The 55,750-nt window shown below is 40.7% G+C and overlaps 1 protein-coding gene across 1 annotated transcript; it reads left to right on the top strand.

The window, feature by feature from the left end:
- The first annotated feature begins 1,079 nt into the window (after positions 1-1,079).
- Hepacam2 (HEPACAM family member 2) lies at positions 1,080-53,262 on the top strand. The gene is made up of 10 exons (XM_041675581.1): positions 1,080-1,254; positions 15,441-15,794; positions 19,507-19,791; positions 29,503-29,799; positions 43,490-43,615; positions 43,709-43,733; positions 43,832-43,869; positions 45,093-45,166; positions 47,378-47,486; positions 52,509-53,262. The coding sequence occupies exons 1-10, from the start codon at positions 1,176-1,178 to the stop codon at positions 52,562-52,564; spliced, it is 1,443 nt and encodes a 480-aa protein (XP_041531515.1). The 5' UTR covers positions 1,080-1,175; the 3' UTR covers positions 52,565-53,262.
- Positions 53,263-55,750: the final 2,488 nt, after the last annotated feature.

Genomic DNA, 55,750 nt, shown 5'->3' with positions numbered 1-55,750 from the left:
TGGATTTCTCAACAGGAGTTCCTTTGACTTTAGACACTTTCTAAGCAAGTTGGTAGACTCTATGCAAAGAGTATTTCCAAAGCTGGTTCCAGAATGGACACTGCCCCTTTTTATCTTTAAGGACACTTGGACAACAGCCTTCGTTTAAGCAGTTAAAAATGAAAGCCTATGTCTTCCTACTTCCTCTTGTCATTGAATTCAGCGGAACTTCACTGGTAAAAATGGTTTGTACTGGAAATTGTACTTGCTTTAAGATATATATATATATATATATATATATATATATATATATATATATTCCATTTCATGCAGAAAGCAGAAAGCTTGGACCAGAGCCTTTATACAAATGGTAGCTCACTTGTAACTTACCAAATTAAGCAGAAATTCTCAGGCCATCTAATTCTATGGCAACAAAAGGAACTAAGATGGGAAGATGAAGGCAGAACACAGGTAAGATTTTTGTGGATTACTGATTTGTTGCTTCTAAGATTCAACTGAGAAAATGTGGCCTCAGGCGTATTCTGTACATTATAATTATACACAGTGCATGCCTCATCCCCACTTAGAAATATGCCTGTGATTTATTTTTAAATATGTAAATTCATAGATTCAGTAAAATTATCACAGCCATATTTAATAGAAAATGTAACAAAGAAAAAAATAAATTTAAAATATACTTTAGTGATCTGCTTTGGTTCTTTGGTACATACTTTACATGATAATCAGTAACTTCATAAAGATGAATAGCTACATAGAAAATTCATGGAGTACTTCAATTTTCAGTAAAAAGTAATTTTTCAAATTTCAAAACAATGACATAATTTTTCATGATAGAAAATCAGATTTGGGTTTATTTATCATGAGATCACCCAAAGAGATTGTCCTCCTCCTTCTGATTATGAATAGCTCAGTATAATTTATAAAGTTATACTGAAAAATTACTGAGAATCCCTAATAAGAAACTATTCCGAAAGCCACAGCCCTGTGTTCTTGCAAAGCATATAACAGGTGTTCCTACTCCCTGTGTTCTTTGTATACACATTCATTCTGTATTCAAATCACAGAAGCGAGAGGCAGGATAGGGTCTGTTACCTCACTGCTAATTTCCCTAGCAAATAAACCAGCAGCTGCTGGTCCATGAACCAACTTGCCACTAAGCACAGGGCGCCGTATGCATGGGACAGGATGCTTTCATGGAGCCCCTCAGCAGCACCGTTGGGATTTTTCTTTGCAAAATATACTTTCTTCTTCTAGGTAAGGCCCTACATGAATCGACTTTGAGGTGTGTGGGGTTTGGGTTATGGGGTTTTGTTGGTTTTCTTTGTGGCTTATTTTTTGTCGGCATAAGGTAAATATTTGGTTTAGACTGTAGATTTTCTCAGATAATTGAAGAACAGTTGAGAACCTTTTAACAAGAACACACTGTTCCAGCAAAGAAACAGGATCATGTAGAAGCAATGAGGTTCAAGAAATGATTGCTTTTGTCTCCTTGGAGCAATGGAACTAGCTAAGAAAGTTAAGGCAGTATAAAACGCTCGTGAATTTCTTCTTTTCCCGGGGCTTACAGATAGGCTCAATAATCTTTGGTAGGGAATGTTGTAATTAGAAAATGTTATAATACTCCATTAAATTAAAAACACACAATGAATTCAGAGCAAATCATAGTAGTGGTTTTCTTTTAATTAAAGGTATTGCTTAAATTAAAGCTCATATAAAAACTGTTTGTTCTACTTTAATATAAATTGGGACAAAGGGAAGTTCTAGCTAAACTGACAAAACATAGAAATGTGTCTAAGGGATCAGTGCTCCAAAAATGACTTTAGGTTTTCTCTTTGTCAATGACTAGTCCTATGTTTATCTTAATAATTTTCTCTCATTCTCTTTTGTCACACTTTGCCTCTCTATATCACCCAGTGCTTTTCTCCCTCAATATTCTTTTCACCGATTATCCCATTTTCCATCCTTGCTATTATGGTCTAAAATGTCAAGTTAGTTTCTTGTTTTGTTTACATTGGTCTGGTAGGACCTTAAAGGAGGTTTTATTCTTTAAAGACTAACTTAGATACATAAAGCAATTTGAGCTTTGGACTTTGGGAGTATTTAAAGCCTTATCTTCAGGAATATATTTTGTTAGCTTTCTTTCTTTATAAACATGACTATTACTCACATATGTATGTAGTGCATATAAATCTCACTGAGATAAAACTACCATCCATAATTTTTCAGATATCTGTTCCCCCAAACTGTAGTCATCTCAGTTACTATATGTTCATATTATAAAATATAAGCCTGTAATGTAGTCTACATTTTAAAATTGTTATTAAAAACATCTGCTGCCGTAATTTAAATATCATCCTTACATAGTAAGTGATCCTACATTGGTTTAGTGCTTGTTTTTCATTTTCAAACAGTGGGACTACTAGCTTTTCACAAATAATGTTTTATAGTTGGCCTTAAGAAGAACTCAGGAACCAATTCACTTGAGAAACTTGACTAAAATAAAACTAAGATATACTTGGGATAAATCACAAGTTCAAAAATAAAACCGAAATAATGGACTGTGATTCCTCTCCTTACGGAATCCACTTTCTCTGAAGATGGTGGTGGTGAGGGACACAGGCCTACGCAGATCCTTTTACTTTAAAGGACTGGGTTTTCTCTGTAAATTTTGAAGTACTGAATTTTCTTTTTAAAATATTTTAAAAAATAAGCTCCAAATGAATGATTAAGTTGTCTCTTCAAAATACAGGTTCCTAGTTTCTATTTTTTCTAAAGATGCAAACGTTTGTTTTCAGTCAACAATAGTTGTGTTATGTTTGCTAATACCGTGTGTGGTAGTGAGGAAATAAATAGCAACTGTTTTGAGCTGCTGTAGAGGTCACTTTGTAAAACTTATGTTTGTATTCAATACAGTAAAACTGCTCGCAGGCGTCCCCTGGAACATGGGTAGTTTTTCCGGAGTCCCTTCAAGGATCCCTTACTTTACAAGCTTTTTTGAAGGCACTGCTATTGCTTATCTTAAGACTCTCGAAAGTGAAGCTATTGCTGTCGTTGTGGATGCTGGCTTATGAGTAGTATTTTTAATGCTCTCCCCAGCTGCTGCTAGTGCCCCAAAAGCAGACAAGTCTGGATAGCTCTCTTAAATTCAGCAAAGTATTTGTCAATCCAGTAAATACAAAATTTTCAATTATGTGCAAACATTTGGAAAAACAAAAGAAAACTGAAAGTGCATGTTGAAGCCGATCTGTTCCTTAAGAGAGAGAGTGGGGAAACTGCTATCCTTTTTGTTTCTCACGCAATTAGGAAAGAGCAATTCCAATTTTCTCAAGGCGAACCTCATCTTTCTAAACTAGTAAACCACTGTGTTTGAAGACATAGGTTAGGTACATTTTTAGAAAGAAACACATCAATAAAAAGAATGTGTGCTTGTAAAATCACAAAAAAAAAAAACCATAATGTTAGCTATTTAGTTCCAGAATCGCACAGTGGTTGTGTCAGACTGGTCAGTGGATTCGTGCCCTTCCCAACGAAGAGGTTTTAGGTGCTGACACAAGGAAATTCATTCCTTGCTGACACTTGTTACCTATAAACTATCCCATAAGAATAATATAGGCATTGGGTGTGGTGACGTCGTCTCTTAATCCCAGCACTTGGAAGGCATAGGCAAGAAGCATATCCTTGCGATTTCTAGGCCAACCTAATCCACATACTAGCCAAGCTCTCATAGTGAAATCCTGTCAATAATAATGATAATAATGATGATGATGATGATGATGATGATGATGATGATGATGATGATAATGATGATGATGATGATGATATAGGCAACCTCCAAGAAAACTACTATCTAATAGTTGTGCTATCTCTCTCTATGCTGTATATATTTAAAAAAAATAACCAGACATATTTGTTAAAGAATTTTCATTTTAGATTAAATTATTGAATATATTCAGAAATATGGTTGGCAATATATTATTTAAGACTTTAATATATTGTTCTTTCTTTGAAATAGTCCAGTGAATTAGTTTTCCCCATTTGTATGGTGAGTGTAAATGCCATATAAATTCATTACTTTCACCTGCTGTTGTGATGCACAACGCTAACCTCTGTATTCAGGAGGTTGAGGAAGGAGATCCTGAGTTCCAGCTCAGCCAAGGCATTTTAGTGAGGTCTATTTAGCAACCTGTGTCTTAAAAGAAATTTTTTCTACTAAAGTAGTTAGTTAGTTAGTTAGTTAGTTACTTGCTTAGATAGCAAGCTGGTTAGTTGTTGGTTGGTTGGTTGGTTGGTTGGTTGGTTGGTTGGTTGGTTTGGGGGAGGCTGGGGGTTGTTTTTAGACAGGGTCTCACTATGTAGCCCTGGCTGTCTTTAACATTATTATGAGGCTCAGACTGCACTCCACCTCCCAGAGATCCACCTTTCTCTTCCTCCAAGTGCTGGGATTAAAGTCATGTGTCTCAATTGCAGATCTACTGAGGTAGCTTTATTTGTCTCCTGACTACAGCTCTGCATTATAGTTAATGTCTTATGAAATAAAATTCTCTCCTCCTAACTAATTCAGAGTCTCATAACCAAATCCAGATCAAAAGTCAGTAACATTTCCATTCTAGGGACCGTGTCCCCAGCCTAGCAACCACCTTCAGCATATTAATGTATCTCAACTAATTTTTCCCAACTACAATTGCATAGACTAGATTACAGAAAAACACAAGAGCAAGAACCTCTCCCCAATGAGAAAATGGATCAGCTAAAGTAGCACTCAAGCCTCACATCCCCACCTCAGTCTAGCAGGGCGGCCTGGGCTACGTTGGGAAACGTCTTAGATGCACAGGAAGTCTGTGCCAGAGGCAATGGCTGCACTTTATGTCAGCAGCCATGCAGGTCTTCCCAGTGTCTTCTCAAGGCGGTGATGTGATTCCCACCAGAGCCCCTTGATCGCTTAGAACACACACAGGTTTGTCAACTTGTTAGAGAACATCCAGGAATTGACAACTTAATTTGCCGACTAAACTCTGCAACGTGCTATTTCAAATCCTTTGAACCTTTCGTCTTGAAATGTACATAGTGGCTACTCTGAGGAAATACCTCTGGATGCTGGCTAAACACTGTTTTAAGATAAATATGTGACCTTTGCTACAACGTCACGTTTCCAACTTTATCAAAATGTCAAATAAAGTATCCCCTCTGTAAGTTTAGAAAATGTGCACAATCCTGGCCATCTTCACTTGGGGGTAATGTGAATCTAAGAATTGCTGGTAAATATAGTTACAAGAGAGTCTAAGATTGTTGAGGGAGCTGCGGGCTGCCTTCCTGCCACCCCGGCTCCCGGTTGCCTGGCTTGCCTACGCCTCGAAATAACAACACACAAACTGTATTCTTTTAAACACTGCCTGGACCATTAGTTCCAGCCTCTTATTGGCTAACTCTTACATATTGATTTAACCCATTTCTTTTTTTTTTTATTGAGAAAAGGAAAAAAAAAAGTTTCCCCCTCCTCCCAGCCTCCCATTTCCCTCCCCCTCCTCCCACCCTTCTACCCCTCTCCCCACTCTTCTCCCCCTCCTTCTCCAGTCCAAAGAGCAGTCAGGGTTCCCTGCCCTGTGGAAAGTCCAAGGTCCTCCCCCTCCATTCATGTCTAGGAAGGTGAACATCCAAACTGGCTAGGCTCCCACAAAGCCAGAAAATGAAGTAAGATCAAAACCCCGTGCCATTGTCCTTGGCTTCTCATCATCCCTCATTGTTCGCCATGTTCAGAGAGTCCGGTTTTATCCCATGCTTTTTCAGTCATAGTCCAGCTGGCCTTGGTGAGCTCCCAATAGATCAGCCCCACTGTCTCAGTGGGTGGGTGCAACCCTCATGGTCCTGACTTCCTTGCTCATCTTCTCCCTTTTTCCGCTCCTCATTGGGACTTGGGAGCTCAGTCCAGTGCTCCAGTGTGGGTCTCTGTCTCTATCTCCATCCATCACCAGATGAAGGTTCTATGGTGATATGCAAGATATTCGTCAGTATTGCTCTAGGATAGGGTCATTTCAGGTTCCCTATCCTCATCTGCCCATGTAACTAACTGGGGACATCGCCTTGGGCTCCTGGGAGCCACTCTAGGTTCAAGTCTCTTGCCAGCCCTAAGGTGACTCCTTTAACTAAGAATTGTGCTTCCGTGCTCCCCTATCCAGCCTTCCTTTATCCCAATCATCCTGTTTCCCCAAGTTCCCCCCATCCTCCCCTTCTCACTTCTCTCTCCCCATCTCCCCTTACCCCCACCACACCCCACCCCCAAGATCCCACTTTCCTCCCCAGCAATTTTGTCTACTTCCCATAGGCAAGAGGGTAACTATGTTTTTCCTTGGGATCACCTTCTTATTTAGCTTCTTTAGGTTCACCAATTGTAGACTCCGTGACCCTCATTGATGGCTAGAAACCAATTATGAGTGAGTACATCCCATGTTCATCTTTTTGGGTCTGGGTTACCTCACTCAGGATAGTGTTGTCTATTTCCATCCATTTGCATGCACAATTCGAGAAGTCATTGTTTTTTACCGCAGCGTAGTACTCTACAGTGTATATATTCCACACTTTCTTCATCCATTCTTCCATTGAAGGACATCTAGGTTGTTTCCAGGATCTGGCTATTACAAATAATACTGCTATGAACATAGTTGAACAAATGCTTTCGTCATATGATCGGGCATCTCTTGGGTATATTCCCAAGAGTGGTATGGCTGGGTCCAGGGGTAGGTTGATCCGAATTTCCTGAGAAACCCAAACACTGATTTTCAAAGTGGTTGCACAAGATTGCAATCCCACCAGCAATGGATGAGGGTACCCCTTCCTCCACAGCCTCTCCAGCAAAGGCTATCATTGGTGTTTTTGATTTTAGCCATTCTGACGGGTGTAAGATGATATCTCAAAGTTGTTTTGATTTGCATTTCCCTGATTGCTAAGGAGGTTGAGCATGACCTTAAGTGTCTTTTAGCCATTTGAAATTCTGCTGTTGAGAATTCTCTGTTCAGTTCAGTGCCCCATTTTTTAATTGGGTTAATTAGCATTTTAAAGTCTAGTTTCTTGAGTTCTCTATATATTTTGGAGATCAGACCTTTGTCTGTTGCGGGGTTGGTAAAGATCTTCTCCCAGTCAGTAGGTTGCCATTGTGTCTTAGTGACAGTGTCCTTTGCTTTACAGAAGCTTCTCAGTTTTAGTAGGTCCCATTTATTCAATGTTGCCCTTAATGTCTGTGCTGCTGGGGTTATACCTAGGAAGCGATCTCCTGTGCCCATCTGTTGTAGGGTATTTCCCACTTTCTCTTCTATCAGGTACAGTGTGTTCGGACTGATATTGAGGTCTTTAATCCATTTGGACTTGAGTTTTGTGCATGGTGATAGCTATGGGTCTATTTTCATTCTTCTACAGGTTGACATCCAGTTGTGCCAGCACCATTTGTTGAAGATGCTTTCTTTCTTCCATTGTATACTTTTAGCTCCTTTATCGAAAATCAGGTGTTCATAGGTTTGTTGGTTAAAATCCGGATCTTCTATACGATTCCATTGGTCGACTTCTCTGTTTTTATGCCAGTACCACACTGTTTTCATTACTGTAGCTCTGTAATAGAGTTTGAAGTCAGGGATGGGAATGCCTCCAGAAGATTCTTTATTGTATAGGATTGTTTTGGCTATCCTGGGTTTTTTGTTTTTCCATATAAAGTTGATTATTGTCCTCTCAAGATCTGTGAAGAATTTTTATGGGACCTTGATGGGGATTGCATTGAATCTATAAATTGCCTTTGGTAAAATTGCCATCTTTACTATGTTGATCCTCCCAATCTAAGAGCAGGGGAGGTTCTTCCATTTTCTGGTATCCTCTTCAATTTCTTTCTTCAATGCCTTAAAGTTCTTGTCAAATAGATCTTTCACTTCCTTGGTTAGATTTACCCCAAGATATTTTATGCTGTTTGTGGCTATCGTGAATGGTGAAGCTTCTCTGATTTCCCTCTCTGCTTCCATATCCTTTGTGTATAAGAGGGCGACTGATTTTTTGGAGTTGATCTTGTATCCTGCCACAATACTAAAGCTGTTTATCAGCTGTAAAAGTTCTTTGGTGGAGTTTTGGGGGTCGCTTATGTATACTATCATAACATCTGCAAATAACGAAAGTTTAACTTCTTCCTTTCCAATTCGAATCCCCTTGATCCCATTATGTTGTCTTATTGCTATTGCTAGAACTTCAAGCACTATATTGAAGAGGTATGGCGAGAGTGGACAGCCTTGTCGTGTTCCTGAGTTTAGTGGGATGGCTTTGAGTTTCTCTCCGTTTAATTTGATGTTAGCTGTCGGCTTGCTGTATGTTGCTTTTATTATATTTAGGTATGACCCTTGTATCCCTAATCTCTCCAAGACTTTTATCATAAAGGGGTGTTGAATTTTGTCAAGTGCTTTTTCAGCATCTAATGAAATGATCATATGGTTTTTTTCTTTCAGTTTATTTATATGATGGATTACATTGATAGATTTTCGTATGTTGAACCAGCCCTGCATCTCTGGGATGAAGCCTACTTGATCATAATGGATAATTTTTCAGATGTGTTCTTGGATTCAGTTTGCCAGTATTTTGTTGAGGATTTTTGCGTTGATATTCATGAGTGAGATTGGCCTGTAATTCTCTTTCTTGGTTGAGTCTTTGTGCGGTTTTGGTATCAGAGTGATTGTACCTTCATAAAAGGAATTTGACAATGATTCTTCTGTTTCTATATTGTGGAATACATTAAGGAGTATAGGTATTAGGTCTTCTTGGAAGTTCTGGTAGAATTCTGCATTGAAACCATCTGGTCCTGGGCTTTTTTTGGTAGGGAGGTTTTTGATAACAGCTTCTAATTCTTCGCGACTAACAGGTCTATTTAGGTCGTTCACCTGGTCCTGGTTTAACTTTGGCATATGGTATTTATCTAAAAAAGTGTCCATTTCTTTTACATTTTCCAGTTTTGTGCATACAGGCTTTTGTAGTAAGATCTAACGATTCTCTGAATTTCCTCTGTGTCTGTGGTTATGTCCCCCTTTTCATTTCTGATCCTATTAATTTGCATGTTCTCTCTCTGCCGTTTGATTAGTTTGGATAGGGGTTTATCAATCTTGTTGATTTTCTCCAGGAACCAGCTTTTTGTTTCATTGATTCTTTGGATTGTTTTCTGTGTTTCTATTTTGTTGATTTCAGCCCTCATTTTGATTATTTCCAGTCTTCTACTCCTCCTAGGTGAGTCTGCTTCTTTTTTTTTCTAGAGCTTTCAGGTGGGCTGTTAAGTCTCCAATGTGTGCTTTTTCTGTTTGCTTTTAGTGGGCACGTAGTGCTATGAACTTTCCTCTCAGGACTGCTTTCATAGTGTCCCATAAGTTTTAGTAGGTTGTTTCTTTATTTTCATTGAATTCGAGGAAGACTTTAATTTCTTTCTTTATTTCTTCCTTGATCCAGGTGTGGTTCAGTAGTTGACTGTTCAGTTTCCATGAGTTTGTAGGCTTTCTGGGGGTAGCATTGTTGTTGAATTCTAACTTTAATCCATGGTGATCTGATAAGACACAGGAGGTTACGAATATTTTTTTGTAACTGTGGAAGTTTGCTTTGTTACCCAGTATGTGGTCATTTTTCGAGAAGGTTCCATGAGCTGCAGAGAAGAACGTATATTCTTTCCTATTTGGGTGGAATGTTCTATAGATATCTGTTAAGTCCATTTGATTCATTACCTCCATTAATTCTCTTATTTCTCTGTTAGGTTTCTGTCTGATTGACCTGTCCATTGGTGAGAGAGGAGTGTTGAAGTCTCCTACTATTAGTGTGTGCAGTTTGATGGCAGCCTTGAGTTTTAGTAATGTTTCTTTTACGCACGTGGGTGCTTTTATTTTAGGGACATAGATATTCAGGATTGAGACTTCATCCTGATGAATTGTTCCTGTTATGAGTATAAAATGTCCCTCTCCATCTCTTCTGATTGATTTGAGTTTAAAGTCAACTTTGTTAGAAATTAGTATGGCCACACCTGCTTGTTTCTTAGGTCCATTTGCTTGATAAACCTTTTCCCATCCCTTTACTCTGAGTAGGTGCCTGTCTTTGTGGTTAAGGAATGTTTCTTGTAAAGAGCAGAATGTTGGATCCTGTTTTCATATCCAATCTCTTAGCCTGTGCCTTTTTATAGGTGAGTTGAGCCCATTGACATTAAGTGATATTAATGACCAGTGGTTGTTAATTCTGGTCACTTTTTTAGTAGTAGAGTTTGTTTGTTTCCTTTCTTTGAGTTGTGCTGGTGAAGGGTCTCTAGATGTTTGAGTTATTGTGGTTATTGTTGGACTCCTTGGTTTGTGATTTTCCTTCTATTACTTTCTGTAAGGCTGGATTTGTGGCTACGTATTGTTTAAATTTGTTTTTATCCTGGAAAATTTTGTTTTCTCCATTTATAGTGAACGAAAGCTTGGCTGGGTATAGTAGTCTGGGCTTGCATCCATGGTCTCTTAGTTTCTGCAGTACATCTATCCAGGACCTTCTGGCTTTCATTGTTTCCATAGAGAAATCTGGTGTAAGTCTGATAGGTTTACCTTTATAAGTAACTTGGCCTTTTTCCTTTGCAGCTCTTAATATTCTTTCTTTATTCTGTATGTTTTGTGTTTTGATTATTATATGGTGAGGAGATTTTTTTTTTTGGTCCAGTCTATTCGGTGTTCTGTATGCTTCTTGAACCTTCAAAGGAATATCCTTCTTTATGTTGGGAAAGTTTTCTTCTATAATTTTATTAAATATATTTTCCGGACCATTGAGCTGTACTTCTTCTCCTTCTTCTATCCCAATAATTCTTAGGTTTGGTCTTTTTATTGTGTCCCAGATTTCCTGAATGTTTTGTGATGAAAATTTGTTGGCTTTGCTGTTTTCTTTGATCAGTGTGTTTATTTTCTCTATGGTATCTTCAGTGTCTGAAATTCTTTCTTCTATCTCTTGTAATCTGTTGGTAGTACTTGTCTCTGTATTTCCTGTTCGTTTACCCAGATTTTCCATCTCCATCCTTCCCTCGGTTTGTGTTTTCTTCATTACTTCCATTTCATTCTTCATGTCTTGAACTGCTTCCCTTTCCTGTTTGATTGCTTTTTCTTGTTTCTCTTGGTTTTCTTGGGTATCTTTGAGCGATTTATTCATTTCCTCTACCTTTTTGTTTGTGATCTCTAATTGTTTATGGCAGTTTTTCACCTCCTGTTTAAGGTCTTCTATTATTTTCATATAATTCACTTTTGAGTCGATTTCTTCTAATTCTTCTAGAGTAGGGTGTACAATTCTTCTTATTTCGGGATCCCTGGATTCTGGTGATGTCATGTTGCCTTTCAGTTTGTTGGAGGAATTCTTGCCTTGGCGCCTTCCCATCTCTTCCTTCAAATGGAGCCAGGAGAGGCCTGGTGTCTTGGTCCAGTCTTTGCTGTGACTGACTCTCTGGGTGTATCTCCTCAGTGTAGAAGCAGGAACCGTTTTCCCGAACCGTTTTCCCGTGCAGATGGAACTCCTCAGCACCGAAACATGGACGCCTGGTAGTCCAATGACCCGCGGATAAAAGGGCGAACTTGGGGAGGCAGGGCAGGGTCAAGTAGAGCACAGGAGACCCTGCAGCACAAGCTGAAGGTGCTCGGGCTCCTTTGCCGGGGTCCTAGAGGCCTGACCGATAGGCAGGCACTCGCTGCTCTGGTTGGGTAGCCTTCGTGTAGGAGCAGGAAACTGTTCCTGAGCAAAGGACCTTACAGAAAATGCAGGCTTTGGGCGGGGGGGGGGGGGGGGGGGGGGGTTGTCTTGTGTAAGAAAGACAGCCCTGCAGAAGGAGCTGGGGGAGGGGGGCCTGTGCTCTCTTCCGGGACAGTCTGCCCCTGGAAAGCACACACTCACCAGTCCAGATGGAACTCCTCAGTACCTAAACAGGGCCGCCTGGTAGCCCGATGATCTGGGGACAAAAGGAAAAAACCTGGCAGGTGGGACGAGATCCAGGAGTGCATAGGCACCCCTGGAACACAAGCTGAAGGTGCCCGGGCTCCCTTTCAGGGGTCCTTGAGGCCTGCCCGGTAGGCAGGCACTCACCGCTCTGGGTGGGTCGCCTTAGTGTAGGAGCAGAAAACTGTTCCTGAGCAGAGGACCGAGCAGAAAACGCAGGCTTGTGAAGGGGGGGGGGGGGGGGTCGGGTGTAAGAAAGACAGCCCTGCAGAAGGAGCTGGCGGAGGGGGCCTGTGCTCTCTTCTGGGACAGTCCGCCCCTGGATCGCACACACTCACCCGTCCAGATGGAACTCCTCAGCACCTAAACAGGCAATCTAACCCATTTCTAATATTCTGTGTAGCACCACGAGCTAGCTTACCAGGGAAGATCTTAACCAGTGTCTGTCTGGAGTGGGAGAATCATGGCGACTGCCTGACTCGGCTTCTTTCTCCCAGCATTCTGTTCTGTCTACTCTGCTTACCTAATTTTCTGTCCTATCAGGCCAAACAGTTTTCTTTATTAGTTAACCAATGAAAGCAACAGATAAGATACAAGACCCACCTCCATCATAAGATTAGACATGAAGCCTGACACATGGCTAACAGATATTTTCATATAGTCAGGTTTTTTTTTAATGAACATAGCAGCACAGCAGACACAGTGAAAGTTATGTTTTGCATATCTAAAAATAGAAATAATGAGCTAAAAACTAGTTTTTATTTATTACTTATCAAAAAACTCTGTCTCCCTGACTTCAACTGAAGGCACAGAAGTGCTTTCTCATTTGCCCAGAAAATGCACATCCAAGGAGAGACCTGCTCCTTTCCAGCTCCCATTCCAAAGTCCAGTGTCTTTAGAAACGCTTGGCTGTTAGAGGTCTCCGCTCAGCCTCTGCTTTACATAACATTGACATCACTAGTTTTAAGACATTGGTTTATTCATCCATATTCCTTTTTCCCTACTACAATTTCCTTGCAAATTTTCCACTACTCCTTTGCTTCAAGCAACTCTATGATTTAGATATTCCAGCATCTAATTCTCTCTTTTTTAATCTCCAAATTTAACATTCTTGTACTTCTCCATACAGAAACAAATCATACACCTTGTAATACCTTTGACGTGGGTGACCTGAAGCAAACGTGTGGTGTGTGATTATCTCAGGCATGTAGAGGCCCAAAAGCCTGACCGCACTGAATATATAGCTCTCCACTCTGGGGAATGGTGAGACCACTTAGTGCTGGTAGAACTTGATTTCTCATGGGGTTGGAGCAGCATGCTTGAGCTTCTCCATGGAAATCACCATGAAAGGCAAATAGACCTTTTCCTTCTTTGTCCCACTTGCCTTCCATAAGTTGATTTAGATGAGACTTCCTGGAAACAGTGAAAATGGGAAGCAATTGAAGAGGATAATCATTTTATGTGTCTTGGAAAACAGAAGTGAAAAAAAAAAAAACCCTTTTGTTTGGCTCCAGTTCCCGTCTTTTCTCACCTACTCAGTTTCAATCCACCAGCATCTATCGCTCTTCTATTTCCCCATGTCCATATCTCACAGATTCATACCCAGTGCCTGCAGATGTGATTTTACATTCTACATTCCTGCCCAGTCTCCACCCACTTCTCTTGTCCCCTTTACAAAGTTACTCAAAGAATCTGTAATTACTGTTTCTACATCATTACTTCTGTGTGTGTGTGTGTGTGTGTGTGTGTGAGAGAGAGAGAGAGAGAGAGAGAGAGAGAGAGAGAGAGAGCGCTACAGCCTGAGCGTGGCACAGAAGACAACATGACACAGGGAGTTAGTTCTCTTTTCCACCATCTGAGTCCTGGGGACTGAACTCAGGCTATTGGGCTCGGTGGCAGGTACCTTTACTCTCTAGTCTGCCTCACTGACCCTCTGCCATTGTTTTCTATCTCTCCGTGTTCAAGATAGTCTACATTTAAGTTACAAACGTAACCACCCTATCACTCTGTTCCTCTGATAGTGATTTCATACCCATGCCACAAACTTATAAAATGAAGCAAAGAGATTTTAATTAGAGTTCTAAAAGTATGGTATCCTGAAAGGACTTTTTTATTACAAATGGTAAATATGTTTATATGTATATAAATATATTGAGAGAGAGAGAGAGAGAGAAAGAGAGAGAGAGAGAGAGAGAGAGAGAGAGAGAGCTCCAGGTTCCAGAAGCTAAGAGGCATATACAAACATAAGATTAGCCATAGCAGTATGTTCATGGACCCAAACAACACAAGCACTGCATAAGACTGTACATGGGAAGAGCTTCATGCCTCACATCAGTTCAGGCCTCTAATTCTGTCCTAAACTACCATTAATGAGTTAATAATGAAAACGTGATCACCACGTCCATTCAGCATTGCCTTTTGGATGTCTAGTGAGCATCTAAAAGTGCATGTGCCCTATATGGACTTCTGATTTCCCCACCGCAGTGCCAAAGCCAGAAGTTCTCTGCAGTGCAGTAGCTGTGTGGTGTGTTTTGTTTTGTTTTGTTTTGTTATTGTTGTTGTTCTTTGGTAGAACCAGTCGTTTCTTATGTTGCCCAGTATACCATGGCTTGGTAAAGCCCCATCTCTTGCCTGCTTTGTTGTAGTCATTTCCCGAGATACCTTGGTGTTCCTGCTTTTCTCTTTGTTCAGCCCATTCTCATCCCAGCTGGCGGGAGACAAATAAATCATTAGAAAAGTCACGTCCCTCCTCTGATATCAAAACTCCAGTAACATTTTCATTTTGCATAGAGTAAAATTGCCCACAAGTCCCATGGTCTTAGCATCCTTCCCCATTCGTCCCTGCTATCATTGCCCTCGTATCTCTATGAGCTCCTCCTCCTCCACTCTGTTACATCCAAGTCTGCCCCTTGTTCCTCACACAGCAGTCCGAGTCCTCTGTGGACAAGGAACGACTGTTTTTAACTGAATGTAGTTTATTGTGACAGTTACTAGGTTACTCAGATTTGCTGTGACTTTGACTAAAGCGAGGAGGGACTTCCAAAAATCGAATATGGAGCTACTTCAGAAGACTTTGCAGAAATTTGTTGCAGGGAAGTATCCCTTCATATTTCAGGAACTGCAGTTTCATCAAAATATGAAGTTGACATTGTCTAATTTCAAATATGTTTTAATAGCTTTGTTGAACTTTAGAGCTTATAATCTCTCTCAGTTCTTCTTTCTTTATTACTCTGTAATTACAGGAGATAATAGCTTCTGCTTCTCCTTTTTGCCTTGTCTTAGAGAAGTCATGCAGCTAGTATTCTCACTGGGTGTAGTCTTTCAAATGCAGAAGGTTTGAGAGACAAATATTTACTTCTACCTGTAACTGGTACTGGAATAGTCAATACTTAGAAGCCTTCTTCTTTGAAAGGGATTATCATCTGACTGAGTACCCACTGTAACTGTACCTTTTTATTATGAGATGTGGCTCAGGGTACTCACAGTTTTCTTTCTCTTTGTAGCAGGTGTTTGTTTGGGGCTGAAGGTGACCGTGCCTTCACACACTGTCCATGGCATCAGGGGACAGGGCCTCTACCTCCCTGTGCACTATGGCTTCCACACTCCAGCGTCTGGCATCCAGATCATTTGGCTGTTTGAGCGACCACACACAATGCCCAAATACTTGCTGGGCTCTGTGAACGAGTCTGTCGTTCCCGACTTGGAATACCAACACAAGTTCACCATGATGCCACCCAATGCTTCTCTCCTCATCAATCCGCTGCAGTTCACTGATGAGGGCAATTACATTGTGAAGGTCAACATCCAGGGAAATGGAACTCTCTCCTCAAGTCAGAAGATACAAGTCACCGTTGATGGTGAGTCCTCTGTGACAATGGAGAAGAGGCTAGGTCAAGGCAGAGGAGGCTCAGATTATGAAGGTCCCTAGGCTCTCCCAACTCCAAGTGAATAAATTAATGTTCAAAGTTTCCTTAATGCCATTACCTATCTATAAGGTTTCCTGAGATTTAATGATATCTGTATGGAGAGGAGGTGCCCAGTGCCCAGCAACAGACCTTTAAGCAATAAGAGAAACATACTGTTTTCTTAGGATTTAAATAAAGCTGCCTCAAAAGTGAGGTATGGACATCTTATTTTCTCATTTGTAGGCTGTATTTTGTGAAGGTTCCTATTTTTGATCACTTGAATATTTTTATTTGGTACAACATTTAAGGGAAGATGAGCCAAGGACTCTATGTCAGGACAATAGAAGTTTGCGGAAATGCGCCCCAAAGGAGACTTAGTCAACTAACCTTCAGACATTTGTTTTTTCTTATGAAAATTTGTAAGTGGCATACCTTGAACATACTATGCACAAAATTCAACTTCTTTTTCTTTGTCCTCTTTATTTGACAATAGTATCTCATTTTACTAAAAATTAAATTGATTCGATTGCTTCCTCAGGCCAAGACTTTGCATACATCTCAGACAATCCCATCTCTCATTACATACACCCTGTCTGCAGGAACCCTAAAAGGCACTCCAGGTGCTTCCAGCGCTGCTTTGCTCCTGCCTCTAACTGTCCTGACCTGAGATTTGTAATAGCTTGCTCCCTACCATCTATGCTTCCGCTCTTGCTTCCTCCTGTCATGGCAAACACCGGTCACAGCTTCCTAGTGCACTGAAATGGGTGTCAAAGCACTAACAATAATGTTCAGATCCCAGCATACCTAGAACCCATCTGACTCCATTCTCTACCTCTGTCCTCTAACCCTCTGCTCTGGCCACAATGGTCTCTTGCTTTACCTTGAACAGGACGGATACACTCACATCTCAGGTCCTCTGTTCTCAGTCTTCACTATATCCAGACAGTTTCTATCCCAAATATCACTTTCTTTATTTCTTTTAGGCATCTCAATTGTTGTATCTGTGAAGCCTTTTCTGACGTCTCTCCACTCTATATAACAATATCATCTTAGTCCCAAACACACACACACACACACACACACACACACACACACACACTGTTCACTGACTTTAATTCTGCTTTTCTCTTTGTTCATCGAACTTACCATCACCTGTAAATAGTACCTGTATTTAACTTTTAGTGTTTCTCTTCCTGACTTGAACATGAGGTCTGTGGGAAGATGAACATTGTCTGTATACTTGCTGTTTTCTTCTCAGCGCTCAGAGCTGTGCTAGCCATAGTAAACTCAGTACCCCTAGGGAGCAAGGAGGGAGGGGAGAGACAAAAAAGGCTACAGGGGACTAAAACAATGACTGCCAGACCAGGTGTCTACAGAGCAATTGTAGAGAAAGGGGCGAATTACCTAGCCAGAATTTTCATAATTTTTTCCCTCAACAGTTTTTCATACAAGTTTTAATAGGACAGCCCTTACCTGGACTGTAACATTGGATTTATTCAGGGAAATGAAACCAAAACCTTTAGTAAATAGGCTTTAAGAACCTAAGCAAAAACTTTTTCAAAAGGGGAATGTCAGCTTTGTGTTTGATACGGATGACTAGTCCAGTGATTGGCTTTCCTCGGTTACTATGATGCCTAGCTATCTCATATCACATGCATCCCCACACAGAGACAAATGGGATGTGTTTATCTTGATCAGTGTACACAATTCATTTTTTTAAAAAACATAATAACATACACAAGTTGCTATTGCAAACCCTTTGCTTTTGCCACAGAAGACAAAGGGTTGAATTAAATGAACAAATGCCAGATGTCCTCAAGTTGTTCAGCTCCCCTCCAAGTCGCTTCAACCTCACTTTTCCTAATCTTTCATTTGTTTCCTTTTCCCCTAGGCTGGAAAATAAGGTCTGTTTGCACCCTGATGCAATTTCCTTTGTAGGATAATACATGATATATTTGCCTAAGAAAGAAGCTTCAAACTTTACTGAATGCTTGATGAGAAATCAAAGCTTAAAGTGCTGGATCCAGTCACAGGCTGCCTATGTGTTACAACCTTGGCGTCTGTGTACTCTGTGATCTTACAGAGGTGAAGACTATCAAAGTCTGTCTCTCCAAAGTGCAGGAAAAATACATTGACAAGTGTAAAGGCCTCTTCTCTTTGCCAGTGTAGGACATTTAACTCTGAACAAGTAACTATTTCCTTATGTCTGTTTTCTGTTTACTTACATGTGTGTGAGTGTGTTCCAGAACATGCTTCAGAGCACATGTGCAGATCAGTAACTATATTCTTGTGTCTATTGTCTGTTTACTTACATGTGTGTGAGTGTGTTCCAGAACACGCCTCAGAGCACATGTGCAGATCAGTAACTATTTCCTTATGTCTGTTGTCTGTTTACTTACATGTGTGTGAGTGTATTCCAGAACACGCCTCAGAGCACATGTGCAGATCAGTAACTATTTCCTTATGTCTGTTGTCTGTTTACTTACATGTGTGTGAGTGTATTCCAAAACACACCTCAGAGCACATGTGCAGATCAGTAACTATTTCCTTATGTCTGTTGTCTGTTTACTTACATGTGTGTGAGTGTGTTCCAGAACACGCCTCAGAGCACATGTGCAGATCAGAAGTAACTTACTAGAGTAGTTTCGCTCCTTCCACCATGTAGGATCTGGAGATCAAATTCAGGCTTGACAGCAATTGCCTTTATCACTGACCCATCTTGCTGGCTTCCAAGTCGCTATTTTATCAAACAGAGGAAAGAATTTTGAAGATTGGTAATGTTTGTTAAAATGATAGTGGATGCATATGTAATTACCAACCTTATCTGTGTACTTAGAGCGAAAAGCCAGGGAAGAAATGTGGTCTTCTTGTTTTCCATGTTGATCCAATTGCCTACTGAGTGCCACATTTATAAAATAAAGCTAGTTTCTCATTACTTCACTTTCTAACAGGAACTTCTATTGGATTTGCTTTGTATATTCCAACTTTAATAAAATCTCAATAATATATCATATCCAACTGTCCAATTAATCCAGTGTTGACTGAAATGTAGACTTTAATTTGTTAATGAAATCGTGTACATGCCACTCTTGAATAACGCCCCAACACGCTCTCAAATGTGCCCCACATGAGCTGTGTAATTTACTCTTCAGATGATGGCTAGAAATTTGAGGCTGCCACATCCCTTCTTGCCAGGTGCTTTAGGTACCCTACAAGTCAAAAAGGGAATAACTGTATACATTTGCTTTGCCTGTAAGAGTTACCTTCATGGCAGACAAGCATTTGCCTGACTCGCATGAACTTTTAAGTTCAGAGAAAAAGAATGGGGAAGCGTGATGGTGGAGAAATCTCAATGAATAGAAAAGTGGAACCCCGGGCTTCCAGCCACTCATGATATAGAAAGTAATATATTAATTGTCAATACTTGAATTCGGGTTCTAGAATTTTATTAGCTGTACCTGTGTAAATACATTTCATGTTTTACCATTTTTAAACTTCTATGACTTTTTAATATCCTCTGTTACCCAAGCTGTCTACATTTACAAAATATGAAATGTTGTAATAATTTCCCCAGGACTCTCTGTTGGAAAGGCTTCTTAAGGTTTTACTGCCCCCCCCCCCCATGAATGGAAAAGAATCGTTTCTATGCCTCTTGATCTTGCAGATCCCGTCATGAAGCCAGTGGTTCAGTCACATCCTGATTCTGGGGCTGTGGAGTATGTGGGCAACATTACCTTGACCTGCCAGGTGAAAGGGGGTACCAGGCTAGTTTACCAGTGGCGAAAAAATGGGAAACCTGTTTGCATCAACTCCAGCCACTCGTTTTCTCCCCAAAACGACACCCTTTGGATTGTTCCAGTGACAAAGGAGGACATTGGAAACTACAGCTGCCTTGTGTCAAACCCTGTCAGTGAGATGGAAAGTGACGTCATTGCGCCTACCATATATTGTAAGCTTTGCTGTTGTCTTATGTCTATATTTATGGGAAGGTCTCACATGGGAAGATATAGATAATATCAGCCCCAAGAGTCATCTGGTCTTTATCAGTATTGTAGCTCAGTACTTGTCATAGTCTTGTGGTCTAGGCATTGTCTGGTCCAGAAGCATATCTACTGGCACAACTTTCCCTTTTGAAGACCAAGTTGAAACATTAATCGCAGGGCATTCAAAGTGAAATTTATGATTCTAAGCAATAAGTGATTTCATGTGTAGTGGAATTTTTTTATTTTTTTTATTTATTTTTTCCATTAAAAAATTTACACTTCCTCCCCTCCTCCCATTCCCCTCCTACTCCCCCATTCACACTCCTCCCTCCCCCTCCCTCCTTAAGAGAGAGCAGGGGACCCTGCCCTGTGGAAGGTCCAAGGCTCTCCCCACTACATCCAGGCCTAGGAAGCTTTGCATCCAAATAGACTAGGATCCCAAAAAGCCAGTATGCAGTAGAAACAAGTCCCAGTGCCTTTATCAATGGCTTCTCAGTCAGCCCCCATTGTCAGCCACAATCAGAGAGTCTGGTTTCATTTCAGGCTCATTCAGTCCCGGTCTAGCTGGATTTGGTGAGTTCCCATTAGAACAGGCACACTGTCTCAGTGGGTGGACTCCCGGTCCTGACTTCCTTGCTCATCTTCTCCTTCCTTCTGCCCTTCAACTGGACCTTGGGAGCTCAGTTCGTTACTCCGATGAGGTTCTCTGTCTCTATCTCCACCCGTCGTTGGACGAAGATTCTATGGTGATATTCGAGATAATCATCAGTGTGATAGTGGGGCAAGGACAGTTCAGGCACCCTCCCCTCTGCTGCCCAAGGACCTAGCTGGGGACATCCTCATGGACACCTGGGATCCCCTTTAGAGCCAAGTCTCTTGCCAACCCTAAAATGGCTCCCTTAATGTAGATATCTTCTTCCCTGCTCCTATATCTGCCCTTCCTCCATCTCCACCCTCCCATTCCCCCAAGCTCTCTCCAGTCTTTCCTTTCTCCCTTCTCTCTCCCCATCTCCCCTTCCCCCAATTCCACCCCCACCCCTACCCCCACCCCGATGCTCCCAACTTTTGCCCAGCAATCTTGTTTGCTTCCAATTTCCAGGAGGATCTATATATGTTTTTCTTTGGGTTCACCTTGTTATTTGACTTCTCTGGGCCTGTGAACTATCAGCTTAATGACCTTGGTTTATGGCTAGAGTCCACTAATGAGTGAGTACATTTTCAATCCCAAGAGTCCAGTACCACAAAGAGGTGCTGATTCATTCCTCTCCGAGAAGGAGAGGAGATGATGGAGATCCGAGAATGGGATATGTTCTGTAGACTGCATGAGAAAGGAGCACTCCTGGGTTACGTGTGGGAGAGTACTTTGAAGGACAGGTGTTCCCTGTGCCTGGTTTCTCTCCACCATTTCTACATTTGATCTTAGCCGAAGGCTGAAAAGTGATTCTCCCATTTCTGAAAGAAGGATTCAGGAAGGATTCTATGCAGAACAATCTCAAGTGTTTTCCCAAGAAGATCAGTAATTACTTCAGAATTCTAATTCCCTTCAGTTGTTGTTTTCATTGTTGAGATGGAATCTCACGTACAAGTAAAATGTTTCAAACTCTTCAGTTTGTATCATGCTACAATCACAACCCCAAACAAGGCCCCTCATTTTTATTCTAGTATTTTTCTAGTCAGTAGAGTCATAGCACTACCTCTAATATGATTAAATCTCATTTATATATTTATTTATTTATTTATTTATTTATTTATTTATTTGGAGTGTGTGTGTTGAGGTATGCGTATACCACAGCGTGTCTGTAGAAGTCAGAGGACAACTTTCGAGAGTCAGCTCTCTCTTCCCTAGGGGAGGAAAATCAAACTGTCAGGTTTGAAAGAAACCTGCTTTACCCACCGAATCATCTCACCTACCCTCTAATATGCTAAACATTGCATGCAAAGTTTAATGTAAAATGGAACTTGTTCACTGTTTAGAACAGTGACATTGGGAGATTGGAAAACTCTGCTGTGGGACTGTTGTAGACAATAACAAAAACCTGTCTTTGCACATCACTGTATGACCTCTGGAGATGGGGCAGCATCTCTTCAGCTGAAAGCTGACAGCTACCTCTTTGGGAAGCCCTTACTGAAAGATTGAAAGAGCAACTATGTGGCCAAGAAAAGTGAGATGTGGCAAGGGAAAACTTGTTACGTCTGGCATGAGGATGAAGTTTTCACCTTCTAACACAACTGAGCCTGGAACATAAATCTATTCACTCATTAAATATGTCTTCATAATAGTGGAAGAGACAGTAAACCTTGCACCTAGTGCTCACAGGTCAGACAACAGGAGTGATAAATGGGGTTGATAATGGCCTATGTGGTCTCAGTAAGTCCCCTGGTCTTTCTGGGCCTCATTTATAAAAACGAGATATTTGAAATTACCTCACAGTGTTACTGAGATTAAATAAGATAGTGTCCAAAAAATAGAAAAAGAAGCATATAAACAAGCTCTCACTAAAGAGAATATGGTGCTATCATGGACGCATTTGTCTTCATCTGCTTCATATATGTGCATCTACTTCATAAATGTGCATACTTTCACCACTAGAATACCGGCAGAGCTCTCTCGAGGACATGCATCAAAAATAAAAAATAAAAACTTTAGAGAAAAGCACTAGCATGTGAATAAAGTATGGTCTTCTGCAACAAAGGATGCTTAAATTAAAACTGAATAGCAGCACTGAGGCAGAGAAGAGAGCTGCTGGGGCCAGGAGAACAGAGGAGTAACACACATATGCACAGTGGCTTTGCTTGAAAACCCACAAAATTCAACTACAGGAAATGGAATTACTGGATCTTAAAATTGGACACGAACCCTATGTTTTTAGTAGGGGAAACTATGTGTGAATGTCGTGGCTGTTTTAGGTATGTGTCACAAAAAGCAGAGCAGATAAGAGTAAGAACTGTGGAGTCATGGGCCAGAGTTCAAATCCTGTGCAGCACTCTCTTCATCATCAGTGCTGACCTCGGGAACCTACTTCACGGAGCAATCATGTGACTGAACTGTCACAGGATGAGAAGAGAGAGAACACTTGACTGGCCCCTAGTCAGCGCTGTAGAATAGTTCGCCAGTATTTCATTATAAAGTTATTATCCCACGTGAATACAAAGGCGAGAAACATTGCCTGTTCCTGAAGAAAAGCCCCCTTTCGTAAAGCGACAGAGTGAACGTGTTACAATGAGCATGGTTGAGCAAGTGGAAAGGTCTGGAAAACCATCTCCTGCACAGACAGCAACAAGAGACCAGACCCAAAGAGGAAGTAAATGTATTTTTCAAGGATCGAGACAAATCATAGCTTGTTTTATTTGTTTGCTCATCTGTTTTAGAGCCAGTGTCCCCTTCCACATCCCAGGCTGGCCTGGTACTCAATACATAACCCAGGTTCGAGTTTAGGGTCATCCTCCTGTGTGCTGAGACTGTGAGCATGAACCACAATACCTGATTTGTGTTTAACTATGACAAATTTTTTTCCTTCTTTTTTTTCTGAGACAGGGTTTCACTGTAGCTCTGGAGCCTATCCTGGAACTAGCTCTTGTAGACCAGGCTGGCCTGGAACTCACAGAGATCTGCCTACCTCTACCCCCAGAGTGCTAGGATTAATGTGTGCCACCACTGCCCAGTGGCAATTATTTTTATAGTTTAATTTATAACTATATTTTTAAAGGTTTTAAAAAGTCTTTTCAGATAGCCTTGTGAGAATATTCTGTCTGCCTTTAAAGCAGAGGCAGCAGATGGACAAAGAAAGTCTAAGCTTTAGCAATGCTGCACAACCATGCTGGAACTGTAGGGAAGATTTGGAAACAGTGCAACCCATTTATAGATGTATTTCTTTACTAAACAGGTTATTTTCAAAAATTAAAACTTCAGTTCAAACACAAGTAGCACAAACCTAGATATGTAAGATATGTAAACACAGGAAAAACAAAATATGAACAAATTGAATCAAAGGCAAAGTCATGTCATCAGAATTTTCTTGGCTCAGCAATAATCTACTATATGACCTAGAAGCACAATCTAATTGCATTGTTAGTTTCTTTTGCTATCGCAAGTTCAGCCCTATTTTATTACTTGTTTTTGTTTTGCTTTGTTTCCTTGGTTTCAAGTGACAAGGTTTAAATAGCCTGCATAAGAGTTTGTCACTGATCTTCTATTGATGTGGCATCAAGGTGTCTGGCGTTTTCTCATTCCCTGTACACTGGGAATATTTGCCTAGTTTGATGCATTCCCCAATGCTCCATTTGTATGTAGTTACTCCTCTTCCTTCGTTATCTCCTACTGAAAGGCCCATCTGTCCTGCCTGTTTTCACCTCCTCAGTTGTCACTAAGACACTCAAGTCTCTGAGCAAAGACAGTACCCTGTATATGTCTGTCTCTGCTCCCCAATACCCTCTGTCTTCCTTGACTCTCTCTCCTCATAAGCATCAGTACAACAAACTCTCCTAGGAGCTCCATGTTGCTAAACATCTTTAATTTTATAGGGCAATACTCGACGCCGCTAGGAACTCAGTTTAACCTGAATATCTTGTTCATATCATTCTTCCAATCCCACTTTTACTCCGCAACTCTGTGATCAGACAAAGATAATAATCAAGAGGCCATCATATTCTAATATTCTTCCATAGATATCCACATTATAATTTAGAATATCTTCATGAATTATCTATTCTGTTTTTATTGTTTCCCTGACATTTTTTTCATGTAGAGCTGGAATTATTTTTATTGCTAATAAAGTTATAACGAAATCTATCAAGATTGACTATATGTCCATTGGGCCATGATGTCATAATCTGGTGCTAACCTTAATGAAATACCATGCCGAGTAAAAAGTCATCAAATATCTATTTATGATTTACAAAATGTAAATGCCCTCTAGCTCCAACTGTAAATAATAACTCAATAACCACTCCATTTTCTGTGAAACTCATGACACTGCTGCAGGGAGTGCTCTAAGTGATAAAAATTAAAGGGAAAAGGGAACATTGGCAGTAAATACTTACCATCTGCTCCCTTGCAGGGTGGCAAGAAGCCTCATGATGGAAACTTAGGTACTGTTCCCACCCAGTCATAAATGGTTAAAGAGAACAGATGACATGTGATTTTTTACAAGTCATTTAGTAAACAGCCATCCCTAAGGCAAAGAGTTCATCTCCATTGAGAGTGTTCTGCCACAGGCAAGACGGTGAACTATAATCCAAAGGCAAATGGAATTATCCATCTGTTTTTATCTGAATCAGAGGTCACGCTAGTTGAGTCCTTGCAAATGTCTCCTAAAAGGGCTGCCCATTGACTTGACCAAAGCGCTATATTATAGCTCAAAATAGAAGAATCTTCACTCTGAAGTGCTGAGCAGTGTAAAGAAAATAGTGCCATAGTCCAGTCAGGGGAGAAGAGAATGTAAACAGTGTGTAGACCGTAAGATGAAGGTGTGTGCCTGTGTGTGCTTATGTGTGTAAGAGGGAGAAACACACAGAAAAGACAGGCACAGACCCAAACACAGGAACAGAGAAAGGGGTGAGGGAGGAACAGAAGTAGGAAAAAAGAAGAGGTGGAAGAGAATAATGGGAAAGAGGGAGCTGTAAATAGAGAAAGAGATGATTATACTGATGTACAGATGTTGGGTTTCTAGGAAAATAAATGATAACTTTTCAGAGCTGGAGAGGTGACTCAGCAGTTAATAACCCTGGCTGCTCTTCCAGAGGACCTGAGTTCAATTCCCAGCACCCACATGGAAGCTCACAACTGTCTGTCGTCCAGTTCCAAGAGATCTGACAAGTTCATACAGATTTAAAATGCACGCAAAACACCAAAGGTCGTAAAATAAGAAAAATATTTTTTAAATGATAACTTTTCATTACTGTGCTTCTTTATTTTATAATTTTTTACAGTGAACATGCATTTCCTTTTTATAATCAGATAAAATATAAATTTTATAAAATTGTATCAGAAGTAATGAATTTAAATGCCTCAAAGTATTAGTTTCGGGGAACTGGAAGAAATGCTTGACAGGGAGGGTTCATAGAGGATTGAGAGACATGAAACTAACTTGGGGGAGATAGATGTGGCCTGTTACAGAGAGAGCCAGATGCGGTGTATGAGAGAGAGAGAGGTGGCATCAACCGTGAAACCCAACAAATAAGGAAGTAGCAAAATCAACAGACATGTGATCAAAGAGGAAAACTGCATTATATCAAGTTCTGTTCTTTCAAAGGATGTTTTATTTACAACAAGTTATTCTGAAATGATTGGTACTACTCAGCAACCATGACTCTGTGTATGTACTTCTTCCAAAGAGTCAAACCTACCATCCAAGATTAGAGAAATGCTATCTATCTGTGGGGATACTCAAATACATGGGAAGATTAGAGAAATGCTATCCGTGGGAATACTCAAATACATGGCAAGATTAGAGAAATGCTATCTATCTGTGGGGATATTCAAATACATGGCAAGATTAGAGAAATGCTATCTATCTGTGGGGATACTCAAATACATGGCAAGATCTTGAGGCAATTCCAGGGGCGTTCCTCCTGGAGCTGGGAAGAACATGGTCCACTTTGAAAGGCACCACAGTTCTTCCCATGTGAGATCAATTACACAGCAATGTGTCGTCACAGACATGTTCTGTAAACCCTGGTAAGTGGAAGCCAGTGGGAAGATAGGAATGGAAACCTGTTTTTATGGTCACTCCTGTGTTCCTTTTCCCATCTCTATTGCTCTGTCTAAAACGACTCTCAGGTTTTATATTGTGCCCATGAACAGAGGTCTCTTGAACTTCCGAACCACACACCATTCGTTCCGTTGCCTCTCTTCTACGTGAAGCAGTTGGTGGCCCCTGGCTGTACCGTCTGATATCTCTCATCAGTGCTGGCAACCTAAAGAAAGAGCCCCCATCGCAGCACAGAGCAGAAGACTCAGTCTTGGGCGCTATCTTCAATATCCCAGTTCCTCCCTGATGCCTAGAACAGCATCGTGCATGAGTAACCTCGATGTTGATTTTTTTTTTCTGAATCATTGAAACAATTTTTCATTTCTAATATACAACTATTAACAGACCATTTACCTCGTAGTCAGTGTTATAAGTAATCTAACCATATTTAAGTATGTTTAAAATTTTACAAGGGGATATATGTAAATAACCTACAGTTAGCACTCCAGCTTCTATAGGGAAATTGAGCATCTACCAATTTGGTACCCAGAGTGGATCCCGTAACCAATTCCTCAGGATAGCAAGGACTGACTAAGCTAGCTTCTGCTTTCCTCCTGGCAGTAGGTTTACTGCTATAACCATAGTAATAAAGTGCTGTGGGGCACTTCACATTGTCCTATGTCTTCAGAAGGAAAACCAGCTATATAACTAAATATATTCTATAAAACACTATTTCCAGTTTCTGTTATATCTTATGAAACTTGTCTTCATGAAGGCAGACGGACCAGAAAATTATGGCACAATGAAGATCTACAAACTTAACTAAGATCGGTTTGACAATAGCCCCAAATGCTAGAGCGTAATATCAAGAATTTTGTCATAACTTCAAAATCATAATAATTTTGGCAGTTAGCTAATCTATATTTTTATATTAAAAGATGAAGAGATCCCAAAAGTATAAATAACTTCCAAAGAACACTTAATTCATGGTTGAGAGAAATGTTACCCTAAAATCTTGTCCTTACATCACATGATTACACAACACACATAGAGACAGTTATGGCGACTTTTAAAAAGAAATGAAAATACTGAGCAGTTAATACAGTTTGTAAATTCCTTAACAATGCAAATTGTTTGCATACTAACTATAGTTTTTATAATTATATTACTTCCCATTTTCCTTTCCTACCTCCAATCTCTCCCCTACACCTCCTTGATCTCTTTCAAAATCCATGGCCTGTTTGTTAAATGGTCACAAATATACACATACATTCCTAAATATTTAAATGCAAATCATTTTATACTTATTATCTCTCAAACCTTTGACAATTAAATGGTTGCTTGACTAATTACATGAGAGGGTAATTTATCATAAAGCAATATGGTTAGCCAAAAATATTCTGACATAGAAAAATTATATAGCATAAACCTTATTGCTTTAAATGTCTCAGTAATGCTGTCTAATAGCTATGTGACTATGGGAAATTACATTTAAAACTATAATAATGAAAATAATATTTGTCTCGTGAAACTTATTTAAGATAAAATGTAATCTATATGTCTGACTACTTGGAGTTCCTTCCTGGGGCCAGTGTCAAGTAAATGTCAGTTAATGTCAAGTGAAAAGTGAGTATAGCCATGCCCAAAATAACTTATATTTTTGGTTGTGAGCCTAGCCTTTAATGGCTGAGCCATCTCTCCAGCCCCCAAAATAACTTAGACTAGAGGAGAAACCTCATATCTGGGAAATTTTTTTTTTTTGGTTTTTCGAGACAGGGTTTCTCTGTGGCTTTGGAGCCTGTCCTGGAACTAGCTCTGTAGACCAGGCTGGCCTCGAACTCACAGAGATCCACCTGCCTCTGCCTCCCAAGTGCTGGGATTAAAGGCGTGCGCCACCACCGCCGGGCTCTGGGAAATATTTTAATATTGCTCTCATTCTCTACAAGAAGGCCTATGGCATTTGTCTTCAACTGGTCTAATGCCATAGTGATTCTCATAGATGCGGAAGTGTGGGAAAACACAGTCAAATAGCCACAGTTAAGTAGCTCTTTAATTTTTCAATGAAGATGTGTTATTGGGTGTGTGTGTGCTGTGTGAAAGTGCGTGTGTGTGTGGTCTGTGTGAGATTGTGTGTAAGGTATGTGTGTGCTGTGTGTGTGTTGTGTGTTTATGGTGTATGTGTGGTGCGTGTGTGTGGTATATGTGGTGTCTGTGAGTGTGTGAGAGAGTGGTATGTAGTGTGTGTGTGTGTGTGTGTGTGTGTGTGTGTGTGTGTGTGTGCGTGTTCCAAATGGAATCTAAGGCTTAGAAGAATTTCTTTTAATTTTTTTTTCTCAAAACAGGGTTTCCCTGTGTAGCCATGGCTGTCCTGGAACTCACTCTGTGGACCATGTTGGCCTTGAACTCAGACGTCTGCCTGACTCTGAAACCCTAGTGCTGGGATTAATGGCATACACCAACACCAGCTAGAAGAACTTTTTTAATCTGTAAAAATCTTAAGAAAATCTGAAACACCTACCTATTTGTACAAATCTGTGTTCCTTCTGAAATGGTCTTTGATAAATATTTTCATGACCTGACATTAAGAGGAAAAACAGACACTTCTCAAAGTATGCTTGCCAAGGAGAAAATAGTACCTATTTGTTGTAAAAGTGTTTTCAAGTGTAATTCCTATTTCAGAAAGACAGAGGTTGCCTAGTGACCATGTGCATTTATCAATATGGCACAAAAAGCTTAGCCCTACACTGGTGATGTCGGTGTCTTTAAATCTGTAGTCTAAGTTTCAGGCCTTAACTATTGCAAATATGTCCAATCAAGTACTTTCCAGTTTTGAGAATATCCGAATGAAACCTAGAGATATAATTGAGGGTGTAAGTGAGGCTGCCTTTCCTCAAGTCTACATGAAGACATAAACTCCGCAAGCCCTGAAACGGTGGTGTGACTCTTCATATGACACACACCCTCCATCTCTTCTTTGCTTTAATGCAGATGGACCTTACGGACTTCAAGTTAATTCTGATAAAGGGCAAAAGTTGGGAGAAGTGTTCACTGTTGACCTAGGTGAAGCCATCCTATTTGATTGTTCTGCTGATTCTTATCCCCCCAACACCTACTCCTGGATCCAGAGATCTGACAATACAACATATGTCATTAAACACGGGCCTCGTCTAGAAGTCACGTCTGAGAAAGTGGCCCAGAAGACTGCTGACTACGTGTGCTGTGCGTACAACAACATGACGGGAAGGCGAGATGAAGCTCGCTTCACTGTCGTCATCACTTCCGTAGGTAAGTGTGTGAAAGAGCAAACCTTTATAAAACACAAATGTATGGCCAGCCGTAGTTTCCCAAGTGCCTATGAAGAAGACAACATAATTTTACTGTTGTTTGAATGGTCTCTTTTCTCAGTTAACTAAGCCATGAGTTTTGAGGATCCAAGAATGAAAACTCAAAACAAAATGGAGGGAAATTTAAATGACAGTTTGGGGAGCTATGAAGAGTCAGTAAATTATTTCTAGGTGTGTTATTGCGTTCCTAATTTTATGATCAGATGCATAAAGGGAATAGACTTCTCAGTTAAAGGTTTATGTGTACCATTAAATTAAGGTAGAAGAACAAATACAGAGGAGTTGGGGTCTTGGGTTTCCATTTTCCGCTTGCTCCTCGGTCTTCATTGGTTCCTCTTCTTTTCTCATTCTTGACGTACTTGAAATCAATAGAAGTATTTATCAAGAACCTAACAGACGTGGGAACGACTTTCATAAGTCTATAAAATTCAGAATTCTCTAGAAGTTGCATCTTAGAAATGCCATGGCCCAAAAGGTGAACTGCAGCTTGTTAGGGACACGAATTCCCATCCCATGAACTTCTCTGTGGAGCAAGGTTCTGTTCTCTAGTGTCATTCCTGTGCCATTCTCCTCGTGCCCACAGTATCTCGTAACACCGGCCTACTCACATCGTTGTCTTCAAAGCTCTACAGCTGTCCCCACATCTGCCTTCTAGATACCCCCCCAGAGGTTCTAAAAGCAGAAGATAAGTCTAAATTAGCAGGACTGAACCATTTTCCTTTTTCCTACATACCTATTCTGTCTGTATGTCCCCCACTTTTAAGTGAATTTCCCTATAATCTACGAGCTTAGCAGAAAACTAAGTATCACCTCAAACTCCTGTTTTCTGATCCTTGTGCCCTGTACTACACTCAACCACCAAGCTCTGTCTAGTCTACATGTTTAGCTCCCAAATCTACCTACTTCCCTCCTTTCTTCTACTTTTTCTTTGTCTTTCCTCTTATTGCCCTTCTACCTCTTCCTCCTGCGCTCTTCCTGTTTTTAATTTTCCATTATTATTTCTTCTGTTACATTCAATATCCTTGCATACAGAGAAAAGACAAACCTGGTACAACTTAAGGAAAAGCCCACAGTCTGAATAGGAAGCCATGACTTGGATGATTGCCTTGGTGAAGGAACAAGTCCACAAAGCATCACAACCATGAGTCCACAGATGCCTCTGTTCCATAGCATCACCCCTAGTGCCTAGAGGAAGACACATAGCACAGAGAAGCTCAGTATATTGTGTTCAATAAAGGAAGCAAAACTAAAATGCCAATTTACACAGATTTTGTTTGTTTGTTTTAGAGACAGGGTTTCTGTGTAGCTTTGGAGCCTGTCTTGGCACTAGCTCTGTAGACCAGGCTGGCCTCAAGCTCAAGGAGATCCACCTGCCTCTGCCTCCCAAGTTCTGGGAATAAAGGCATGCACCATCACTGCCTGACTATACAGGTATATTTTTAATCCTTAGGCTAAAACATGCCATCTACACTCATTCAGCTGCCTGCATCAAAATCACCTAGGCAGTTTGAAAAGTAGTTTCTCAAGTGCCCAAGGCAGAAGGAATCCTCTGTCTATGTCAGCGTGTAGTACAAATCATGACCTTGTCTCCAAATAAACAGATAAACAAACCAATTTTTAAGACACTCCAGACCTGCTGGGTCAGGAGCTTGAACTATGACATTTGGACTCAAATAACACTTAGTACAAGTATAACAACTGCTGATTATTGGTTGTTCCTCCAGTGAATTTATAATTCAATAAAAACATCTTAGGGAGTCACAAAGGCATATAAAACTGGACAAAGCCTACAGGGTGATAAAGAAATGTGTGTTCTCTTAGAACTATTTGAGATTTAAGGTATACATATTTGCAAAATTAAGTATATTGCAATTCATATACTGTCTTGATGAACATTTTTTGATATTCTTTTTATTGAAAAAATTTCTGCCTCCTCCCCGCCTCCCATTTCCCTCCCCATCTGTCACGGCCACCCTCGTCCCGCAAGGATGACGCAACCACCGGAGCTCTTCTCACTGCAGTTTTATTCCAAGACTTTATTCACTTTCTCTCTCTCTTCCTTCCTCTCTCTACGTTGACCTCTCTCCTCTCTCCTTTTTTCCTCTCTCTCTCCTCTCTCTTTGACCTCTCTCTCTTTTTCTTTCTCTCCGGGAAAACCTCTCCCAGCCCTTACGTAGGCACGGGCTGCCAATCCCGGATTGCCAGGTGGGCACTGCCCATAGGTTCACGCATATGCAAGCAGCTGATAATCATTGCATGATCATAGCATAAGTCAGGCCTTAGCCATAAGAGTTGATTATACATCTCCATCAGTTGTGATTCCACGCAGCTCGCTACACCCCACACACACACTCCTTTCCCCCTTCCCCCACTCCTCTCTCCCTCTCTCTCCAGTCCAAAGAGCAGTCAGGGTTCCCTGCCCTGTGGGAAGTCCATGGTCCTCCTCCCTCCATCCAGGTCTAGGAAGGTGAGCATCCAAACAGGCTAGGCTCCCACAAAGCCAGTACATGCAGTAGGATCAAAACCCAATGCCATTGTCCTTGGCTTTTCAGCATCCCTCATTGTCCGCCCTGTTCAGAGAGTCCGGTTTTATCCCATGCTTTTTCAGTCCCAGTCAAGCTGGCCTTGGTGAGCTCCCAATAGATCAGCCCCACTGTCTCAGTGGGTGGGTGCACCCCTCGTGGTCTTGACTTCCTTGTTCATGTTCTCCCTCCTTCTGCTCCTCGTTTGGACCTTGGGAGCTCAGTCCGGTGTCCAATGTAGGTCTCTGTCTCTATCTCCATCCATCGCCAGATGAAGGTTCTATGGTGATATGCAAGATATTCATCAGTATGGCTATAGGATAGGGCCATTTCAGGTTCCCTCTCCTCAACTGCCCAAGGAACTCCCTGAACACCTGGTGTAGTAATAGGGGCGGCAGGGCTGCGTTCTCAGCACCCCGGCCGCCTGCCCGGCTAGCTTATGCCTGAAATAATTACACAGAAACTGCATTCATTTAATCACTGCTTCGCCATTCTCTTCGAGGCTAATTCTCACATATTAATTCAGCCCATTTCTAATCATCTGTGTGTAGCACCCTGATGGAGGAAGGTCATTGGCCAATAAAGAAAATGCTTGGCCCTGTGGCCGCCGCTCCTATTACTTCAGCACCCCAAGGTGCGCTTACCGGGGAGATTCTAGCCTAGTCCATCCTGGGTCAGAGCTTCATGGCGTGTGTCTGCCCAGGAGCGGGGCATGGCGTCTCTGCTGAGGCATCTGCTCAGGAGAGCAGAGCTGTGGAGTCTCTCTGCTCACTTCCTCTTCCTCCCAGCATTTTGTTCTGTTTACTCCTCCCACCTATCCTCTAACCAATAAAATGGGCCAGGGCAGTGCCTTTATTAGCCAATGACCTTCCTCCATCATTTCCCCTTTTTCGGTTTAAACAAAAACAAAGGCTTTAACATAGCAAAATTACATATAACAAAACAGTTATCAAGTAAAAGTTACAATAATCTTTATCATAACTAAGGAAAACTATAACTAACTATTCTTAACTCCATCAAAGACACCAGAAAGATATAATATTACCTAAGTAAACAAGAAAAAAAGCAACTTTTAAAACTCTAGAAATGACCTAGACATCTCGCTGCCTGGACAGTCACCCAAAGTTCCTCTGTACTGTTGGGGCATCCATCTTCAGCCTTCAGGCCCGTGCTATCCAGCAGACATTTCCATAAAGCAGGAAAATTCAAAGTCAGTTCAGTCACTATCTGTTGTGTCCTGCAGAATGTCTTGCAGACTCTTTCATGAATCAGGAACCCCGAAAGATCATCTCACCTTAGGCAAGTTCAGTAGTCCTCTCTCTGTGGGTTCTCTGTGTCCAGTTTATGCAATAGTCCAGGCAAGAGCAGTTTCTTGCCCAAATGGCTATCAAACTCCATAAGGTGCCTCTTCGATGCCCATCTTCCTCTTGAAGTAGATTGGTGCTGCCAGGAGCAGAGTGTCTCATTGTTATGAAAACTCCTAAGTTATTAAAACATTTAAAATGCCATATTCTGTAATCTTTGAAAGACATGAAGAATGTCTATCTAAAATATATCTCTATATATCTAGAAAATCTAACTAACATGACTACAAGCTTTACTATTATCGATGATTCTCCATTAACAACCTATATTTCTTAATTATACAGTACATATTTAAATGAACTATACAATCACAATACCTTAATCAAAATCAGAAACACTTATATATATAACAAAATTGACCTTAAATCTCTATCAATAAAGCAAAATCTATACTAATGTAAATTATTCATATCTATATCATATCCCCCTTTAAATGTAAAAGAACATTTATAAACCATATTTGGGAATATGGGCGCAGTTATTTCTCTCCAAACTGCTTCCTGCTGAATGGGGGCGTCGTTAATTAGGTCTTTCATGGTATAACCTGTGTGCTAGTTTCATCTCAGTTGGCAGTTGAGCGAAGCAATTTTTTGAAGGCGTTCACACCAACCCTTCAGGAGGGCGTGGTCCATCATACCAAATCGGAATAGAAGAAATGAACAGCGTCTCATCCTCTGTGAAAACAAAATAAGAAACTCCTTTCCAAAGCATCATATCCTTAGATTCAAATTCAAAATATCTATGTTGGATTAGTTCAGCAGCATTTATAAATAAATATCTTTTAGCAGCTGTTGCTCCTTCCTCAGCATTTAAATAATTCAAAGAGAGCATAATAGCATACAGTATCAAAATTCTCTGTGTATTTTCCATCTTTGTACAGCTTTGTTTTAAACTCTATTTTGTTTATTTTTACTTTTAACTCTTTGCTTTTTGAGACAGGTTCTCTGTATCTTTGACCTGAAGTAACTCTGTAGATCAGGCTGTCTTTGAACTCTCAGAGATCCGCCTGTCTCTGCCTCCCAGGCATTCAGGATTAAAGGTGTACACTACTACACCTTGAACTCACAAAGATCCGTTTGTCTCTGCCTTCTAGGCACTGGGATTAAAGGCGTGTGCTACCACACACAACAACTCTCTTCCTTTTTTTGTTTTTTACTTTAAGAACTTCAACTTTTAGTCTGCATATATTTTTAACACACTTTAAACCATTCAGAAATTTTCTCTGTCTTTGAATCTCTCTTTACTGTATATCTCTCTTTTTCTGACCACATGAGTCTTTAATTTACCAAGCAATCTCAGTAGGACTAAAGTCGTGACTTTGCCAGCTAGATCCAGTCCATTCCTTTGCTTTCCAGCCTCATGGCTGATATACAGGCTGTAGCCATGTTTACTGCAACAACTGTATGGCATTTCAAGGTCCCTACCAGCAAGTGAGCTACAACAGACAACACACAAGTCCTCTCTCCTTAGCCGGCCCTCCTGCCTCAAACAGTCAGAGTTTGCCCTGGCAGGATGGCCCAGAAAGCCGGCATTTTTAAACGGCGCAGCTTTTTTCCTGCTACGGCTGAAAACCGAAAAGCATGCGTTCAGCTTTTCGTCAACACCATTTAAGTGTTTCGTGGCAGGACCTCTTAATGAGCTGCAGGGTTTTGTAGCTAAAGCTGAGTCAGGAAGCCTCTCTTAAATGAGGTGCTTGCTTGCCTCTAGCAAGCAGAGTAGAGCGAGTCTAGTTGCCATCAAACAAATCGTAGCACTTTACTCCAAATGCTCTATTCAAAAGCTCTGTCTCCCGCAGGAGCCAGACAGAGATTGCAATGGCGGCACAGCCCCAGGAAGTCGTGCTTTAAAATGACACAGCGTTTTTTCTGCTACTGTTGCTGAATCAGGAAATCTCTATACAGCACACCACCAACAAACAGCAAAAATCTGTGTTAAACTCTCTTTCCCTTATTTTTAAGCCTTCTCAGGTTTTTTAAATGGGTTTAGTTGTCCACACATCTGGGCGCCAACTGTAGTAATAGGGGCGGCAGGGCTGCGTTCTCAGCACCCCGGCCGCCTGACCAGCTAGCTTATGCCTGAAATAATTACACAGAAACTGCATTCATTTAATCACTGCTTGGCCATTCTCTTCTAGGCTAATTCTCACATATTAATTCAGCCCATTTCTAATCATCTGTGTGTAGCACCCCAAGGTGCGCTTACCGGGGAGATTCTAGCCTAGTCCATCCTGGGTCGGAGCTTCATGGCGTGTGTCTGCCCGGGAGCGGGGCATGGCGTCTCTGCTGAGGCATCTGCTCAGGAGAGCAGAGCTGTGGAGTCTCTCTGCTCACTTCCTCTTCCTCCCAGCATTTTGTTCTGTTTACTCCTCCCACCTATCCTCTAACCAATAAAATGGGCCAGGGCAGTGCCTTTATTAGCCAATGACCTTCCTCCATCAACCTGGGAGCCCCTCTAGAGTCAAGTCTCTTGCCAACCATAAGATGGCTCCCTTAATTAGGATATATGCTTCCCTGCTTCCATATCCACCCTTCCTTTATCCCAACCATCCCCTTCCCCCCATCCTCCCCTTCTCACTTTTTTCTCCCCAATTCCCATTACCCTCATCCCACCCCACCGCCAAGTTCCCACTTATTGCCTGGCAATCTTGTCTACTTCCAATATCCAGGAGGATAACTATATGTTTTTCTTTGGGTTCACCTTCTTATTTAGCATCTTTAGGATCACAAATTATAGGCTCAATGTCCCTTATTTATGGCTAGAAACCAATCATGAGTGAGTATATCCCATGTTCATCTTTTTGGGTCTGGCTTACCTCATTCAGGATAGTGTTTTCTATTTCCATCCATTTACATGCAAAATTCAAGATGTCATTGTTTTTTACCACTGAGTAGTACTCTAATATGTATATATTCCACACTTTCTTCATCCATTCTTCCATTGAAGGGCATCTAGGTTGTTTCCGGGTTCTGGCTATTACAAATAATGCTGCTATGAACATAGTTGAACAAATGCTTTTGTAATATGATAAGGTATCTCTTGAGTATATTCCCAAGAGTGGTATTGCTGGGTCCTGGGGTAAGTTGATCCCAAATTTCCTGAGAAATCGCCACACTGATTTCCAAAGTGGTTGCACAAGTTTGCATTCCCACCAGCAATGGATGAGTGTGCCCTTTACTCCACAACCTATCCAGCAAAGGCTATCATTGGTGTTTTTGATTTTAGCCATTCTGACAGGTGTAAGATGGTATTTCAAAGTTGTTTTGATTTGCATTTCCCTGATCACTAAGGAGGTTGAGCATGACCTTAAGTGTCTTTTGGCCATTTGAACTTCTTCTGTTGAGAATTCTCTGTTCAGTTCAGTGCCCCATTTTTTAATTGGGTTATTTAGCATTTTAAAGTCTAGTTTCTTGAGTTCTTTATATATTTTGGAGATCAGACCTTTGTCTGTTGCAGGGTTGGTAAAGATCTTCTCCCAGTCAGTAGGTTGTTTTTTTGTCTTAGTGACAGTGTCTTTTGCTTTACAGAAGCTTCTCAGTTTCAGGAGGTCCCGTTTATTCAATGTTGCCTTAATGTCTGTGCTGCTGGGTCTATACGTAGGAAGCGATCTCCTGTGCCCATATGTTGTAGAGTCCTTCCCACTTTCTCTTCTATCATATTCAGTGTGTTCAGATTGATATTGAGGTATTTGATCCATTTGGACTTGAGTTTTGTGCATGGTGATAGATATGGATCTATTTTCATTCTTCTACAGGTTGACATCCAGTTATGTCAGCACCATTTGTTGAAGATGCTTTCTTTCTTCCATTGTATACTTTTAGTTCCTTAATTCTGCCTGTAATATTGTTGTCCAGTAGAACTTTATGCAAGGGAGGAAATTGTCAATACCATCACTTTCAACATGGAGGCCACTAACCTTCTTAGCTTTTCAATGATTCAAACATGGCTATGCAACTGAGGATTAAAGTTTCAATTTTATTTCATCTTTATTCACTTGAATTTAATTTTACATAACTATATCTTTCTATTGCCCAGTATATTTACAAAATACTTACCCAAATTGTGCCCCTTTGGGGCAGTAAAAGGTAATACATTTTCCTTGTAGACCCTCCAAAGCATGTGCTCAAAGTGGTTAAAATTAGCTTGCATGCATTATTTGTCACCTACTATTGTACAAATAAGAGCTAGGCACTGAGATTCAAGCAACCCCTGATAATAACCCCTAACCAAAATGTGATGTATCAAACCTACAGACAACAAACGAACATCTTTTGCCTTATAATTTACTATATTTTTATAGACTCAAGCAGCTTTTCACCATGTAACTAACAGAAATTTAGTTTAGAACAAGGTTGTGTGTGTATACCAAAGCATATATGGGATGATTTGGTGAGATCTTAATATCAGGTTAGACTTGTTCTTTATGCTCACTGCAAGTGGAAATATAAGTATAATATGTAGTAGTATATTACAATAGAGTCTTCCCTACTTATTAACTTTCTGCATTAATATTCAGCCAGTAAGTGTTCATAATATCAGAAGCCCCCGGTATTTGACCAAGATTTTATTACCAAAGACAGATACAGTTTTCATGTCGGATAATTGTCCTTAGCAAAGTCTGAAAAACCTGTTTGACCTGTACAAAGTCTGGCATTTGTTATTGTAGTAAACAAGGAGAACAGGTGCTCATTTTCCAGAGTGAACCAGGATTGTCAACATTCGTGGCCTCATTGTGGTTTTTCATAGCTGTTTTCCAATATTCAAGGTTCACTGAGCTTTGTCTCCAACAAAAGTAAAAAACAGAAGAAATCACTAGTGCAGATGTGATGTGTTGTGTTCACTGTTTCTGTTTCAAAATGAATGAATTTCTGCAACAAAGATTAATGAATTTCTGCAGCACGAACTGATACACATGACCGTTGCTTACAAGGCCAGCCGAACACTTATAGAATATGCATTCTGACAGACAAGCTGTATTAAGACTTGTAGGGAATTTGAAATAGTTTGTAAGATGTTTCTAGAATCAAGTTGAAGTTTTGTGTCACCAGACGCAACTTGCAGAAAATAGATGAATCTCCTCATTTTTAATGAGGCAAAACTATGTAACTGCTTTGAAGTTTCAGCAATAAGACATAGAGGGGGCAGGGAAAGGCAGCCAAAGATGACTCAGGGTCACAGATGCGAAAGAAAATAACAAGGTCGGGAAATAATCAAAAGTTTTATTGGTGGCTTTCAGTTAAGGAGAGGAAAGCTGGAGAAGGTGACAATTAGCTCTCTGTCTTCAGCCTGCGTGAAGCTAGACAGATGGGGACTTCCACCTCTGTGGGCTATGATTCACAGCTAATTTGAGATATTATTAATTGACCTTTCTGTAACTCAGTGGAGATATCTAAAGAAAACAGAGGCAATTGGAAGAGTCACACAGCAAATGAATGACAAAATAGCTTCTGAATTCAAAGACTTTCTTTTTAACAATTTCAAAAATTCTATTCTTTTTAGGTCACTAAACTATTGGTGTGGATATTGCCCTTTTAATCGATACATACAGGATTATGAGTATAAAGCAGTGTATGTATAGTGCATCTCACAGTAGTGATTTAGGCTCAGTAAATACATCAAAATATGGATATCTATATTCAAAATGTTTTCTTTAAATAATTTCTCAGCTAATTTAATGTAAAAAATATGCAGGTACTTTGTCCACAAGATACACTATTTCATACTTACGAGAAAAAATATCTATAGCTAAAAGTAATGTCTAGTTGTTTCAAGAAAATAATAGGCATTAAAATAATGAACTAGTTGAACAAATGCTTTTGTAATATGATGGAATGTATACACATTAGAGTGCTACTCAGTGGTAAAAAAACAATGACATCTTGAATTTTGCATGCAAATGGATGGAAATAGAAAACACTATCCTGAGTAGAGTAAGCCAGACCCAAAAAGATGAACATGGGATGTACTCACTCATAATTGGTTTCTAGCCATAAATAAAGGACATTGAGTCTATAATTTGTGATCCTAAAGAAGCTAAATAAGAAGATGAAACCCCCCCAAAAATAATGAACTAGCATTTATATTTAAAGTAATGATTTTACCACCTTAATTAAGGACTTCTTTAAATACATATATCCATATTTTAAAGTATTAACTGAACCTAAATTACTACTGTGAGATATATATAGAAATGTAGCCATTTAAAGGTTTGTATTTAATGAAGATATTAAGGTGTACTTCAAAATTCAATATTCAAAATTCCCCGAGAGCATGTGGACATAGGTTTAAGAGGTATCTAGACTAGAAGTGTTTTAAATGTATATGTATTAAATGTAATGTGGATAATCAATCATTAAAAATTGTAATCCAAATCTTTTCATTTAAAAAGTAGGAAAGAACATAAACTAGTAAGAGAAATTGATTGATTTCTCCTATTTTGCTACAAGTTTTTCAACTTTGGGTAAATTAAGATACAGATTGAGATACCACCTTAGCCTTGACGTCTGGATCTTGAGACCTTTGATGATAGCTGCTTGAGGACCTACTCCATAACACCTGTGTCTGTCAAGCGGGCATGAGAAGTGTGTAGGTAACACAGCCCAGAGTATGTCATCTTCATCTCCATGGGGACCTGAGGCAGCTGCCATCAGCAGTGAACAGATTGGATGGAAGAGTTCTCAGGGCCCCATCCTCACCTAGAAATAGACACACTGCCTATGTAGCATATGGCTGTCCTGTTGGGGTGCAGCCTTGAACAGCAGGGTAGCGATACCATGGATACCACACCTCTTGCCTATATTTACACTTGGCATGTTAGTCCATTTTATTTGTTTGCTTAAGGAGGGGGCAAATATTTGCCCTCCAGCTTTGGTAAACGAGTCCATCGTCCCAAATATATTCTCTGAGCAGTAAGACTAGAATTTCTCTACTATTTTCAAGTCAGAATTCTAGAAGCTTAGCTGTCCAAAAACACACTTGTCTAGGACTGAGACCACAGCCGTGGTGCCCTTTGGTGTGCATTCTAGGTGGAGAAACGGGGACAAGAGCAGACCCACGGCACTCTAAATGAGGGAGAAAGGAAAGATCATTTGTTTTCAGAAAAGGGACATTTGCATCCTCAGTCCCTGTGGAGAGGATGCTGGCCTTCACTACAGCCAAGCTTTTAGAGTGACAGGAATTGGTCATCACAAGGTGGGTCTCTGAGTGCAAAGAATAGAAGTCAAAGGGATGTGTTGAAAGGGCAACCAGGAGACGTCCACGGACACAAGGAGGAATGAGGAACAGGAAGGTTGTGACCCTCTGTGAAAGGGAATCTGCAAACGTGCTTATTTATCAAAGGAAGGAAAAGATAAAATAAAAAAAACGAGAAATGTGTCCTCTGAGTCTCAGGGTAAGATGGCCAATTATTTTGTATTAAGCCTGTTGCCAAGTTTAAGAAACTTGGCTGCCAGAGTGAATCAAGAGTGGTCTGAAACAGTTGTTGTTGGCATATTTTCAATTTTAAGGAACATGTTAAAACCAGCTAAGACAAAAATGCTTTTCTGCGTAATAAAATAATCATTTAATTATGTTTAGAGGTGCTGGATTTTTTTCTATTTATTTACTTTATTTATTATTTTTGAGACAGGATAATAGTATGGCTATTGTGAGGTGAAAGAGTTGAAGCATCTAATGTTTGATAGTTAAATTTGGAGGTTTCTGTGATTGAAGAGATGATTCAGCTGTTAAGAACACTCGCTGCTCTTCCAGAGAACCCAAGTTCAGATCAGAAAGCTCACAACTGCCTGTAACTCCAACTCCAGGGGATTTGATGTCTTTACTGGCCTCCATGGACTCATGCACAGAAATGGGACTCTCTCTCTGTCTCTCTCTCCCTCTCTCTCTCTCTCTCTCTCTCTCTCTCTCTCTCTCTCTCTCACACACACACACACACACACACAGACACACAGACACACACACACACACACACATCTATTTTTTCTTAATACTAGCTTAGGGGAAATAAGTCTCCCAAAGGGACAGTGCTCCCTTCAACAGAATGCTTCTACCTTGGTGAGTTAATTGAGATATTCAACTATGATGTGACAGAATTAGACCAGATAAATGTTTGATTCAAATCCAGTTCAGTAGAGAAACTGTTTGCATCACTGATGAACAAGCATGGTATTAATAAAAACAATGGTAGAGAGTTAAAAGGATCACAGTGACCCCAAAATGGTCCAGAACTTTTCTTAGTCAAAACCATCCTTGTCTCTCAGACTCAAAGGGAATATGACAACAACAGTGTATGGTCAAATCAGAGGGGATAGCGTGGGTTCCCTGACCTGTCTACTGGAGTTTGGTATCTACCAGCTGTACTGAGCAGGAAAAGACTAGATTGTTTTAAATGATAGTATTCTACAAGGGGAGAGTCAAGAGATTTTTAGATATCCCCATGTTTGGAAAAGAAGGTGATAAAGGGCTCCCGCTTATTTTAACTCCTGGAGACCTGAACACCTTTATGGAGGAAGAAGAAAGGGATGCTGGCTCAGCATTTATTGCAGAACTGAGTAGCCACTCTGTTCCTCATCACACCCAGATTCTCAGGCGGTGTCTAAAATAAAAGTGGCATTACCTGGATTTAGTCCACATCAGTCTGGGCAGACAAAGGTCCCAACTACTTCCTCCTACATAGGTTAATATATGACTAAGCATATCAGAGCCCATAGCTGATAGTGTAACATAACCACAGTCAATATGTGGTTGTGTCAAACAGCACTGGAAAGGGTCAGAATGAAATCCTAAAAACCTGGGATCATCCCCACCATTATAGCCCCACCATTACAAGCCTCGGCTTCCTCATCCAGAAGAAGTGATAATATAACTGCACTCTAATAAGATTACCAAGGTGACCCAGCAATTGCTATGGATCATGCATCCTGAGTACAGAATTTAGTATACTGCAAGCACTCAGTATGTGTATTATAGCTATCAGCATTAAATTTTTATTTTATTGGTGTGTGCGCATGCGTGCATGTGTGTGTATGCATGCATATGTGTGTGTGGTGCTGCACATGTCCCACAGTGCAGATGTGGGGGTCAGAAGACGATTTTCAGGAGGCAAGGTTTTCCTTCCACAGTGGGTTTCAGTGTTAGTCTCAGGTAGGTCTCCAAGTTTGTACCATTCTGAGTCCTTTTACTAGCTGAGTCAAGCCATCTAGCAGGACCGACTTTAAATATTTTATTGAAACTTGCATTTGCATGTTATTTGGTAATTGGAATTTCTTGATTGGTTATTTAAAAAAGTAGTAAAGTGTATTTAAAATAAGTACCCTTCTTCTCACATCCTTAAATATATACCATAGTGTCTCTGAAAAGATCACCCCCCTGAATCCTACTAAAACAGAAAGACAGAAGGCAGAGAGAGAGGATGTAGAGAGACTGGAGGCAGAGAGAGCACCTTGCATCTAAGGGTGTAGACACAATGAGCTGAGAGATAGAGGAAGGTGGCAAACACAAGTGAAGAGTGTGACAGGAACAACTTTCTATGATTAATGCTTCGTGTCAGTATTTCCCAAGGTTCCCACCACATCTCCAGGCACAAATGTACCCAGGGCGTTTGGAGATTAGTTTTTAAATCGCTGTATTCCATCCATCTGGGGATGAAGGAGAGAATAAGGGAGAGAGGGACAGGCTATGGTGCCTTATTTAATTAGAGAATAGTCATAAGCATTTCAGATTGTATAGTAATTTATTATTGTTTTTTAGGACTGGAGAAGCTTGCACAAAAAGGAAAATCACTGTCCCCATTAGCAAGCATAACTGGAATATCACTGTTTTTGATTATATCCATGTGTCTTCTTTTTCTGTGGAAAAAATACCAACCTTACAAAGGTAAGTTAAAATTAGAAAAAATACATTTTAGAAACATTGCAAAAAAAAATTACCCAAAACACCTTACCCTGTTTTCCCCTCTCTTGCTTTTAGCTATAAGGCAGAAGCTAGAAGGCCGGTAATGTATACATTTCTGTGAAAAGTAAGAAAAACATTTTCCGTCAATCATAACCTTTGATTAATATGTCTGTTTGTTTGTTTTTTTTTTTTTTTCAGACCAGAGTCAGAATACAGAAAAGCTCAAACCTTTTCAGGTAATGGCCAGACTGGAAAGGACTGTTATCCATAGCGATGTATATTAACTAATCATCAGTTGAGTACCAGGGATGTTTACAGACAGGGCTGTCAACGTAGCAGAATTAATAGAAGCTGATATTAGCACAACCACAGTCCCTGTATTGCTCAGTGTCCTCCCTTTACAAGGTGAGCCACACAGGTCTGGAGGATACGCTAGGGAAAGACTCTCAACTCCGTATACAGACAAGGCAACTAGAAACCAGAGAAGTGAAGATGAGTTCTGCTCCATTCTCACTCGTTGGCCTTCTCATCAATAGTCTGTCAAAGCAAAAGGAGCCTTTGTAGTTCCCGGAGGATGTACAATGCTAGCCATACAATACCGAAGGAGAGGAAGAAATGGAAGTGTAATAGGGGCAGTCCTGTTCTTTGTCCGCAGCCGGTCCTCACTACCTTCATTGTTGATTCTGTACTGAGCTGTTCTAAGTTAACAATGGAGCTTATGTGAGGATGGTGGTGTCACCAAGAGCCAGGTTTTCAGTCCTATATCTGCCACATTACTCTTGGGAAAATTACTTTTCTTGACCTCAAATTCCTTATCTATATAACAGTGACATAAACTTCCTCCTGGGGCTGCTAAGAGAATTAAAATAAAATGACTTTAAGAGCTGAATGTGACTCATCTCCAGTCTCTTACAGTAACTGGGCATCATAGAAGGGAAGGGTCCCATACCATCTGGCTCCTCCAAACTACCTTCGCCCTCTTCATTTCCGAGATAAAGTTTGGATGGTGTTCCTATTATGTTGCAATGGCTTTTATGTGTCTGTGCAGCTACTGTTAGTGCTCATTCTTTTCTAATATTCTCTGTTAGATCTATCGCAGCACAGTCGATATTACAGGTGCATCGAAGGTTTCTGTGACATCCAGGCTAAGGCCTCGGTGATCTTCAATCCATGATCCTGTCTACAATGTGTATTTGAATATGGAATACAGTATTCCACACCAGACCTTAAGAATAATTGGTCAAGTTCAGTTTCATTTTTCCTCTTGAGAAGAAGTTATTCCCAAAACCATTCAATGTCATTATGAATGTAATATTAAATGGTTTCATGCAAATATCACTTAAAACAGACAATAAAGATAAGTTCTGTGGCTATTCCCATGAAGCAAAAATAAATGCATGCATTTTTAAATATCAGAGGGAAGCATTGCTTTTGTAAACAGTGTTCTTTTTCCTTTCAGGCCACGAAGATGCTCTGGGTGACTTCGGAATATACGAATTTGTGGCTTTTCCAGATGCGTCTGGTATTCCCAGGGTTGGTTTTCCTAGTGGCTGATTAACCAAGAAGTAGAATTCTGCTTTCCCAGAGGTGTAAGCAGCATTCATTTAAGAACAAGGGCAGGGGCTGGAGAGATGGCTCAGAGGTTAAGAGCCCTGACTGCTCTTCCAGAGGTCCTGAGTTCAATTCCCAGCAACCATATGGTGGCTCACAACCATCTGTTAATGAGATCTGGTGCCCTCTTCTGGCCTGCAGGCATACATGGAGGCAGAACACTGTATACATAATAAATAAATCTTTAAAAAAAAAACGAGGACAATGATGTCCAAAGGCATCTCACAATGTTGACTCACCATATACTGAGATCTGTGGAGCTAAGGCATTTTTCTCATTTTCTTCTCTTATAGAGATAGTAAAACTGACACAAATAAGGAAGTTACACCAGTTAAAAAATACTCTTTACCTGATATAGTCTATGAATAAAGAAGTAACTAGGTTGAATATAGGGAGAAAAGAAGAACTGGGGACCAGGAGTCCCTAACAAATTATTCCATGTTGTTTCAGTGACCGCAGCCTTTTATTTCACAGAATTCACTCTATTCCTCAGTTTCCTTCCTTTCTTCCTCATAACTCCCAATATCTTTTCAAAGATATTCGATCACATCCTTGAAGTTACCTGCTTGTCATAGGGAGTTATTGTATAGTAAAAACCTAATAATATACAGGTATATATCTTTATTACTCTAAACCTAGGCTAAATGCAGGGTCTTTTACAGTTGAAACCATTTGTTTTCAGCCAGTCTCTTTTTAAAACATTGCAAATGATCAGTTTGGTGCAGAATGTGTCCCTGATTATTAGCTCGCGAGCACTCATAGGATGTAAAGCACCAGGTTGTCCTCTGTCTCCTTGCTCCTCTATAATAGTCCACTTGGATGGGACCAAAAAGGGACTGCTTGCTTCTGGGTGTTCTTTCTGCCGTTTTTTAGAAAAGAACTACTTGCGATGAGAAAATGGTCCCTTTGCTCTCAGCATTCTATCTCCCTGTGTGCTTCATCCAGAGAGGTTCATGGCTACAGACTTTATTACAGAAATGTAATGTCTTTTTACCGGCTTGAGATATGAGGGAGGACTGTTGGCTTTGAAAGACCCCAGTGGTGGGCAGTCTTTCAGGCTGAGGAGACCCTCCCAAGGAACAGCGAGTCACTCTTCGGATGCAAATAGCAAGAGGCTTTATTCAGTACACAGGTACCTGGGGCGACTTAGTCTCTCGGAAGACAAGCGCGCCTGCAGACTGGGGGAAGGTCTTTTTATAGGAAAGAGGGCAGCAGAAGCAGATTACAGAAGCAAATGCATCGTTAGTGGTCAGTTGGAATGGGGCAAGGGGCACAGGTGGTTTTTCCTCTCCCAGCACAGATGTATGGGAACAGATATCCTGTTAATTGATGTCCTGCCCGAATCTATGGATATAAATATCCTGTTTTGCAGCCAGGGACCCTGACCTTACTCTGCACTTACAGTCGTTCATCAAAAGCTTTGTGAAATGACGTTACAGCAGCCAAGCTGGGATCTTTCATAGGGGGAGTTGTCTCTTCTGTGAATTACTGATATTCTAAGTTGGGCACATGTGCTGACTATAGGCATCCTGTTTCCCTAAGCAAACGGGAGGTTCTCATTAGAGCAGGCCAGCTGCGGGTTCCTTATCGCTTGGGGCCAGATGGCTGACCGGCTGACCGCAGATATCTTGCTTGGCTTCTCCGCCCTTGTTCTCAAGTCGAACTTCCCTGCTCTAATGTTACTTGCGTTGCTCCAAAGTTTAAGCCTGGCATTGCTGCTGCTTAGCTGTTTGTCTATACTGTGGGGGTCTTTCACCTTCACCATATTCTTTCGGCTAAGCCATCCTTGCACGTGTGATTGACAAAATCTGTCCAAAAGAGCAATTAAGGTATAATGTAACAGTTATACGTGCTGGCTAGTTCTAAACTGTAAGGCTGTGGTTTTTTTTTTTTTTTCATCTCCCTTTTTGCTACTTTTCTTCCTCCTTCTCTTCTGTACAGTATTTCCAGCTTTCTTCTTCAATGACGAAGAGGGTGGCAGGATCTCCAAGCTATTCCTGAAGTAAATAAACAGCGTGAGTGCAGAAGGAGGAGCAAGGAGGAGGTCACGTTCCAGAGGCCGCCCTCAAGCTGCAGCATGCTTCCAGCTAAGCTCAGGCTCAGTTTCTTCCTTTAATGTTCTGTGTTTTCTAGATGCCGAATAGGTCCGGCCCAGCCCCTGACGATGTGACAGGGCAAGATTTCCACGGCACCGTTTATGAGGTTATCCAGCACATCCCTGCTCAACAGCAAGACAACAACAGTAAGTCTGAACCTGCATTTGGTGGGTGCAGTGGAGGATCTCAGAGGTTAGCTTCTGCTTTCCTGAGGACTTATGTGAAGCACCCCCCCCCCCAAAAATACTAACCCAAGAAATGATAGCTTCGAAACATGCAAAATTCTTCAAGATACATTCTCATTCGAAAATTATTTTGAAAAATGAAACAGGTAAGACTATAAATATCACCTAGAGACATGCATGTGGGCAGGCAGACAGAGGCAGAGCTCTGGGATTGCCTGTCTGTTGCGTATGTTCCTCCTGTTCGGCCGTCTCAGAGGGATCCACCGTTGGGTATGAAAGGCTCAGTCAGGCCGGTGCTCAAGCCATCTGTTCATCCTCATGACTTTGCAGCGACCGTAGTCATTTCATGGCCACAAGCCTCCATGACTAAAGGAAAGGCCAGCAGAAGGCTACTAGGGAAGAACAGCTCAGTCACATCCAAGGCCTAGCATCCTCCCATTCGAGCCTATTTCCAGGAACATAAGATTGGTCCCTCTGAGGACAAACCCTGTTTTGAGGATAAAGGCAGCAACCCACTTACCCAGTTGGACTCAAGGCCATTACCGGAAGATCTGCCTCTTTGCCTCGTAGGAGCTAAGCCCACGGTTTTTTGGAATAATGGAATCAACTTCGGTTTGCGAGTGTGTAGCTGCCTGAGGCCTAACTGCCACAAATCACCTTCCACCCTTTGTTTAGCTGTCATTTGTTGACTTTAAAAAGAACACCAGTAACCACACCCAGGGAACTTCCCCTCAGGCAAATGGAGCGGTTCCAACAAAGTAGTTCCTGGGTGAAGGTTGAGACTAGCAGCCGAGGGTGCAGGAGAGCAGGGAGAGTCGTCTGACGGGGAAGAGCACACATGGACCACGGCTGTTGTTAACGTGTGTCACAAGAACCCTCAGAGGACCCCATCAAAGGAAAACGCACACGAAGTCAGGGAGATGAAATAGTTCCTAGTGGAACTAAGAATTTCTAGTTTGAAATTTTAAAAAAAAGTTATGGTTTGAAGCAATGTTTTCATAGACAGTTCAAGGAGGAGGCACAATACCATGACTCTTGGAAAATCAAACACTGAATTCAAACCAGCCTCTCTTTGTTTCTGGAGCAAAAAAGTGAGGGAATGTTTTGTTTTTAATCTTTTCTTTTTTGACTAATAAATATCAGTTGTGCATAGTTATGGAGTACAATATAATGTTTTAACCCATGTATACATTGTGTATAGATGAAATCAGGTTAATTAGCCTATTTCTCACCAGAACTCCTGAGATCATGTCTATCTGCTTTCTAAGATTGAATCCAGTAAATAAATAAATTAATTAATAAACATAAAACTTGTTTGGAGCTGGGAAAATGATTCAGTTTGTAAAGCTCTTGCCATGAAAGTGTGAGAACCTAAGTTTGGATCCCAGAACCCACGTAGAAAGCCTGATAGAGCTGCAAGCACCGGGAGACACAAGGCTGCGAACCATAGACAGAAAAATCCCAGGAGTTTGTGGGCCAATCAGCAAGCTCCAGGTTCAGAGAGATCTTGTCTCAAATAAAAGATGAGAGAGAGAGAGAGAGAGAGAGAGAGAGAGAGAGCAAAACAATTGAGGAAGACACCTGATGATCACACACACATACACACACACATGCACACACACACACACACATACACACACATGCACACACACACGCACACATACACACACACATGCACACACACATGCACACACACATGCACACACACACATACACACACACATGCACACACACATGCACACACACATGCACACACACGCACACACACGCATATACACACACATACACACACACATGCACACACACACATGCACACACACATGCACACACACGCACACACACGCATATACACACACATACACACACACACATGCACACACACGCGCGCACACATGCGCACACACACATACACACACATGCACACACACACACACACATGCAGGCACACACATCTACTTACACATGCACCCATATACAAGTGCACACACAGAAACACATCACATTTATACATCACATACAGGCACATATACACACACATAAAAATTATTAAGATAATTTTGAAATCTCTCCTGTTTAAATTTACTTGTTTTTCTACATAACTTGTGTTATAAATATCTACTTTTACTACTAGAATGCCAAAAAAAAAAAATGAAGACTCAAAGTTTGTCGTTTAAGAAAGTCTCCTAACACTGAAATAAATGGAAAGTTGTGATCATAGCAGGATAACTCCAGGATACAAAATAAAGTAAATGAGTTAAATTTGCATCTTAAAAAACTAATTTCTCAAAAAAATAGTTTTTTAAAAATTCATGCAATTTTTCTTTTTTTTTGGTGCCTGTCTGAAATGAAAAAGATCCTCAAAAATCCTCAGTCCACTAAAAGTTTATTTCAGAAACAATTTCTGCCGGTTGAAAACAAAGCAAAACTGCTTTCTCAAGCAAAGAACTATTTTAAATTGCAGGGCATCAGGTCCTGCCCCACACTCCAATGCTAGTGCTCACCCTCTGCACCGCCCCAGCACCGCCCCACCCAGACCCCCAGCCCTGCCCGTGGATCCCCTCACGTTCCCATCTTCTGAGACCTGGTCATTTGTTTCCTTTCTCTGTGTGTCATCCAATGGCTGTCTCTCCCTTAACCTTTGAGTTTGCCCCCTCTCTCCAAGACATTAAGATTATCCCCTCCCACACACAATTCCTTTTTAAAGAATGCAAATATAAACAGCTTATCTACGACACAAAGTGATGAATTAACCCTTTTAAGTTTTCCCTTCTAAATCACACAATCAGGAAGCCAACATTTCAAATTTGTATTTGCTTTTTAACACAGATTTAGGCTGCTTATCTTAAATTTTAAAAACAGATAGAGTACTTCGGGTTTTTCACCAAAAATTGTTTTGTAACTATTTATATAAATCCACAGAATTGTCAGGGTCTTTGCTGTGTTCCAATGAGCAGGATTAAATAACGCCCAGTCTTTTAAGAATTTCCTGGTTTTGTAGACTCCTTTTTGCTTAACTAAGGATCTTTCATAAATATTCTTTCATAGGATGAAAGTTGCCTGTAGCTGCACGGATGGTTTTTGTCTTCTGATTGTTTGTGGTTTTCTCTATGTCCTATTACATTTGAAGATCAATTTCATGAATAGTGAGCACATAAAGCTGCTGACTCTGTCCATCCTCTTCTCCCCAAGTGAGTGAGCAGGTTCTGGGGGAAGAACTCTTTCTTACTGCTTTCTCTAATCTTTACTGAGAGCCTTTCCCAAGGTAGGAAAACTGCTTAAATAATTTCATTCTTTGATCTTTAAATTATGTGTGTGTGTGTGTGTGTGTGTGTGTGTGTGTGTGTATTTAGTACATGGTGGCAAATTGGACTCCTGTTTAACAAGTCAGTAAATTGGTCTCTGTTCATATGCTGGCACTCACCACAATGATTCGCTTATTGAACAGAGTTGCATTTACTGAAATATTATTCATCAATGCCATTAAATGACCTGGCCCAGAATGTTTTGAACTCAAGTTTGGTTGTTCTTATCTTCAGATTTTTTATTGAGTTTTTGCATAATATATTTTAATTATATTCTTTCCAACCCCTTCTAGATTCTATCAACCTCCCTACATGTAGTAGTAGGAGAGGCGGGCTGTTTCCCGCCACCCAGCTAGCTCTACCCAAAATAATTCCCCGAAAACTGTATTCTTTTAAACACTGCTTGGCCCATTAGTTTTAACCTCTCATTGGCTAGCTCTTAAATATTGATCTAACCCATTTCTAATATTCTGTGTAGCACCATGAGCTGGCTTACCAGGAAAGATCTTAACCTGCATCTGTCTGGAGTGGGAGAATCATGGCGACTGCTTGACTCGGCTTCTTTCTCCCAGCATTCTGTTCTGTTTATTCCGCCTACCTAAGTTTCTGTCCTATCAAAGGCCAAGCAGTTTTCTTTATTAATTAACCAATGAAACAACAGATAGAAAGATAACCCTCCTCCATCACCTACACATCCAAATTCAGGATCTCTCAATCTCTCTCTCTGGAAAAAAAGCAAGAAAAACAATAAACAAAGAATTAAATAAAAAGATAAAAAATCCATAGGACAAAAAAATAAACAAATAAGCAAAAACCAAGACTGTTTTGTGTTGGCCTGGGCATGGGCATGGAGTATACTCCTGACACACAATTGGAGAAAACTGAATTTCCCTTTCCAGCCAGTATCAGTGACAAAGAGCTTCTTGGTCTTGGTTAGAGGTGGGACTTTGTGTCCCCTTCCCCTTCTTGGAGCTAGAATTTCCTCTGGTTTGAAGGTGTGCAGGCCCTGTTATTACAGGCATCAGTCCCATTGTGTCCAGAAGACACTGTTTTCTTATCATCTCTGGCTATTAGACCCTTTCTGCCCCGTCTTCTGCTTCATTCCATGAACCAGGAAAGAAGGGATTTGATAAAGACACCCCAGCTAGGGCTGAGTTCTCCAAAGTCTCTGACTCCCATACAATGTCCTCCTGTGGATCTCTGCGTTAACTACCACCTAGTGCAAGAGGAAACCTCTCTGATGAGGGTTGAACAATGCTCTGCGCTTGGATATAATGATATATAATTAGGATACATTTTATTGCTATGTTCCTTTATCAGAATAATAGTAATAGGTTTTCCCCTAGGCCCATCATCTATCTAGTATCAAGTTCTTTAGCAGTGCCTCATGGAGTGGACCTTAAAACCAAACAAAATGTGGTTGGTTATTCCCATGGTTATTATTATCATCTTGAAAACTAGACATCTAGATATTTAAGCCCTGAGTTCTAACATGTAATCATCTACAAAATGATTGTTTACCCTTTATACTATTGATTGATAGAGTTTTCTTGATCAGTTCAAATACTTATATTCTTCATCTTTACAGCTATGGAAAGAAGAGAAAGCAGTTAAATCTCATTTACCCGCAAACCTAGAAATCTACAGAACCCTTAGTATAGCTGATGTATCTCTTCACCAGGTGAGATTCTACGGCAAAACAGTGCATCGGAGAGAAATAACGAAGGGGCATTTTGAGAGGAAACATCTGGAATCTGTGAAGAAATAAAACCCCAGCACCCCTCGGTCACACTTTTAAATGCAGAGTGCCGACTAACTGGCAGGTTTTCTGACACACAAGCCATGGGCTGTGTGACAAAGGAACGTGGACACTGCTTAGCAGCCCGACTGGGAGGAAGGAGACAACGAAACATCCCAGGTGCTCTGTATGTCCAGGCTTTCAGGAATCCCAGTTGTGTTCACCTGTGCTCCACACTGATACTGCCCTGTGCCTCTTCGGAACTAGGAGCCTTTATCTTTGTAAATGTCATGATGAGCTTTGTTATGTTAAATGTTCGTTACTATTATGATAGCCAAACATCTTTGTTGTCCCAAATTGACTCCTTGTTATTTGTGTCAAAAAAATACTAAGGATGCTTAACACAAAGGTAAGCCTATGCCTTTTCCCTGGTTGGCAATGAACTTAGTTATCAGTGCTATTCCTGAAAGGACTTGCCAAATGTTTAAGGAAATGGCTTGGTAAAGTCTCATTTTCATTTTTGTTCAAAGAAGGAATAAACTAAAGTAAATTATTCTGCTTTTGTTTTACATGGCCTTGATTATTTAGATTGTAAGGTCCTACTTTAAAGTCAGATAAGAGTACAGATTTTTTATTCTTATTTACCATTGTACAAATAAAATGGACATTGTGGAAAATTATTAAAAATCAAAACCTATTCTCTCATGGTTGTCTACTTTATGCAGAAAAAAAACATTCTAATAGGATTTCTTTTTAAAATATTAGAAGTAAACATCTATACCTACCCTATCCTATATTTTCATGAAGGCCTATGGTGAAAGTAAGAGGAAAACTGAATCCCACAGTTCCTTTCTGTCTTCTAGCCCTGCAACATTTACAGATCTTTCTGATGGAAAAGTCCTTGCTAACACAAATACTTTCTTTTGTACTCAGTATAAACATGAACTACTCTGTCTGATTGGAAATTCATGGTCACCATAAGCATAAACATACGTCTGGTTATGCAGAACATTAAAATCCCTGTCTTGCCTTCCAGAAACACTCTCAGAACTACCCTGCATTATTCATATGTGCATCATATTCCTCCAAGCCCCAGAAAAGTTTTCTAATAGTTCATATAAATGCACAGATTACAAGGTCAACTATAGCTCAGAAAATAATGCTGTGAAGAAAAGCAGAGGAGCAATAAGATGAGATGCAAAGCAACAGCGGAAGCGAGGTTATAACTGGTTCGTTGAATTTCCCTTTCTCTGAGGATTGTCAAGAGACCAATGCAGGCGAGTCTCATAATGGCATTCTCAGCTGCCTGTGGGTTCTTCAGTGCCATGGGCTCTTGCCACCTCTGCCCCACCCCTTTCTCAGTCTCCTGCTCCCTGTTCCTCGGGTGTATGTGTAAAGGTGGTGGGTTTCTAGGGGGACTGCTATCTGCTGATCCATCTCTCAGTAGGAGAGCAGACTGTGAGTTCTGGGCATTTCTGACTTCCTCTTTTCAAACCCTGGACATTTTAATCCACAGAAAATCTTAAACAGCTTCCTGGTAATGCATACACATGATATCCAAATCAAATCTTTTTTTTTTCATAAGTGTGCACCAAGAAAATATGTTTACTAGTTCTGAAGTCAGCTTGTTTGTTCATCTTTTGACATTTTCACACCCGAGCCACTAAATAATATTTTTTTTCAAACTCACTTTCCAGTCGCTTGTAATTCTTCTCATTTCTGTATCTCTCTCTCTCACACACACAAGCAGACAGAATCCCTTCGCGCCTGGTTCCACTCAGAGCAACAACAAGGAACTGCTGAAGGGAGAAATGGGAAAAGATCTCGAATCCAATTAACGTTTGCCTTCATTGGTGTGGAACACCGGACGATGACTTGCTGCTTTTTTAGTAAATGGGGATGGAAATCTCATAAATTAATCAAGGTTTTCAAGGGAAGTGATGAACCAAAACCCAGATGTTCATGTAATTAACAAATTAATCTTTAATAAACAGCCAAAAGTTCTCTTCTTATGACTAAACACAATCTTCACTCTTGCTGGGGTTTAGATGTTACCATTGATCTGGAAGAGTGCTGACCTCAGTGCTTACTGTTTTCAAATGCCACTTTCTAGGAGTGGGTTCCAAGCAAAAAATACGTGCAGTAGGATGGAGGTGGGTGGTCCTTGGACTTCCCACAGGGCAGGGAACCCTCATTGCTTTTCGGGCTGACGAGGGAGGGGGACTTGATCGGGGGAGGGGAAGGGAAATGGGAGGCGGTGGCGGGGAGGAGGCAGAAATCTTTAATAAATAAATTTTTTTTAAAAAAAGAAATATATGGAATACAGTTTTCTGTTTGTATTTCCATGCGAATATGGCAGCTTCAATTAAATTGGCACAGTCTCAGAAATCAGATCCACGTGAACCTTCAATCCAGATGATATCCCTTCAAAAGTTTTGTTGCAATAATAAAATTTGAATAATAACAGTAAATCCTGAGCAAGGGGGTAGCTATTTTTACTGTGTTTCTCTGGCTTTTTTTTTTTTAAAGAAAGTCCTTGTTTTCTGCTTCTACGTTATCGTATATAATCATGTTTATTCGTGTCATTCTTTTTGTTCACCTAGAGGTGACATTCAAGCATGCATAAATATGTTTTAGCTTTACGAGACAATAAGAAAGCCAAGGCAAAGACACAGGAATTAGCCATGGATTTGTGTATTACCTGTCTTCTCATACTATAAACGCACTGTGTATTGTGATTTTCTTTTATTTTAGCACTGTGCTGGGAATAAAATCCGGACCTTGTACATGTTAGAGGAATGCTCTGTCACTCAACCGCAGTCCCTTAACCTTGATATCTCTAAGCACTTTTGCAGACATAATGTCCTTGCTCTTCCTAGAGACCATGACAAACCTGAGGACTAAAGTATGTTCACTTTACAGGGAAAGAAACTGAGCCGGAGGCATTCAGTGATTCCCCAGTGACAGTGAGTGGCGGAGGTGATCTTGTAACTCGCTGTCTGGCTCCAAGCCGGGGGCAGCACCCCTTGCCAAGTCACCACCTGTGTCTCTGGACGTGGCATCCAGAAGCAGAGCACAAAGCAATGTGTCTTCTGCCAGCCTTGCCTTAAGAACTGTATTAGCTTGCAATCAAATGTACTCAAGTTTACTCGCTTGTTTATTTGTTTATGTCTGAGAACTTTCCC

Source organism: Microtus oregoni, unplaced genomic scaffold (genome assembly GCF_018167655.1).
Source record: "Microtus oregoni isolate MIOR12 unplaced genomic scaffold, Mior012 000026F_ref0000081, whole genome shotgun sequence".
Classification (NCBI taxonomy): domain Eukaryota; kingdom Metazoa; phylum Chordata; class Mammalia; order Rodentia; family Cricetidae; genus Microtus; species Microtus oregoni.
This window is presented reverse-complemented; position numbering and strand designations above follow the sequence as displayed.

Coding starts and splice junctions, on each gene's coding strand:
- Hepacam2 (XM_041675581.1), top strand. CDS start 1,176: ATGGGACAGGATGCTTTCATGGAGCCCCTCAGCAGCACCGTTGGGATT. Junction 15,795..19,506: donor GATACAAGTCACCGTTGATG/GTGAGTCCTCTG, acceptor TTGATCTTGCAG/ATCCCGTCATGAAGCCAGTG. Junction 47,487..52,508: donor TCAACAGCAAGACAACAACA/GTAAGTCTGAAC, acceptor TCTCTTCACCAG/GTGAGATTCTACGGCAAAAC.